The 72,089-nt window shown below is 37.3% G+C and overlaps 2 protein-coding genes and 1 pseudogene across 2 annotated transcripts; 2 read left to right on the plus strand and 1 right to left on the minus strand.

Annotated features, from left to right (window-relative positions):
- Window positions 1-2,078: 2,078 nt before the first annotated feature.
- Window positions 2,079-13,933, plus strand: LOC127412048 (DNA polymerase eta-like; annotated as a pseudogene).
- Window positions 13,934-17,956: 4,023 nt separating this feature from the next.
- On the minus strand, window positions 17,957-54,374 carry LOC127412311 (GTP-binding protein 2-like). The gene is made up of 12 exons (XM_051648560.1): window positions 54,045-54,374; window positions 52,895-52,921; window positions 48,824-49,008; window positions 47,391-47,499; window positions 47,096-47,293; window positions 43,119-43,293; window positions 37,517-37,736; window positions 30,546-30,681; window positions 30,374-30,432; window positions 30,114-30,285; window positions 29,437-29,601; window positions 17,957-19,753 (listed from the first exon to the last, which is right to left on the minus strand). Exons 1-12 carry the CDS (start codon window positions 54,213-54,215, stop codon window positions 19,589-19,591), a joined length of 1,782 nt encoding a protein of 593 aa, XP_051504520.1. The 5' UTR covers window positions 54,216-54,374; the 3' UTR covers window positions 17,957-19,588.
- Window positions 54,375-59,193: 4,819 nt separating this feature from the next.
- On the plus strand, window positions 59,194-63,814 carry LOC127412323 (otoraplin-like). Its single transcript, XM_051648575.1, has 4 exons — window positions 59,194-59,453; window positions 60,397-60,536; window positions 62,817-62,927; window positions 63,024-63,814. Exons 1-4 carry the CDS (start codon window positions 59,330-59,332, stop codon window positions 63,045-63,047), a joined length of 399 nt encoding a protein of 132 aa, XP_051504535.1. The 5' UTR covers window positions 59,194-59,329; the 3' UTR covers window positions 63,048-63,814.
- The last annotated feature ends 8,275 nt before the right edge of the window (window positions 63,815-72,089 follow it).

Below are 72,089 nucleotides of genomic sequence, written 5' to 3' on the forward strand. Positions count from 1 at the left end.
GAGTGCTCTGGACCTCAGACTGGGGCGAAGGTTCATCTTCCAACAGGTCAATGACCCTAAGCACATAGCCAAGATAACAAAGGAGTGGCTCCGGGACAACTCTGTGAATGTCCTTGAGTGGCCCAGCCAGAGCCCAGACTTGAACCTGACCGAACATCTCTGGAGAGATCTGAAAATGGCTGTGCACCGACGCTCCCCATCCAACCTGATGGAGCTTGAGAGGTCCTGCAAAGAAGAATGGGAGAAACTGCCCAAAAATAGGTGTGCCAAGCTTGTAGCATCATACTCAAAAAGACTTGAGGCTGTAATTGGTGCCAAAGGTGCTTCAACAAAGTATTGAGCAAAGGCTGTGAATACTTATGTACATGTGATTTTTTTCGTTTTTTTATTTTTAATAAATTTGCAAAGATTTCAAACAAACTTCTTTCACATTGTCATTATGGGGTATTGTTTGTAGAATTTTGAGGAAAATAATGAATTTAATCAATTTTGGAATAAGGCTGTAACATAACAAAATGTGGAAAAAGTGAAGCGCTGTGAATACTTTCCGGATGCACTGTGTATATATATATATATATACCCTGGTGGCCAAAAGTTTGGAATAATGTACAGATTTTGCTGTTTCGGAAGGAAATTGGTACTTTAATTCACCAAAGTGGCATTCAACTGATCACAAAGTATAGTCTGGACATTACTGATGTAAAAAACAGCACCATCACTATTTGAAAAAAGTCATTTTTGATCAAATCTAGACAGGCCCCATCTCCAGCAGCCATCACTCCAACACCTTATCCTTGAGTAATCATGCTAAATTGATCATTTGGTACTAGAAAATCACTTGCCATTATATCAAACACAGTTGAAAGCTATTTGGTTCATTAAATGAAACTTAACATTGTCTTTGTGTTTGTTTTTGAGTTGCCACAGTATGCAATAGACTGGCATGTCTTAAGGTCAAAATTAGGTCAAAAATGGCAAAAAAGAAACAACTTTCTCTAGAAACTCATCAGTGTACAATAAAGTCTTCAAAGACAAGGACAACTAGCTCTAACAAGAACAGAAAGAGATGTGGAAGGCCCAGATGTACAACTAAACAAGAGGATAAGTACATCAGAGTCTCTAGGTTGAGAAATTGACGCCTCACATGTTGTCAGCTGACAGCTTCATTGAATTCTACTCGCTCAACACCAGTTTCATGTACAACAGCAAAGAGAAGACTCAGGGGTGCAGGCCTTATGGGAAGAATTGCAAAGAAAAAGCCACTTTTGAAACAGAAACACAAAAAGAAAAGGTTAGAGTGGGCAAAGAAACACAGACATTGGACAACAGATAATTGGAAAAGAGTGTTATGGATCTTAACCCCATTGAGCTTTTGTGGGATCAGCTAGACTGTAAGGTGTTTGAGAAGTGCCCGACAAGACAGCCACATCTATTGCAAGTGCTACAGGAAGTGTGGGGTGAAATGTCACCTGAGTATCTGGACAAACTGACAGCTAGAATGCCAAGGATATGCAAAGCTGTCATTGCTGCACGTGGAGGATTTTTTGATGAGAACTATTTGAAGTAGTATAGTTTATTAAAATTGTTTCCAATTGTAATAGTAATTTTTCACATTATTAATGTCCTGACTATACATTGTGATCAGTTGAATGCCACTTTGGTGAATAAAAGTACCAATTTCTTTCCATAAGAGCAAAATCTGTACATTATTCCAAACCTTTGGCCACCAGTGTATATTTAAAGGTGCACTCAGTAACTTTTGTCTTTGTGTCATCTTGGACTAACACTTATATCTAGCAGCTTGGATGCAGCACCATTTAAAATCAATAGTTTTCATTGTTCAAATGTTCAGCTCACCAACCCAACATTTGTCGATCTACATTTGATCTGTATAAAAGGCACTGTGTGCAAATTAACCAAACAGGGCATTTAATTACAAAATCATATGATTTTGAAAAATGAATAAACATATAACATTACAACTCCGCCGTTACGCAGGAGAAGAGAGGACGGTGGTAGCGCGCGGAAAGTACACAAACTTTCTTTCGTTGGTGGTTTAACATATTTGGGTTATTTTCATTGTGGATTTCGGGAAGAAGAGAGTGGTCGCTCTGGCGGACATGGACTGTTTTATGTGCAAGTGGAGCAGAGAATCAATCCTGAACTAAAGAACAAGCCCTGTGTTGTAGCTCAATACAAGACATGGAAAGGAGGAGGATGAGATATGCACATCTTCATGGCACTTAAATGTTACAGCTATTAACTGTGAATCGATGAAGCGTGTAGTCCGTACTGTGCTTGTATAATTATATATACAATAGAATTTTATAATAGATAAGAGGCGTTTTCTCTAGCAGAGGTTTTGTATTTTGGTTTCAAACACCTTGCTCAAAACCCTTTTAAATTAGAATTTAATTCTCCAAAATAAAATTCAGATTTTTTTATAGAAGCATTTGTGGCATAATGTTGATTACCACAAAATTTATTTCGACTTTAAAAAGAGCAAAAATTGAAGTTACACTTAAGCACTTACAATGGAAGTGTATACCGATGAGCCAAAATATTATGACCACTCACAGGTGAAGCAAATAACGTTGATCATCTCCTAACAAGGCCACATGTCAAGGTCTGGGTAGATTAGATGGTAAGCGAACAATCAGTTCTCATAGTCAACGTGTTGAATGCAGGAGAAATGGGCAGGAGTAAAGACCTGAGTGACTTTGACAAGGGCCAAATTGTTATGGCCAGACGACTGGGTCAGAGCATCTCTGAAAGGTCAATTCTTGTGGGGTGCTCCCAGGCAACAGTGGTGAGTACCTACCGACAGTGGTCCGAGGAGGGACAAACCACAAACCGGTGACAGGGTGTTGGGCATCCAAGGCTCATCGATGTGCGTGGGCAACAAAGGTTATCCCGTCTGGTCTGAACTGACAGAAGGTCTACTGTGGCACAAGTCACAGAAAATGTTAATGATGGTTACGGGAAGAATGTGTCTCAACACACAGTGCATCGCACCCAGCTGCGTATGGGGCTGCGTAGCCACAGACCGGACAGAGTGCCATGCTGACCACTGTCCACCATCGAAAGGGCCTACAAATGGGAACGTGAGCCTGGCCCGATGAGTCCTGTTTTCTTTTACATCACATGGATGACAGTGTATGTGTGCACTGTTTACCTGGGGAAGTGATGGCACCAGGATGTACTGTGGGAAGACAGCAAGCCGGTGGAGGGAATGTTCTGCTGGGAAACCCTGTGTCCAGCCATTCATGTGGACGTCAATTTGACATGTGCCACCTACCTAAACATCATTGCAGACCAGGTACACCCCTTCATGGCAATGGTGTTCCCTGATGGCAGTGGCCTCTTTCAGCAGGATAATGCGGCGGCTCCACCTTGTAACTTACAGGACTTGAAGGATCTGCTGCTAATGTCTTGGTGCCAGATACCACAGGACACCTTCAGGGGTCTTGTAGAGTCCATGCCTCGGCGGGTCGACGCTCTTTTTGCGGCACGTAGAGGACCAACATCATATTAGTCTTGTGGTTATAATGTTTTGGCTCATCAGTTGTATGTTCAATTAACTGTATTGTTTTTTATTTTCAAAAATAAACCTACTCAGATAAATATGCAATACTCCCATAAATGTTTTTCATAAAGGCTATTTTTCATGACTGTCCAGCACCCCTTAATTCTTGACTTAATTTCATTCATTTCTCAGTGAAAGTCTCCAACTGAAATGTCCTCTTTGATGTGCTTTGTTCTGTTATCAGTATTATTGCAGCGAGTTATGAAGCCAGGGCACATGGTGTCACCAGAAACATGTGGGCAGATGATGCTAAGAAGCTGTGCCCTGATCTCCAGGTGGCCCGGGTCAGAGAGTCACATGGGAAGGCTGATCTTACCTAGTTAGTGCACATTATTACTCTCTCCATAACAAATGCATAGTACTGAACTCTGCATGTGCTTTTTTTTTAAATATATTTTTTGAACAACTTCTGGATCCGGGCATCAGTGTGGAAGTGATTTAGGTGATGTCACGCTTTGCTGTCATTGAAAGAGCAAGTATTGATGAAGCGTACATGGACCTCACTGAGAGTGTGCAGCAGAGACTGAAGGATATGACTGCTCTGGACATTAAATTACATCATCTGAAGAGCACCTATCTAGAAGGACTTCCACAAATCAGCTCCAATGAAGAGGCACAGAGTGAGAGTACAAGATAAAGGTGTGTAAAATGACTGCAAATTCTTAATAACAATCCAAATATACAGTTTGATCTTATTGAGAGGGAAGGTATTTATGCAAATGAAGGAACTGAAAGCAGCTGATCCACTAATTTCCAAACACTAGTGGAGACTAGAGTAACAAATGAGATGTGTTTATAAGACAATAGCTTGTACCTGATCAAGGTTAACCTAGTAATTATGAAGGGTATGAATCCTTTTTTTAATTCTCAAAATTTTTGTTTTAGGTGTTATTTCTTGAATTATAATAGCGTGGCATTCCAAAAAAACAGGACGCCCATCAAAAATTGAAAAAACAATAAGAAAACTTATGAGGGAGGCTACCAAGAGGCCTACAGCTACATTAAAAGAGATGCAAGAATATCTGGGAAGTACTGGTCACTTTCTGCATGTGACAACAATATCCCATATTCATCATTTGTCTGGGCTATGGGGTAGGGTGGCAAGCGGAAGCCATTATTCACAAATTTTGCCAAAACATATATCCAATTACCCAAAACCAAGTAGCAAAATGTTTTATGGTCTGATGAAACCGAAGTAGAACTTTTTGGCCATCATTTTAAAAGGCATTTTTGGCACAAAAAAAGACAGCATCACCCAAACAACACCATACCTACAGTGAAACATGGTGGTGGAAGCTATGCAATGGGGCTGCTTCTCTTCAGCTGGGACTGGGGCAAAAGTCAAGATAGAAGGAATCAAAGATAGTGCCAAATACCAGTCAATTTTGGCACAAAACCTGCAGGCCTCCATTAGAAAGCTGAATATAAAGAGGAATTTCATCTTTCAGCACGATAATGACCCCAAACACAATTTTAAGTCAACAAAGGAATGGTTTTGGAATGGCCCAGTCAGAGCCCAGACCTAAATCCAGTTGACAACTTGTGGAATGACTTGAAGAGGGCTGTGCACAGGAGGTCCCCTCGCAATTTGATTGATTTGGATCTTTTTTGCAAGGAAGAGTGGGAAAAAATGGACAGATCAAGATGTGCTAAGTTGATAGGCTCTTATTCAAAAAGACTGGCTGCTGTATTAAAAGCAAAAGGTGCTTCAACCAAGTGTTAGTTGAGAGGTGTGCACACTTATGCAACCAAGTCTTTTACTTATTTACTTATTTCCCTAAAAAGTTTCTATTTGTTGTTTACTTCAGTTTGGTTGATTGCATTATCACATTGAAGGTGAAAAAATATGTGACATGATTTATCTTGGATTCACCTTTTACATCTCAAAAACCTGCAATTTTAGCAGGGGTGTGTAGACTTTTTATAGCCACTGTATATCAAACTTTATTGGCAAGATAAGCTTAAGTGTACATTGGCAATGCAGTATTTGACACTTTACTTACAGATACAAACCAAATTGAATGCTAAATGTTAATTTTCAGAAGTTTAAAATCTCAAAACTATTTGACATAAAACATTTCTCTGGCTGCCGTCCAGTCTCTCGTGCATGCGCTGTTGACTCTGATTCAGATGACCGTGAGTGAGCGTTTTTGGGCGATGTGAAGAGATACGGCCTGGCTCACCGCTTGTGGGTGAAGTCTCCATTCCCCGTACAGTAGATCTGATCTCATGTTTATTTTGGGACATGTGTCGTGTATTAAATAAGCGTGCACTGCTTTACACAAACTGGACATCAGAAGTTTGGAATAATGTACAGATTTTGGTCTTAATGGAAAGAAATTGGTACTTTTATTCACCAAAGTGGCATTCAACTGATCACAATGTATAGTCAGGACGTTAATAACATGAAAAATTACTATTACAATTTGAAAAAAACGTTCAGAACTTCTTAAACTACTAAAAAAGAGTTCTCATCAAAAAATCCTCCACGTGTAGCAATGACAGCTTTGCAGATCCTTGACATTCTAGCTGTCAGTTTGTCCAGATACTCAGGTGACATTTCACCCCACACTTCCTGTAGCACTTGCCATAGATGTGGCTGATCCCACAAAATCTCAATGGGGTGAAGATCCATAACACTCTTTTCCAATTATCTGTTGTCCAATGTCTGTGTTTCTTTGCCCACTCTAACCTTTTCTTTTTGTGTTTCTGTTTCAAAAGTGGCTTTTTCTTTGCAATTCTTCCCATAAGGCCTGCACCCCTGAGTCTTCTCTTTACTGTTGTACATGAAACTTGATGTTGAGCGAGTAGAATTCAATGAAGCTGTCAGCTGAGGACATGTGAGGCGTCTATTTCTCAAACTAGAGACTCTGATGTACTTATCCTCTTGTTTAGTTGTACATCTGGCCTTCCACATCTCTTTCTGTCCTTGTTAGAGCCAGTTGTTCTTTGTCTTTGAAGACTATAGTGTACACCTTTGTATGAAATCTTCAGTTTTTTGGCAATTTCAAGCATTGTATAGCCTTCATTCCTCAAAACAATGATTGACTGATGAGTTTCTAGAGAATGCTGTTTCTTTTTTTTTTCTCTTTTTTTTTTTTTTGTGCCATTTTTGACTTAATATTGACCTTAAGACATACCAGTCTATTGCATACAGTGGCAACTCAAAAACAAACACAAAGACAATGTTAAACTTCATTTAACAAACCAAATAGCTTCCAACTGTGTTTGATATAATGGCAAGTGATACTCTAGTACCAAATGATCAATTTAGCATGATTACTCAAGGATAAGGTGTTGGAGTGATGGAAATGGGGCCTGCCCAGTGATGGTGCTGTTTTTTACATCAGTAATGTCCTGACTATACTTTGTGATTAGTTGAATGTCACTTTGGTGAATTAAAGTACCAATTTCCTTCTGAAACAGCAAAATCTGTACATTATTCCAAACTTTTGGCCACCAGTGTATATCAGAATCAGAATGACAGAATGCATGAAAGGAAGCTTTAAGCTGGCTCTGCACTAGCTGATTTTCCAATGATTTTCAGGTGTTAGCTTCATTAACATAATCACTGGCCAGGCAGAAGGAGACAGAGCACCCATTAGCACCTGTTAGTGGGAGGTGTTAATCACTTGACGGTTGGGACTCCCTGCCAAGTTAAAGGCTTCAAGTACTAAAAAAAATATCTGTTTTGTTTGAAAAAAACCATTCTGTCTCTGAGAAGAACTGACAAGAGGACAAGCTGATCAAAACTTTTTTATATATATATATCATACTCTGCAGCATATCATCACAGACGCTGAATAAAATCCATAGTGATTCTGTCATTCTGCAGAAGTAATGCAAAAGCAACTAATAACGGATACAAATAACCTTAACTGGCATTTTAGTTTTGGTGCATTTTAAAATATAACCTTGTGAAAGCCAACCAAACCATGAAGAAAATGCAACATTGTAGCTATTTTAGCCCCTGTTTTGGATCAATAAATCAGGTCTGAAAATGCTCCAAATTACTCTATTGCAACTGCAATTTTACTCATGTTGCTATTTTGTCAGTGAGAGATAGTTGCAGTGAGTCGTTATGTGTGTCACCCCTCCACCATTTTTAATCAGCAAGTGTTTCATACCTCTGACTGAAGAGAGCAAGATCTCAGCAAAACAGCCTGCATGTGTGACACCCTTGGCCAAAACTAGCTGTTTTGAGTCTGCTAGTGTAGAGCCAGCTTAATGTGAGCTTCACCAATCTGATTCATGTGTTTGTGCGGAAGAACAGCGGTCCAGAGGACTACTGCAGTGGCCGGACCCACTGTCCTTCTGCTCTCAGTTGAACAATGCAGAGCTGCATCTGGCAGTGGGTGCTCTTCTTGTGGAGGAGATGAGGGCCGCAGTGGAGGAACACATTGGATTCCGCTGCTCTGCTGGGATCTCACACAACAAGGTTAACTTGATGAAAACAGTGGCACCGAGCTTTGCATTGCCTTTCATATTTTAAATATGTTTTGTTCTTAAAACACTATAGATTTACTGGAGAAGTAAATTGGCATAAGATATTACATTTATTTTTTTACACCATTTGCAAAAAGCTTTTTCTTGGTAAAAGCCTAAATCTCACTAGATTTTGTTAATTTCTCTTGAAAACAAGACTTCATATCTTAATGAATTTTGCTTACATTTAGTGCTTTAGCAGATGCTTTTATCAAAAGCCACTTACAAATGAGGAACATCACAGGCAAATTTTCAGTGTGCCATATTTTTTGTGCCACTTTTTTATTGCTTTATCAATATGTACTTGCACACACTCACTGATGTACTGTGTTATGCAAGTAACCGATAAATCAGTGATAATGTGGTCAGGAGAGCATGTTAAATCCAGGTTTAAACCGCAATCTGTCCTGACTGATCACTTGTTACTGGATCATCTGATGTGGATGTTAATAGCAGGTGTGAATAGGGCCTTATTTATGCTTTTATCCTCCATTATCAGCAGATTCTACATCATCATAATGAGACTTTGACATTAGAAATGCTGCAATACAAAGTTTCAAAATTGACAAGAAAAAGCTAGTACAGAGATGTAGTGTGAAACCAGATTTTGTTTAAAATGTTGTTTTTAGATTTGAAGTAGAGATTTGAAGAGGGTTGTATATTCAGCTGCTTTTTGAAGAAAAAAAACTCTGTTCACCAAGAGCCAGCTGGAGCAGCACTTTGGAGAGAAGACTGGGTGAGAATCACAATGATAGGGTTCCCATGCTTGCAGAAAATCAGAATTGTGATTTCAAGGCCTGGAAAAATGTATAAAATCAAAAATGTCATGGAAAGTTCTGCAGCCAATATAAAGTTTTTTTTTATTCAGCTCTAGAATTTTTCCTCAGCTGGAAATTTCTCTTTTTCAGTAAAAATGTGTAATCCTTTTAAAAGCCTTTATCTTGTCAAAAAGTGTTTTAAAATGAAATGTTTCTTTTATTACTAAATGTTTTGGTGGCACTTTTGGTGCAATAAGGTTGGATATGTTAACATGACTTAATGCAGTAGTTAACATGAACGAGCAATGGAAAATATCTTACATCATTATTAATCTTGGTTAATAAGTGTCCGGTGAGAGAAAGAATTGCTGTTGTCTGTCACTGAGCGGATTTAAGGCCCTGATATACTTCCGGAGAAGTTCTTCTTCATTCTTCATTCAGGGGTAAAAAGAAGTTCTAAACAGCCGAGCAATGGTATACTGTTTGTGAACATTCAGACACCGGTCACAGTGCTGTGGGAGACTTTTAGAGGAGCATTTAAATATAAGGAACACCACATGTAAAACATTAAAAATGTGTTATGAATTTATGCCTCATAATTTCTGTATTATACATTTTTTATTCTAATATTTTGTGACACTGGATTTTTGATTTCCATGAGCTGTAAACCGTAATCATCAAGATTAAAACAAAAAAATGGTTGAAATATTTCACTTTATGTGTAATGAATCTAGAATATATGAAAGTTCCACTTTTTGAATTAAATTACGGAAAAAAAGGAACTTGTAGAGCCGAGGAGGGCGGGGCCGGGTTGGAATGAGACACACCTGGTCCCCAATCAGCCTGATGGGGCGCGCGAGGGATAAAGGCGGCCGGGGACGACAGTTCGAGAGAGAGAGAATTACAGACAGCTGTGCTGTGTTTTTAGTTGTGTGTTTTTGGTTGGGTTTTTGTTTAATAAATTATTATTTAAGTTGTCAAGCCGGTTCTCGCCTCCTCCTTTCCTCTAAACCCCCTTACAGAACTTTTCCACAATATTCTAATTTTTTGAGATGCACCTGTATATCATGTCATGTTGTGTTAAATGAGATACAATGACTATTTGACAAATTAAACTTTCATTGTCGACATTAAATGTTTTATTGTCGACTTTGCTGAAAATGTCGACTTATCATTTCAGCCCTAGTGCATGGTCCAGCTGTCTTTGAACGCAATAGTGTTTCATCTGTGGAAGGCTTTGGTTTGAATTGGCATGGTGCCTGTACAGCTGAGGTTGCGCTGACTGCCCCCTACTGCCATATTCACAAAAACATCAAAATGGTACATAAAGATAGAATTGCACTGATGGTAGGAACATTCAATTTTGCAGAATTTATGTACAGGTTGGGGTAGAGCTGGGTATTGCTTAGGGATGGGTAAAAATATTGATTTTCCGATGCATCGCGATCTTCGTTCAAACAATCTGTATATCGATTCTTAAATCCCAAGATCAATCATTCACTCTGTATTGCAACCCTCTATAATGCAAGCAAATCACTTGCATGTGCGACCAGTGTTTCCCATTAATTACCTAGACTGTGGTACTGTGACAGTCTAATTTGTCCCGCCACAGTTTCATAATGAACCGAAAATATTAATAACATAAAAGTTCTCTAATGTTGTGTTTGCACGGCAGCTGACATAGACGTGAATGAGCTGCGCTTGTGCAAACAGTGTTGCCAAGGACCAATCACTAATCTGTATTGTTTGCTCCTCTTTTGTTTTAATTTAAACAATTTAATTTGACTGTTTAATTAGATTTTTATTCTTCTCATGCGCTTATCACTGTCTTATCATTCACTATCACAGGGGTTTAGTTCATTCCCTTTTCTGAACTCTCTGAATTCAGGTAATTTATTTAGACAAGTCTGTACATTGTACTTTATTCAAACACAAAATAATAAACTTTAAACTTTATTAAACTATAAATATACAAATAATACAAATATCAATACACATACACACAGCCTTGGACATTACTAACACATTCAAAAAAATTGCTAACATGTCACACTCTAAAATATACTCCCAGAACTATAGAAAAGAATAAGAGTTAATCCCTGAATTCAAGGGTTGGCTGAATCCCTATGTGGGCAATGACACAAGGGTTTACTGTCTTTACAGTCCCTGACTGAAAACAGAATATCCTTCTTGTGGTTTGTTACCATCGTGATTAAATTACTACTAGAGCACAACATTGTTTACAAGAGCACAAAGTTCTTCATAGATCTAGCCTCTTAATTTTGCTCTTAAATTGTACCAGACTGATGCATTTAACTTTAAAATGTACAACATTTTCTTACTCCCTAGAGGGTCTGAGGTCCACTCACCACAGTCTCACAAAATCCTGTGGGAAACACTGTGCAATCAAATCTCACTCTATGCAACTAAAAATGTCTCTGATTAGCCATGGCTAGTAAATGTTCAGATTTTACTCACCAGTGATTGAGTAGTATAGTGGAGAAGTTATTACCACAGAGGCACTTTCACTGCGTGTTTGAGTAGAAGTTTGTTTTAATACTCTTTTAATACCCTTTCTATTTCTTTATTTATTTTCTTTTACAGTCAGTTGATTATTGATTTTTATTTTTTTTATTCTAATCACACATAGATGTGCTAAAGAAATTACGCACGTCTTCTCTCCTTATATATGCACTCACTGGCTGATGCCGGTAGTCTTAAAGAGACAGTACTGATTAAGCACGTGTTTAACAGATCAATGTAAATACTTGTAAATAGTTCAAATTATGCAAGTAAACAATAGAAATGTAACAAACATATATATGCAACATAATATAGGCAATTTCAAGAGATTTATTGATGAAATAGACTGAATTTTAACAGTTTTCAAAAGCTAAAATGTGACCAATTTGATGAAAAACGAATTAATAATAAAATAATTTGTAAAATGTATATTTTTGGATTGTAACCAGGTTCCTTTACAATTAAGAGCTGAGAAAGAATTTCTTTAATATGTTAGCAAAATGGACATTGTAACAGAAATATACCCATATGAATTGATTTCGAAACGAGATTGGAATCGAATTGAGAGCTTGTGAATTGGAACCGAAGTGGGAAATCTGTATCAATACCTAACCCTAGTATTGATTCGATTCAGATTCGATATCAATTCATATGGGTATATTTCAGTTATAATATCCCTTTTGCTTACATATGAAATTAATTATACAGGGGACTTTATAACTAGTTAAATTATGAAAATATCAGTTTTCAAATTATATTTTATTTGTTTTTCATCATTTTGATCACATTTTTAGCTTTTTAAAAATGTACAAATCCATGTTTTCTATCAATAAATAAGATTATATATTGCATATATTATATTTTGTTACATGTTTATTGTTTAGATCATTTATATTATTTACAAGTATTTACCTTGATTTGTTGAACACATGCTAAAAATCGGTACTGTCTCTTTAAGAAAATTGTCAGTTCTGTAAAAGAGCGCATATTAACGAGAGATGACTCGAATGGCTTCTTTACCTCATCGTTGCTATTTGTGATTAGAATGAAATGTTTGTTTTTTTGTTTTTGATCAACAATTTTCTGTAAAAAAAGGTTATTAAGAGTCATTATTCAATGACAAATGGATTGAGTGGATCTCGTCTTTGGACACACATTACATGGAACGAGTCAAATCAAACTTTTACTCTCAACGTAGTGAAAGGATTCTGAACTTCTTTGCCAATATTCTAAATCACTGGTGAGTGAAATCTTAACATTTACCATCAAGTGGTTAATCACAGAAATTTTTAGTTGCATGGCGTAAATTTTGGTCTCATGCAAGGGATTTACTTGCATTGCAGAGAGTTGCTCATCTAGTAAAAGATCGATCGCAGGATTTAAGAATTGATATCGAAATCATTCAAATGAATATTGCGATGCATCGGAAAATCTATATTTTTACCTAGCCCTAGGTTGGGGGCATGATTAATTGCGTTGAATTTTTTTAATACATTCTTTTTCATATAGTTAATTGCACTAAATCAACACTTTAAATTGACAGCTCAAAAAAGTATACATTTTATGAGTTACTTTGCCAAGGCTGTATTTTTTGTTGTTGTTCAAAGGTCTCCTGCCTTGACTTGCCTTCATCTTTCAGCCAGTAAGTTCAGTGATGCACCTTCAGCTTCATCAGGAGGGATAGCCAGCTTCCTGTTCAGCGATGCTCCTTCAACACAGACTCCTACTGCCCCCAAAACTCAACCAAAGAGTCCAGGAGTCCTCCAGTCTTTGTTCAAGAGAGCCGCTGAAAAGAAAAAGAGGCAAGCGGAGGAAGCTTGTAAAGATAAACCTACCTCACATACATTGTCACCCACTCCTGTGGAAAACGCATCCACAGCTACATCATCTCAGAAAGCCATAGGAGGATCCACAACTGGTATCTCATCTTTCTTCCAAAGAAAGAGCTTGGAGAAAAGCATTAAGCTCACAAACTTGCCCTCCAATGGCGACAGTTCAATATTGACTAAAAATGAGACAGACTTGGCTGAAGTTGAGATGTCTGAGCTGAACTCCTCCAATAAACCGAGTGTTTCCTCCTCATTGTGCACTGCAGATGCCAGTGTGTCCAGTGAAGCTCTTCACACCTGTGAGCGCTGTGGTCAGAAAGTGTTGGTCTGGGACGTACCTGAGCGCACAGACTATCGTTTTGCTCTGGCCTTGCAGAAAACACTCACCTCCTCATCATCTTCTTCAGCCTCCAGTGATGGCTACATCAAAGCTGGAACACCTCAGTCACCCACGGCAAGAGCCGGACAAAGATTCAGAGCAGACCGCAGCCCAAAAAAGCCAGAGCGCAGGGAAGCATGGCCACATTGGACTTAATATAGGCATAATGTGTGTCTATTTGAGAGTTTTTATATGATCAGGTTTTTTTATTTATTTTAGGAATGTTATTTTGTGTGCCGTAAAAGCCAAATATTCTGTCTAATTTAAATAATAAATATGAAAACAAAATGATTGTTCAGAATATTATAATCAAAGTTTCCTTCACCCAACTCTGTGTGACAATTTCAGAAAAACTGTTACAGGATCATGATATAATCACATTGTATTGTTTGTCTTATTAATATGAGCATACTGTAACTGTTGTTTTCCTGCACTTAATAAAATGTACAAAATCTATCAAAAATTTGGACACTCTTTGCTATTACTATTTTACAAACACAGACACATACACATATATATATCCTTGTGTGACCCCTCGTCTACATGTGTGGATGTTGTATTTTGGCTTTGCTATACGCAGCGCATAATTTAAATGAATATAAACCGACTTCTGCTGCACCGAGTCACATGAGCATGCCGTCGATTTCCTTGAAGCACTCCTACCGACGCAGCGGCAACAAAAGTGCCTCTTGTAAGAAATCTCTAAGTTTTTTCATTGAAACCTGTTTGGTTGTTTCGTTTGACATGTCGCATTAAAAAAATCTGTTCATTTTTCGCGCGTCAGCGCCCTGATAAACATGATGTCCACATATGTGGAAACTGGCACTGCATTTCCTCAAAAGTAGAAAAAAACATGTTAGTTATTTTGAATTACTTTCAACATTAACACATCTGTGGGTCATTTATCTTCATTTTAATATACATTTTATTATGTTTTATTTTTCTATAACTGTGATTCTATTCATTAACATTAGTAAATGCATTCCTATATATTTACTGTGCATTTTCACATTGAGGATAAATTGGTTGAAAAACGTTGCTTTCAGAGGCTTCATATGGAGTTAGGATGAGAATAAGGTGCATTTCAAACTGTTCTGAGACCACTGAAGACAGACAGCTCACTGGAGGTTAAGTCACTCACTAAACAGGGAGCAAGGGAGCATCCTATAGCTCTCTATGCAGCTAAGCGCATTCAATCTTAAAATCATATCAAAAGTTCAGTTTCAGGCTGCAGATGATGTTTGGACCTACACAATATTAGACAGGTAGTTTTAATGTTGTGGCTGATTGGTGTATATTAGTGGTCGACAGATAAGGGGTTTCCAGTGGTCTATTCTTAAACCAGTACAATGCATGTTAGTAAAAACATTTATTATTATAGTATTAGTATAATTATTAGTGTTTGTAACAAGACAGAAAATGTGTATTCTGTGGTGTGTTGGAGCTTTCGAAATGGCTTTCATTTATCTTGAGAAGATATTAGTATCACAGCTTTTGGGAGTTTAATAATCACACTGGGCCACATAGCAAACTGCTTATCCGGAGTTGAGAAACTATCATCAGAAACACCAAAATAAAAGCTCTATTTAAATTGACTCGTGAAATGGGGAAAAAAAGGACAACAATATATTACTACTGTATGGTAATGTATACTGTAATACATTATTATTATTTTTATTATTGAATCAAAGCAATTTCTCACATCTGTGATGTTCTGTTGTGCAGCACTTTTTTATTTGACAAAAATATCTCCAGTGTTGTTTCAGATTGTGCTGTGCGGATTTTGTATAAAAGCACTTATGCAATGTTATGTTGAAAATTGTAAATTAAAATTATTCTATTTTCAACTTTTTGATGATAAAATGTAATTAAACTGTCAAATACAGAATTCATAAAAAATAACCATCCAATAACCACAATATACATGATGACCTCTTGCGTGTATTTACTTAAATATAACACCCGATGGGTACATAAAATGTGAAGGAAAAGTCATGGAATATTGTGCCTTGAAAAGACTGGGAACCCTGATATTCTTAGTGTATATTTGTCTTATTTTCAAGTAAAAATATCTGAAAATTCATAAAACAAGTTACATTTACTTAACAAAATTACATCAGATATTTTGTGTTTTCTTTTTTTTCTTTTTTTTGAAAAATCAATCAAATTTAAGACCATTTATGCTTATAACAAGAAAATTCTGCTTCTCAAACTGTTTTTGGTTTTAAGGATATATACAGCACTGGAAAAATAAAAGACCACTGGAATCTGCCCAATTCCAGCTATGCAGGGTCGGTGATGATCTGGGGGTTCTTCAGCAAGGCTGGAATTGGCCAGATTCGTCTCTGTGAAGGATGCATGAATCAAGCCATGCACAAGGTTATTCTGGAAGAAAACTTGCTTCCTTCTGCTCTGACAATGTTCCCCATCTCTGAGGATTGGTTTTACCAGCAGAACAATGCTCCATGCCACACAGTCAAGTCAATCAAGGTGTGGATGGAGGACCACCGGATCAAGACCCTGTCAAGAGCAGCCCAATCTCCAGACCTGAACCTCATTGAAAACCTCTGGAATGTGATCAAGAGGAAGATGGATAGCCACAAGCCATCAAACAAAGCCGAGCTGCTTGAATATTTGAAAGACCGGTAGAGATCATGCCAAGACGCATGAAAGCTGTGATTGAAAATCAGGGTTATTCCATCAAATATTGATTTCTGAACTCTTCCTAAGTTAAAACATTAGTATTGTGTTGTTTAAATATGAATATGAACTTGTTTTCTTTGCATTATTCGAGGTCTGAAAACACTGCATCTTTTTTGTTATTTTGACCAGTTTTCATTTTCTGCAAATAAATGCTCTAAATGACAATATTTGTATTTGGAATTTGGGAGAAATGTTGTCAGTACTTTATAGAATGAAACAAAAATTTTCATTTTACTCAAACACATACCTATAAATAGTAAATCCAGAGAAACAGTGGTCTCTTAATATTTTCCAGAGCTATATATATATATATATATATATATATATAATATATACACACACACACACACACACACACTCACCAGCTACTTTATTAGGTACACCTGTACACCTACTTATTCATGCGATTATCTAATCAGCCAATCGTGTGGCAGCAGTGTAATGTATAAAATAAGCAGATGTGGGGCAGGAGCTTCAGTTAATGTTCACATCAACCATCAGAATGGGGGAAAAATGTGATCTCAGTGATTTCTACTGTGGCATGATTGTTGGTGCCAGACGGGCTGGTTTGATTAGGTGTGCTTAATAAAGTGGTCGGTGAGTGGGTCAATAGGAAACAAGCTGGAATTTACCAAAACTTCAGTGTGATTGCTGTCTTGCATCATCACTTACAAACAAAAGAAAGCTCACCTTTCAAACATGTAATCAAAATCCAACACTAGTGACCCAGGAGGGGTCATTCCAAGTATGCAGTATACATATCTCCACAACAGGGTCAGAAATTAAAAACGGCTCAGGACAAAAATGCCTCCAAAAATGTCTTTGTAATTCATTCTTCTGTTAATTATTTGAACAACTCAGAACACGTGGTTCTTAATGTTCTAATAGTCTTAGTTTTATATTGTAAAATATGAGTTCATACTTTCCCTGTCTTCAGAATTTGGTTTAATGAACTAATTAAACTGAAGTTGACAAATGAGACACCGTTTGTTTTAAATTTTTATCAAAAAATATGCACTCAACTTTCTCAGGTTTTTACCAAAGGAAGTTAATTTCTGACACTGCCCCAGCATAATGGATACAATGTTAACCTCACAATTTCTAAAGATAACAATCATATTTTCATGGTTGTTAAAACAAGTATTGTCAGTAGACTTGATGAATTCTGTTGTTTTATGATTTTACTTGGATTGTCTCACTGTAAAACAATCAATTCTGTTTGATAACATTATCTGTATATCAAAGTAATTAAAAAATGTAAGTTGACAGTCGTGTAAGTGAACTGTCCATCCCTCCCTGAGCAATGGCTAACTTTAGCTCTTTATTTCCATTCTTTAGGCGTGCAGTGAATTTTCATGCCATTGTATATGTCATCAAGTTATAATTTATAGTTTAAGTGCCTCAGCTTTACCAGATCATGAAAGTTACAGAGTTCATAGCTGTAGAAATCAAGTAATTTTAAGGTCTTGGTTTATCAGTTTTTATATCTATAATCATTTCAACAATACATTTCGACAGTTGTACTGTGTCGGTCAATTGAAACAAACTTCAGTGTGATTGCTGTGTCTTGCATCATCTCTCAGCTAACCAAACAAAAGAAAGATCACCTTTCAAATGGGTCATCAAAACTGAAGTTATTGCTTGAGACACCTGCTTTTACAAGCAGATGAAGCAATGGGACGGTAATCAATCATAAACCATAATAAACATTTTTATTTATGTACACCATAATATACAAACAAATTTGTACATAAATACTCCAATTCACCAAAAAGGCTAAAATATTGTAAAAATATTTGGAAAAAACATCTAGCATCTGAAGCCAGAATAGAGACACTTGGTGTAAAATGATATGCCAAATCAAAATAGAAATTATTACAAAGTGTAGTAACTAAAACATTTTCCAGTAGATGATACATTTACTTTACTATTTAACAATTCTTTATAAATGTTATGTTTGGTTCAAATACATAATTTTTCTTCCTTTAAAATGGCACAGGAAACACAGAACAGTGATATAGGAGGAACTTAAAAGTGAACTTTACACACTCAAAGTGTGTTCTGATATGCTACTCTTGAAGACAAACATGCATGCAAGGATTACAGGACAGATCTTAGGCAAGAACTAACAACTCCCTTTCAATATTTAATCTTTAAAACATACACATCAAAGGTGTTAGCACCAAAATCCAGGAAACATTGAGGTGCAATAAAACAAAAAAAGCAGCCCAATATACAGTCACCGCAATAGACCCTAGAACAATGTGAAACCATAAACCTTAAGAAAAAGCTAAAAGCCCAATAACAGAGAGCAGAAATGAAAGATTCATTTGCATAATTCATCAAAATGTGTATTTCTGAATCCTCACACTTGACGTTTGTGCGATCTAATTCTCCTGTTCCAATATCCGAGTGTACTGGGTAAATGGAATGAACAACAGCTTTCCTGAGCTACTAAAGCACTTGAGTGCAGGCAGAAAAACATGTCAGTCATCAAAGGCTATTATCATTTAAGGCATAACAAATGACATCTCTGATATTTTCAGCAGCAATAGTCACAGAATATAGGACTACTTGGTGGTAAGGCAGCACGTTTACGTGAACCTTAAAGGGACAGTTCACCCAAAAGTGAAAATTCTGTCATCGTTTACCCACAAGAAATTACATTTTTGGGTGAACTATCCCTTTAACGGTGTTAAAGCTTGACAATGCCACATTAGTAAAAAAAAACCTCTTTACAAAACAATAAATAAATAAAAAAAACCAGAGATGTGGAGATTGTATCTGGTATTTGGTAGAGCAGAGTTGGCAGGTCAGATGTTCTTTTAAAACTTTGTAACATCCGTAGCTGCCACAGGAAGAAATAATTCTTCATTGACATCAGCTATAAAAATGTTAGATTTAAAGAAAACCTTTGGCAGCCGTATTTAAATTCACAATCTCTAACCTTTGGTTATTATATTATAAATGGTTCAGAACTTATGACTTTAAAAAGGCTGCACAAGTACAAACTTTCAGTGCCATCTCAATATTAAAAGATGTATAAAGTAAGCAAAAAAAAAAAAAAAAAAAAAATACTTGAATGACTGTAAACACCCCATTTGGAGACACATTGAAAAGAAATCTGGCATGATTAAAACTCCATTATGGTGACAGCTCTTTTATACATGAAAAGAATCGATTGATGAGACCATGAACTCAAATGTGAGGTTGGTAAGCTGAGACTTAATTCAATGAACAGAACAGAGAAAAGAAGAAAGCGATGGTACGGAGATGGTAAGGTGAGGAGAGAGATAGTGATGGATGAGTACAGTGTTATTCTTTATCAAAGATGGTGCTGGTACTGCGACGCAGGCTGTAGTTTGGTGACCTGCCCAATGCCTTTGGTGACTCCCTCTCTGAAGAGCAGCTTAGCACCCACCTTCAAGTACTCTGGGTGTTTGATGAACTTGAATTGTACCACAGCTTTCTCACCAGTGCGGAGCTCATCCTGAGAGAGAGGAAACAAAGGTCAAAACCATCAGACAGAGATACTATCCAGAGAGCTAATGATCTATCAATACAGCAAGCTATCATTACAAACAGATAAACAGTTAGATAGGCTGACTACACACTAATGTTTCCAACCTAGTCTCAGAGAATGAACATTACTATAACTACATTTTGCTGCAGTTTCCTGATAAAATGAACACTAGAGGTGATACAACAACTGTGTGTTTTATACATTTTCACACAAATGTACTATGGCTGTTTTTGACTTTAGAAACACTTATTTTTCACACTATTACTCACACACTGCTATGTTATTATATCAAAACACTTTTACTCTAAATCATCATTTGAAAAACGATCAATTTTAATGCTTGTATTACAGACTTACCTACATTTACATACTTATTCTAATGTGATTAACTTCCACAGTAGCTCACCTGTTAAGAGTGTTGGACTTTAGACTCGGAGACTGAGGCTCGAGCCCAGCCAAGGATGCTCGAAACAAAAGTGAAAGTGAAACTAAAGTGCCATAGAAGCAAAATGACGTGTGGTTGCTTTTCATGTCACATTTGCTTTTAAAACACTATCGGTTAGGTTTAGGTGTTTGTTTAGTGTAAGGATGTCTGTTTTGTTCACCTCTCATGTATGTTTTAAAACACTATTTGTTAGGGATGGGACAATAAGGTTATCACACGATGTGGTTCGATATACGATATCAGGTTCAAGATTCTGTATAATCTCGAATCCATATAATAGCACTTAATTACAAAATATTACAGAATTTTTTTATTTTCTGAAAAAAATGTTTGAGCAAAATGCACATTATAATTTCTCATCAAAATAAAGCTCTTTAATACATAACAGAAATGTTCAAAGTTAAATAATAAGAGTTTCTCTACAAACAATTAATCAGGCTACATTCATGCTGATCAGATTCTGACGGGTTTCTGAGGAGTCATTTGGTGTGTTTTATTTTGGGGAGAGCTAATGTTAGCCAGACGGCTAACTGACAGAGACTGGCGTGTAAAGTCAATGTCTGAGAATGATCTGATCTCAGATCAGTACTGACACTTTATTGCAGCTTTATCTAATAGAACATAAACCTTTAAACCCATTCTAACCTGTGTGAACTAATGGATGAGTGTCTGATCTTAGATCTGTTCTAAAAACACACTGCATGCTTAATGTTTATTTAATAATATAAATCCATTCTGATCCGATCCAATAAATAGAGACGACGAGTTTATTATAAATGTCTGTTCTCAGATCTGTACACTTTATTTTTCTAATTTTATTAAACGTAAACACTAAAACTCCAACTAACACATTAAGTTTTGAATATTGTTGTCTGATCTCTAATCTGTGTAAAAGTAATAAAATAAAGCCTTGCCACTTTTTAACAGTTTACTTATACATTTGAGCTGATCAGATTCAGAACAAGCAATAGAACTTGTGAAAGTGTATATTTATATTTTAATAATTTGTTTGTCATTATTATTACAATCAAAATTTAACTTTGTAAAAAAAAAAAATCGACATTATATCATGAAACTGTATATACAGTATAATAATGATATAAGTTATCACTGTTTGAAATAATGTGTACAATTTACAAGTAGTAACATTGAGTTTACATTCATTTGTATAAGAAATGCTAAAAAGGTTACGGTCACTTTAAGAGTGTCAACAAGTTCCACACAGTGTTCCGGTTCAGGGAACATCAACGAGAATCTCTCGGTTTCTTTAGCACATCAATGCTGTGTGAGATTAAAATTAATATTTCTTTTTAATTTTTTATCTGACTGTAAAGAACAGAATGGATATTAATACACATTTAATGAAAGTGCAGTGTGCCTCATCTTTGATGGACACACACTACATGGAGGAAACGAGTTGTTTTAATCTCAAGCACCTTTTATCAAAACAAGGTGATTTTCCAGGTATTCCAGTTCTTAAATTTCTAAAAGCTAAATTCAAGCACTTTAAGCACTTCAAGGACCTTGTGTGAACCCTGTAAACAGTGTAGAAAAAAGTGCAGAAGTGGTCAAATCAAGTGATAGAGAGATTACGATGTTTGGTGGGTCATTTCATTTATGATTACATGGACAGAAAACAATGCTGCAATTTTTGAAATATCGAGTTATGCCACAATATGGTTTATAATTTTTTTTGTTCGCGATATAGCGAAATTCGATACCATCCCTATTGGTTAGGTTAAGGTTAATGTTTTAGGTTAGGGAGGTACGTTTTACTCTACTCAAAACATCTAATCTAATATTCACCTTACAAACCTCTTCTGATTACAACATAATTTCACTCACTTTTGGCGCCCCCGCTGGATATATCACTGGGAAACTGCAGCCAAACATGTAATGAAACACGTAATTTTGGTTTTGCAAGAATGTTACCATTTTCATGTAAATTTCATGCGATCAGGCTGAATTTATGAATATAATGTATATCCTCATTATGTGCAATACCCAGTTTAGTCTTTATATATTTATCCAACACATCTTATTGTGTATTCAAACACATAGTCTTACTGTGTATTCTATATATACTTTATTTTCTATTCAGTTTTTATTTATTTATTTTTAATTATTATCTATGTCTTGTTGCTGTTTTGTATTGTTGTGCACTGGATGCTCCTGTCACCAAGACAGATTCCTTGTATGTGTAAGCATACTTGGCAATAAAGCCGATTCTGATTCTGAATGTACCTACAGTATCTAGCTACAGATGTGGCCTTTAAAAGCATGTGTTTTCAGGCAGCTTCACCATCCAGTCACGCGATCTCGTGCAGGATCGGTCAGGTGGGCTTCTTGGAATTTAAATACATTTGTTACACTTCTCAAAATATACACCAGGTGGCGCATGGAAGGTTGAAAATATCAACTGAACCAGCAAGCAGTAATCAAACAAGACCCCGTAAACAAAGCATTGTGTTTCTCTGGTTACAACAAGATAATTAAAGAAATAAACCAATAATTCTGGTTCTGATATTTCCCACATGCTGAGATATCCTCAATTCTTGACGCTAGTTCTTACACCAGTCAGTCTCTAAAATCATGTATTATTTTGTTTTGTGGATGGTTGCTGGACAAGTAATAAATAATACAGCTTAATATTTCTTCTTAAAGATGTGTGTAAAATGTATATGCAAATGCTGCTCTGTACAAATGAAGACATGTGGCTGCTGACCAGAAGTCATTGAGCTTTAAATAATGGTTGAGTATTTCTATTGAAATATCACTTTTATCCTTTTCTCAGGTTCAATACCAGCCATGGGATTTCCCTCCAATGTAAATGTGAAGTAAACGGTTTTATTATGTTTATGTAGATTTAGCTCTGCTGTACGCTGTTAGCTCACTTTAGTAACAATGTTCAGAGGAAATGAGAAATAAAAAAATGTTAAACAGGTTTCTTGTGTAATCATTACTTTTCTGTTTGTCATTTCACCTCTTCATAGCATATCATATTTATAAATCAAGAAGGATCTCTGCTCTTTATTCATATTCTCATGAGTGGTTTACTCTACATTAATGAATATTTAATTCTGGAAAGAAAAAAGTATTTTTAAATGCTATTAACTGGTTAATAACATTACCATTTAGTTTTAACTATAATTTTACTATACTATAATTTTATTTACTTAAATTACAAACACACATTATGAAAAATGCATTTAATTTTACACAGTATGAAACAAACAAGAGCTGTTCAAGAATCTGGATTTGTTTTGTGCATCCTATATGAAGACACACTTCACTGCTACTTACAGTATTTCCATGCATTTATATGAGAAATTATGAGAGAGTATATTGTTTAAAAAACAAGGGTAATTTTTTTTAATGTGAATATAAATTGTAACAATGCTGAACAGTGCATGGTTAAATATAGAAATTACACTGCCTCGCCCAGTGGTGGATTTAGGCATGGGTGACGTGAGGCACCCCCCTCCCCCCGCAACAACTTTGGGGGCGTGTTGAAGCGGGTTTCGCCCAGGGTGCCATGCTAGAACCGCTAATGGCCTGGCCAAAAAACAAAACAAATCACATACTCTAATATTTCATTGGACCGCCTTTAGCTTTGATTACGGCACGCATCGGTCGTGACACAGTTTCGACAACCTTATGCAACGTCACAACATTTATTTCCATCCAGAGTAGGGTTGCAGCGGTATACCGGTTTCACAGTATACCATGGTATGAAAATTGACGGTTATCATACCATGTACATTTGCTTATCTATGGTATTGAGAAAAAAAAATGCAACCGGACAGAGAATCTCACCTGCGCGCGTGCATTTCATTTCCTCCTCGTCTGCCTGTCAGACTCCTCAATTTGCGCCACACACACACACATGCAGCGCAGAAAATATCAGAGAGAAGCGAGGCGTTTGACATAAGTGAGTGTGTGTGTGAGTTAAAGCAGTGTTTCTCAACTGATGGTTTGTGACTACAAAGTGGGTTGCATGGCCAATTCGGACTGGGTTGCGGACAGCAGTGATAGCCTATTTAGGATTGCCAAGGCAGATTTCATGATAATCTCGCAATCAGCTAAAGACTTTCCATCTGCACTGCATGAGTGTAACGGAACCAGCTCGCGATCATGATCTGCTCTTCTCTCTGGCGCGCGTGTGCAACAACTGGGCTTCCCTCGATATTGCGGAGCGCAGACCTCAAAACTGATGTGACCAATTTCAATTCTAGTGAGACTTTTCTAGTTTAAAGCATTACGGAGGAAGTCAAGTCGAACCTCTCCAACAGTAGGTAGCCCCGACATGCCAAACAGCACTGAGGAGGAAAAGAGCAACACTGTGTTATGCGCTCATTTGTTTTTTCATTATACATCATAACCTTTACAAAACTGTTTCATGATTTTACATGAATAAAAGTAATTGTTATATTTTGACAAAATGTTATAGTTTCATGTGAAATAATCTAAAGGTAGAATCTATTAGACCTAATTTTATATCAACAGTGGCAGTTGTAGTTAAAGTTTCAAGATGTGTTCCAGCTAGTACTTATTCTTTCATAAATACTATCATTTGTTGTTATTATTATGACTATTATTTAAGACTAGCTACACTGACCTAACCATGCAAATGAGGAGTCTTTCCTCCTGTGTAATATGTATGTTCTATTTGAATTATGTTTGAAATTAGGAAACAAACGGGATAATAAAGGGCTCATATAAGTAAATATGCTCTTCAATTTTTAAAAGGGGGGGAGAGAAAACTTCCTGTCACTTTTGTTATTGACGTCAACAACAAAAATAATGTCAATTGATGCATGTCCTTGTACTTGAAAACCATGAAAAAAACTATGCAACATAAAAGGAAATGCGACCCAGGCTACATTAAATACAGGTCATGTTTTTATTATGGTGGGTCGCCACTTGATTTCCAATGTAAGATCTCGGTCCTGAAGCAAAACCAGTTGAGAACCACTGAGTTAAAAGGTACAGACAGGAGCAGTTTGGCTGCGCTTTCACGCACCTACAGTATATGTTAATTGTTAATAATCATAGGACATTACTTTAAAAGCTCACACAGCTGATGTTATTTTTCATTTAGTAGTTAATTTAACATGCTATGCTAACATGTAAACAAACATGTTTTAGTTATATAACGTTATAGTTACATGCAATTTTTCTATCATGTTTATAATTCTTTTTATTATTATAATTCTGTTAGCTTTCTTATTTATTCTATTTATTTTATTTATTTTCAAAAGGGAGACTTTTTTTTTTTTACACATACTTCAATAAAACAAAAAAATTGTTTCAAGTTTCAATTATAATAAAGCGTTTGTTCAACCAAAAAAAACAAACAAAAAAAAAACCCTTCTGTTTTCACTCCTTTAAAGGTCATTGTAACTGATAATAATAATTGTGTAATACCATATACTGTGAAACCATGATATTTTCTGAGACGGTTATCGTACCGTAAAAATCCCATACTGTTGCAACCCTAGTTCAGAGCTGAATACATTTTTGGCCGAGATCTTGTATTGATGACAGGAGAGTCGAACCACTCCTTAAAGTCTTCTCCAGCACATCCCAAAGACTTTCAATGAGGTTAAGGTCAGGACTCTGTGCTGGCTAATTAATGTGTGAAAATGATTCCTCATGTTCCCTGAACCACTCTTTCACAATCTGAGCAGGATAAATCTTGGCATTGTCATCCTGGAATATGCCCGTGCCGTCAGGGAAGAAAAAATCCATTGATGGGATAACCTGGTCATTCAGTACATTCAGGTAGTCAGCTGACTTCATTTTATTGCTGCCTAACGTTGCTGAGTCTACACCTGACCAACTGAAGCAACCCCAGATCATAACACTGCCTCCAGAGGCTTGTACAGTGGGCACTATACATGACGGGTGCATCGCTTCATGTGCTTCCCTTCTTACCCTGATGCACCCATCACTTTGGAACAGGGTAAATCTGGACTCATCAGACCACATGACCTTTTTCTACTGCTCCTCAGTCCAATCTTTATGCTACCTAGCAAATTGAAGTAGTTTTTTTTCAATTAGCCTCACTAACATGTGGCTTTCTTGTGGCCACACTGTGGCTGTTTAGTCCCAATCCTGTAAGTTCTCATCACGCTGTGCATGTGGAAATGCTCTTACTTTCACTATTAAACATAGCCGTCAGTTCTTCTGTCGGTTTTTTTACGATGTGACTTCAAGCGTTTTAGTGATCTCTGATCACGATCATTCAAGATTTTTATTCCGACCACATTTCTTCTGCGAAGCTGCTGGTTCACCACTATCCTTCCTGGTTTTAATAATGCGTTGGACAGTTCTTCACCCAATTCCAGTGATTTCAGCAATCTCCTTAGTTGTTTACTTTGCTTGAGTTTGCCCCTTCTGAAACACAGTAACATCTTTTCCACGACCACGGGATAAGTCTTCCAACATGGTTGTATAAGAAATGAGAAGCTACACACTGCATCACTTAGAGTTAAAAGAATTGTTGCCAGATTAAACATATTAATCACTGCAATAATGATCCAATCATAGGCTCTTAAGTATCTGCTTATTTAAATCCAAACAGCGACTTTTTTTTTTGGCCAGGCAGTGTATTTGCTATATTGTGTGCTACATTTGTCCACCTTGATGCTCAACCATGACTGGAAAAACTTTAAACAGTTTATTTATATACTTGTTGCATGCCATTTCAGCTAGTTCCTCAAACCAGAATGTATTTATGGCAGCTATTAAACAAGTTTTGCAGTGCTTGCGTTTCAAACTCTAATTCCATATGCCATTTATCAGGGTTGGGCAGGGCTGGGTCAACTTTGATGGCTCCAGGGGGTAAAATGCACAACCTAATAACCTATAATTAATAAGCCAAACAATTGCAGAAATGAAAATGAACAGCCTTACACCACATGACTGGAAGATAATAAGGGAGTAGCTCAATGAACTTCTCAATACCACTTTTCACCCTTTTTAAAGCCATTTCTCTGTACTGCATGTATAATAGTAAATAAAAAATATGTTTTCTAAGTACTATTTATTCTTTTGTCTTGCTGTACAGGTATGTCTGATATGCTTAAATGTACCCCATTCATCTTAGGTTCATGTTTCATGTGATGGGCTATTAACAAGTTATTATCATACGTTCTTACATTTATTTAGCAGATGCTTTTAGCAACAGATGAGGAAGTAACAACAAAAAGTAACAGTAATGTTTAATATTAATTTATTTAATAATATTAATTTTATTATTTATGAATTTTTACTAGTAATATTTATTATAATAATTATTCATTAAGGCTGTCAACAGATTACAGATTAATCCCAGCAAATCTTATTTTTACATGTGAATGATTTCAGTTTGTTAGCGCTCGTAAAATACACGTGCATATAAAGACAGCTAAATGTAGATTTCAGAAACTGTGCTCTTTACTCATCTCACTCACACAAAAACACAGATTCTTGATTTCTTAAACTGCATGACAATGCACAGCAATGCAAATCTGCATTAAATAATATAACAATTTTCACTTGGATGTACAGCATGATGTTCTGACTTATGTAACAGATGTTTTGTCGCTGCTGTTCTTTGATGGACTCCTCATTAACAGTTGTACAATAATTACAGAGCAGGTCTGTTGTGTGTGTGTACTGAACACCCTGCTTCTCAATTTCTACTATTTGCATGTAATTAGATTGTCATATAGAACAAGTGCTAAAATAGTACTGTCTGTTTGAGAATAGCGGCAGTTCAGCGAGTGTCTTGAAGTGTTTCGTTTGAGCGCATATTAACGAGAGAGGAGTCACACGGTTTCTGTACAGCAGGGTTTCTCAACTGGTAGGTCACGACCCAAAATGGAAAGGGAAAAGGGAAAGAACAATGCGAGGGTTCTTTCTCCATTGGAATTTTTACTGAGGCAAATGTAATGATATTGATCTTGCATTTGGTGTTTTATACGCGCTAAATATGCTTCTCATCTAAAACACGCATTTAGCCCTGACATTATCAACAGCACAGACGAGGAAATGAGACGGCACTGTGCATGCGCCAAAATAAAGGTTTTTCAAATTACACCCAGTGTGTGATTCAATTATATCATCACCCTTACTCACATGAATCACGATTTTACAACAGTAACAGTAACTGGTATTTTGCCCAAAATTACATAGTTAATAATCTATTAGGTCGAATCTATTAGACTTCTATTAGACAAATTTGGCAGTTGTAGTTAGTTTCTAAATGTTTTTATTCATAACATAAATATAATTTATTCATAAGTAGAAAGAATTGCTACGTAGGCCAAACCACAGTAATGAGGAGCCATCCATCGTCTTACCTGTGTTTATATGGCATTGCACTCTAAATATAAGAGCTTTAAAGTCTGGACCTCCAAGACTTACGGACAAAGCTTTCCTCCTGTGTAATATACTGTATGTTCTGTTTGAATGATGTTTGACGTTAGAGAATAAACTGGATAATAAATATAACAGGCTCATATAAATATAGAGGGAGATAAAAAACATCCTGTATCTTTTGTTGCTGGCATCAACAACAAAAATAATGTCACTTGATACAAGCCCTTATACTTGAAAACCATGAACAAAACTACGCAAGATAAAATAATATGTGACCCAGGCTACATTAAATACAGGTTAAATTTTTTTTCATTTGGGTTGCCACTTGATGTCCAATTTAAAATCTGGGTCCTGAAGTAAAACCAGTTAAGATCCACAGCTTTATGGCATCTGTGCTATGTGTGATTACATCTAAATGTTACTTTTTTGTTGTTTTTGGTCAACAACTGACTGCCTAGAACAGAAAGTATATTAAAAGAGGCATTATTCAATGACAAATGTATTGAGTGGATCTCGTCTTTGGACACACATTATACAGAACGAGTAAAACCAAACTTTTACTCTCAACATGCAGTGAAAGGATCTCGCAGACATTTTTAGTCGCATAGCGCAAAAAATTTGGTCGCATATGCGAGTGATTTACTCGTATCCATCTTAGGATTTAAGAATTTATATGGGGATTGTTTAAATAAAGGTCATGGTGCATTGGAAAAAACAATATTTTTACCCAACCCTACTATCTATCCATCCATCCTTTATCTAGAAAGATATATCTATCTATCAGATAAAGATCAAAGCAAGGGACAGTCAGCTATCTGACAGACAGACAAAGACTCACCTTTCCTTGCAGAGCCTCAACTGTGGCTGTCTGTCTGACGTTGCCCACATGGACAGTCACCTGGAAGCCCTTATGGAAAGTTTTAGCATGGAACAGTAAAACGATCTCTGCCTCAAAGCACCAGCAGATAGTGGGGTTCATGTCTGGGCTAACCATCACCATACCCTGCAACAGAACAACCAAGGTGTAATGGCCTGTTTACACAAGATATAATGCAGTTCAAGGCATATACTGTATGTAAATAAACACCTTTTTCACACCAAATCTATTCACACCATGGCTGTCATTCTCTGTAAAATTAAGTTTGGATGCATGAGTGTATAGTTTGCCATCAGAACAACAAAAACAGTTTTGGCTGGTTAGCATAGCCCAGTTAGCTGGTAGATGCTGATACTACAGCTTTATGCAAGCAAAAAGCATCCTTCTATATTGACGGCCATTTAAAAGTGGACATGGATTTTTGGCAAAAAAAAAAAAAAAAAAAAAAAAAAAAAAATATATATATATATATATTTTTATTTTTTGCAAGCAAAATATAAATCACAAATATTTTATTATATTATAGAAGATGTTTTGCCAGTGACCAATAGTTTTTTGCGGGCTCTTAAAACCAAGAAATAATTTTTTGTTTTACTTCTAGTATGTCACAGCTCAGGATAATTCATTCACAGACTAACCTTTCGTAAGAGTGACCGATCGAAATCTCCCAGTGCCAAAGTAGCTGCCTGGCCAGCTCTGAGCACCCTGCATCCTGAGCGGTTCCTTTGGATACTGCACACTGTCAGCTCCCGGAACTGCCCATCATCTGTTGGTCCAACCACCAGCTGATCCCCCTCACGGCAGATCCCGCTGCACATACACTCAGAGTAAGTAGGCACTAATGGCAACTTTTATGGATGCCATTACTGTGGTCAAAAGGAAGGAAAGGAAGACATACCTGTAAAGAGTTCCACCGACTACTGTCCCAACATCTGGCACTGTATAGATCTCATCAATCTACAGAGTCATAAAACACAGACAGATTCATTAAAAGGAATAATTCAATAAAAAATGAAAATGGTGCCATCATTTACTCATACTCGTGTTGTTCTAAACCTATTTGAATGTACCTGAAACTCAGTGAGCTGTTGCATAAGTTCCTCTTGTTCCTTGCTGTTGCTGAGGGGAGGTAGAATGTTAAAGAAGACCTTCAGCAAATCCAGACTCTCGCCTGATACGTTGGACAGGGTGAAGATCGGAGTAATGCTGCAAAGTAAAAAAAAAGAAAAGAAAAGCAATCATTTGATGAAGCTGTTTAATATGAAGCATTAAAACATCTTTGCACTCTTTATGCTTTGGGATTGAAAAGCTAGCCTTGGCTTGTTGTCGTCAATGGCTCTGTTCCAAAACCTAGTGAGCTGCCTACATAGGCAGTTTTTCAAGTTTTTCAAACGCGATACCCTAATAGGTATAAAAAAAATATACACATTTTTGTTCTGGCTTTGCCGTTCCACCACCTCCTTGCCAAGTGGTAACAGTAAGGAACGAAATAAAAGAATGGTTAATAACGTTCATTTTAAAACGAGAGCACTGTGCTAAGGGAGGGTGATAAACCAGTTGCTGGGTACATGTCAGAATCAGAATCAGAATGAGCTTTATTGCCAAGTATGCTTACACATACAAGGAATTTGTCTTGGTGACAGGAGCTTCCAGTGTACAACCATACAAAAACAATACAAAAACAGCAGCAAGACATAGATAATAATAAAAAATTATTATACACATACGTACAGACACACATACATACATACACACATACACATGGGTAGTGCAAATCTAATACAATCTGTTATGTACAGTGCAAATGTTTTTTGTTTTTTTTGTTTTTGTTTTCTCAGAGGAATGAAATGGCAGAAGAGGTTGGATGTGTTGGATAAATATAAGAAAGACTAAACTGTGTACTGCACATAGTTATTGCTCATTGGAGCAATTTAACCATTCATGAGATGGATAGCCTGAGGGAAAAAACTGTTCCTGTGCCCGACGGTTCTGGTGCTCAGAGCTCTAAAGTGTCGGCCAGAAGGCAACAGTTCAAAAAGGTAGTGGGCAGGGTGAGTAGGGTGCAGAGTGATTTTTCCAGCCTTTTTCCTCACTCTGGAAGTGTATTGTTCTTGAAGGGGGGGCAGGGGGCAACCAATAATCCTCTCAGCAGTCCGAACTGTCCTCTGCAGTCTTCTGATATCTGATTTCGTAGCTGAACCAAACCAGACAGTTACTGAAGTACAGAGGACAGACTCAGTGACTGCTGAGTAGAACTGTATCAGCAGCTCCTGTGGCAGGTTGAATTTCCTCAACTGGCGAAGGAAGTACAACCTCTGTTGGGCCTTTTTCACAGTGGAGTCAATGTGGGTCTCCCACTTCAGGTCCTGTGAGATGGTAGTGCCCAGGAACCTGAATGACTCCACTGCTGCCACAGTGCTGTTTAGAATGGTGAGGGGGGTCAGTGTTGGGGTGTTCCTCCTAAAGTCCACAATCATCTCCACCGTTTTGAGCGTGTTCAGCTCAAGGTTGTTTTGACTGCACCAGACAGCCAGCTGTTCAACCTCCCTTCTGTATGCAGACTCATCGTTATCTCGGATGAGGCCGATGACAGTGGTGTCATCTGCAAACTTCAGGAGCTTGACAGAGGGGTCCTTGGTGATGCAGTCATTGGTGTAGTGGGAGAAGAGTAGTGGGGAGTGCACACATCCCTGGGGGGCACCAGTGCTGATTGTACAGGTGCTAGAAGTGAGTTTCCCCTGTCTCACAAGCTGCTGCCTGTCCGTCAGAAAGCTGGTAATCCACTGACAGATAGACAAGGGAACAGAGAGTTGGTGTAATTTATTCTGGAGTATAGCTGGGATGATGGTGTTGAAAGCCCCACAAAAAGGATTCCTACATATGTCCCTGGTCTTTCCAGATGTTGCAGGATATGATGCAATCCCATGTTGACTGCATCATCCACAGACCTGTTTGCTCGATAAGCAAATTGAAGGGGATCTAGAAAGGGTCCAGTGATGTTCTTCAGGTGGGCCAACACCAGTCTCTCAAATGATTTCATGAACACAGACGTCAGGGCGACATGTCTGTAGTCATTAAGTCCTTTGATTTTTGGTTTCTTTGGGATGGGGATGATAGTGGAATGTTTGATGCAGCATGGGACTTCACACTGCTCCAGTGATCTATTGAAGATCTGTGTGAAGATGGGGGCCAGCTGGTTAGCACAGGATCTAAGACATGCAGGTGAAACGCCATCTGGGCCCTGTTCTTTCCTTATCCTTTGTAGTCGAAAGACGCTGCTCACATCATCTTCACAGATCTTAAGTGCAGGTTGAGTAGCAGGAGGGGGGAGGAGGGGGGTTGCAAAAGTGAAGGTCAGAGTGGGTGTGGGGTGTGAGATTGGGCCTTTCAAATCTACAGTAGAACACATTCAGGTCGTCAGTCAGTTGTTGGTCCACCACAAGGTTGGGGACAGGAGTCCTGTAATTTGTAAGTTGTTTCATGCCACTCTACACTGATGCAGGGTCGTTAGCTGAAAACTTGTTTTTCAGCTTCTCAGAGTATCTTTTTTTAGCCACTCTGATTCCTTTATTCAGTGTGTTTCTGGCCTGATTGTACAAGACTTTATCCCCAACTCTGAAAGCATCCTCTTTGGCCTGACGAAGCTGCCTGAGTTCCACTGTAAACCATGGTTTGTCGTTGTTAAATGTTAATGCACAATGTTAAATAAGTCCTAGTAGGAATGCACATATCCTCACAAAAACTGATATATGATGTAACTGTATATTATATGATGTAAAAAGATACTCCGAGAAGCTGAAAAACAAGTTTTCAGCTAACGACCCTGCATCAGTGTAGAGTGGCATGAAACAACTTACAAATTACAGGACTCCTGCCCCCAACCCTGTGGTGGACCAACAACTGGCTGAGAGCGAAAGACCTCTCAGATAAAAGCAGAGGTGGTGGTGTATGTTTTATGATCAACAAATCCTGGTGTGATCAGAGGAACGTACATTCTATCAAGTCTTTCTGCTCTCCTGATCTGGAATTTCTCATGCTTCTGTGTTGACCATTTTGGCTACCGAGGGAATTCACAGCGGTCATTATCACTGCTGTGTACATCCCGCCACAAGCTGACACAGACTGGGCACTCAAGGAACTGTATGGAATTATAAGCAAACAGGAAACCGCGCACCCTGAGGCCGCGTTCATTGTGACCGGGGACTTTAATAAAGCCAGTTTCAAATCAGTCGCACCAAACACCAACACATTCGTTTCATCACACGAGGAGACCGGGTTTTGGACCATTGCTACTCTCCCTTCTGGGATGGCTACAAATCCCTCCCCCACCCACCATTTGGCAAATCGGACCACTCTTCCATTCTGCTTCTGCCCGCTTACAGGCAGAAACTGAAACAGGAAGCACCCACCCTCAGAACGATCCAGTGCTGGTTGGACCAATCAGACTCTACGCTACAAGACTGTTTTGATCACATGGACCGGGAGATGTTCCGGTCCGCCTCTGATGACGACATCGAGATTTACGCTGATAGCGTAAAGTGTTTCATCAGAAAGTGCGTAGAGGACGTCGTTCCGACCAGAACAATACGGATCTATCCGAACCAGAAGCCATGGATTAATAGCGATGTTTGCGTGGCACTTAATGTGTGGACCTCTGCTTTTAATTCCGTGAATGCGGAGGAGCTTAAACAAGCCAGTTATGCCCTCCGAAAAACTATCAGAACAGCAAAACGCCAGTACAGGAACAAGACTGAAGGACAGTTTAACACCACCAACTCTAGAAGCATGTGGCAGAGAATTAACATCATCACGGACTTTAAAGGGAATAAAAACTCTGCCATGAACACCGCTGCCTCTCTCTCGGATGAGCTAAATACTTTTTATGCTCGTTTTGAGGGAAATAACACCGCCCTCATGGAGAGCTCTAGCGGCCGAAGCTACAGAGGTTAGTTCACTCTCCGTCTCTGTAGCAGATGTAACCCGATCCTTCTGACGGGTGAATATCCGCAAAGCCACGGGTCCAGACAGCATTCCGGGCCACATCATCAGAGCTTGCGCAAACCAGCTGGCTGGTGTTTTTCAACCTTTCCCTCTCTTTGTTTGTAGTCCCCACATGCTTTAAAACGTCCACCATTGTGCCTGTTCCAAAGCAATCAAAAATCACTTGCTTAAATGACTGGTGTCCTGTTGCTCTGACCCCCATCATCAGCAAATGCTTTGAGAGGCTAATCAGAGATTACATCTGCTCTGTGCTGCCTCTCTCTCTAGACACACTGCAGTTTGCTTACCGCAACAACCGCTCCACTGATGATGCCATTGCATCTATAATACACACTGCTCTCTCCCACCTGGAAAAAAAGAACACTTATGTGAGAATGTTGTTTGTAGACTACAGCTCAGCATTCAACACCATAGTGCCCTCCAAGCTAGATGAGAAACTCCGGGCTCTGGGCTTAAACAGCTCACTGTGCAGCTGGATCCTGGACTTCCTGTCAAGCAGATGCCAGGTGGTTAGAATAGGCAGCAACATCTCCTCATCACTGACCCTCAACACTGGAGCCCCACAGGGCTGTGTTCTCAGCCCACTCATGTATTCCTTGTACACACATGACTGTGTGGCAACACATAGCTCCAATGCCATCAAGTTTGCTGATGACACGACGGTGGTAGGTCTGATCACTTACAATGCTGAAACAGCCTACAGAGAGGAGGTGCACACTCTGACACACTGGTGTCAGGAGCACAACCTCTCCCTCAACGTCAGTAAGACAAATGAGCTTGTGGTGGACTTCAGAAGAAAAGACAGAGAACACAGTCCCATCACCATCAATGGAGCACCAGTGGAGAGAGTCAGCAGCTTCAAGTTCCTGGGTGTCCACATCACTGAGGAACTCACATGGTCCATCCACACTGAAGTCGTTGTGAAGAAGGCTCATCAGCGCCTCTTCTTCCTGAGACGGCTGAGGAAGTTTGGAATGAACACGGTTCTACACCTGCACTGTAGAGAGCATCCTGACTGGCTGCATCTCCGCCTGGTACGGCAATAGCACCACCCACAACCGCAAAGCACTGCAAAGGGTGGTGCGAACTGCCAGACACATCATTGGAGGTGAGCTTCCCTCCCTCCAGGACATATATACCAGGTGGTGTGTGAAAAAAGCTCGGAGGATCATCAAAGACTCCAGCCACCCGAGCCACGGGTTGTTCTCACTGCTACCGTCAGGCAGGTGGTATCGCAGCATCAGGACCCGCACCAGCCGACTTCATGAAAGCAATCAGACTTTTGAACTCTTGATCTCCCACGATCAAATACATCAGCACTGCACTTTATTATTCTTACTCTTATATCTCATAAATTTTATTATTATCATATTATATTCTCTTTTAACAACTTACTATCAACCGACAGCCTGAATGTCAATACTGTACAATACAACCTACTGTACATTCTATATATACTATATATACTTTTTTATTGAATAATGTGTATCTATATTGTGTATATTGTATACTGTACAGTGTATGTTATTATTTGTATATTGTGTTGTGTGTAATTATGTGTATATTAGATTTTAAATTGTGTTGTGTAAATTTGATGTTTATTGTAGATTGGTATATGTCTCATCACTGTCACGACTGCTATGTTGATCGGAACTGCACCCAAGAATTTCACACACCATTGCACTTGTGTATATGGCTGTGTGACAAAAAAAGTGATTTGATTTGATTTGATTTTAACAGTATCTGTGAGCTCATCCAGATTGGTGTCTGCAGCCTCAAAAACACTCCAATCAGTGCACTCAAAGCAGGCTTGTAGTTCCAGCTCTGCTTCGTTGGTCCATCTCTTTACAGTCCTTAATAGTCTTAGCAGATTTTAATTTCTGTCTGTAGGTTGGAAGAAGATGAACCAGACAGTGATCAGATAGTCCCAAAGCTGCTCTAGGAACAAAGCGATATGCATCCTTTATTGCTGTGTAGCAGTGATCCAGTATATTTCTGTCTCTGGTTGGGCATGTAATGTGCTGTTTGTATTTGGGCAGTTCATGTGTGAGGTTTGCTTTGTTAAAATCCCCAAGAATAATAATAACTGAGTCCGGGTATTGATGTTCTGTGTCTGTGATTTGATCAGCCAGCTGTTGCAGCGCTGTGTTCAAACATGCGTTTGGCGCAATATACACACTCACCAGAATAAACGAGGAAAACTCCCGCAGTGAGTAGAAAGGCTTACAGTTAATAAAGAGCGCTTCCAAATTAGGACAGCACATCCTCTTTAACGTTGTTACATGTGTACACCAACTTTCATTGATATAAAAGCATGTTCCACCGCCTCTCGTTTTCCCCGTTAACTCCACGATGTGATCTGCTCTGAACAGCTGAAAGCCCGGCAGATGTAACACGCTGTCTGGAATGGCTTCACTCAGCCAGGTTTCTGTGAAGCACAAGGCAGCAGAGTTTGAAAAGTCCTTGTTTGTGCGGGTGAGGAGATGTAGTTCGTCTGTTTTGTTAGGGAGAGAGCGGAGATTTACTAGATGAATGCTCGGCAGCACTGTTCAAAAGCTGCACCGACGGAGCCTGACCAGCGCGCCTGCTCGTCTCCCTCGCCTGCGTCTCATAGCACGTTTAAACAACACAGCCGCACCTCCGACTAAAATGTCAAACAAAACGTCCGAATATTCAAAATCCGGGAAAATATTGACTGGTGTATGCTGTCGAATGTTCAGCAGTTCGTCTCTGGTAAAACTAACTGAAAAAGATTACTAAACACAGGACAAACAAACAAAAACAACAAAACAATAGAAGCGCTCCACACCGAGGCGGCCATCCGCGGCACCATCATGATGTGTGGATGTGGATGTGATGCTGCCTTAAAGTTTTAATCATGTTGCGTACAATCTGAAGTGCGCCTATGAGAGCAGAATTTATTTTTGTACCCAGCAACTGGTTTATCACCCTCCCTTAGCACAGTGCTCTCGGCAGCTCACTAGGTTTTGGAACCGAGCAAATGTCTAGCTTTGCTGTAATGTTAAGAGTTTGGATGTACCTGGGCGACTGGGCAAACTTCTGAGCAGCAGTGACGGAATCATCTGTAGTGGACACCAGCATGGGCACTTTGTTGCAGCCGGGCTGTTTAAGGATGCGTTCCAGCTGTCGGACAGTGCGCTCCACCGTACCCTTAGTGCACAGGTCCACCTTACTCACCACAATGAAGATGGGCACCTTCAACGCCATGGCCAGACCCAAGTGCTCCCGTGTCGTACCCACTAGGAAAAGAGAGACAGATTACCCAAAAACACTGTTTTATTTTTGTGGAGAAACAGAGCATTTAAAGAGTAGCAAATAGTTTTTGCTATAGCAAAATTTGCATCACAGTGTGGGATATGTACCGGCACATGGAAAAACAAAGTATACTTTGGCCTTTAGCCTCAGACGTTACAATCTGATTGGCTGGCTACTACGCAATAATGAAATAAAGCAGTGATTGGAAGGTACCAGGATGTTATAATGAGCATTTTTTATGGAAGAATTAATGCAAGTTTGCCAAACCTTTAATAGCAAAGATATTCAGTGATACTCACAAAGTCTACATACATTTCCTGGTAATTTCACTGGTGTTTTCTGTACAAACATTTTGGAGACTGTTGCTTCATTATTTGAGTTTTTTGAGTTTTGCCAAGTGTCTATTACCATTGTATCATCTGTAATAGACACTTTTTGGATTAGCTCACCCCAAAACGGCACATAAAACAAAACATCACTTTAAATGTCTTAGTGGGCAGTTCTTGGCCAAAATAAGCTGCAAAACGGACCAGACTTTATGGAGATAGTCAGTAGACTGGCTATGCGATACATTATATAGGCCTTCTGGTAAACAGAAATTTTGCATAACTAAACAGAAACTTTTTAACATAGTGCGCAACCATTAGACAATTCTTATATACCATGAAAAACTAAACTAGTAACACTAGTTTGTGCAGCAGGGACAGCTGCTCAGAGCAAAGTCATTTAGAATTAAAAAATAAATCACATCTTTAAAATTCGCTGCCTTGAATTAGCATGATTACGGAGGTGAACTCATTTCCGTAATTTTATTTGCATATAGCGAAGGAATTGCAGATCGGTTTTATATCTGTTTGGCGGAGACACATTTATGTGGCCAAGTGTAAACAGAATGTGCTTATTCAAACGGATAGCAATCTGATCAGTAAAAACGCATGGTGTAAATACCCCAATTAACACTTACATTGTGGTTTTGTTTTTTTTTTTATAATCATTTATAATTCAGTTGTTTAAATTGTCCTAATGCTTCTAAAATACGGACAGTAAAAAAAAAAAAATTATATATATATATTCCTTTATAATGCAACATTTATATTTGAATTATTTTGTACACAATGTATAATGTACAATCATTTTTAAAATAAATTAATTTGAATAAAATACAGGAAATAAAATGTATTTTTCAAATCCAATTAACTGAAGATATAATCAAAGATTAATAGATTATCAAAACAATCGTTAGTTGCAGCCCAACATCCTTCAACAAGTCAAAGAATTCCAGCTACACATTAAAGCAGTAGTTCTTAACTGGTTTTGCTTCAGGATCCAGATTTTACATTGGACGTCAAGTGGCGACACAATGCCAAACCCGTAGTTACTGTAGACCCGGTTGTATTTTCTTTTACCTTCTGTATTTTTGTTCATGGCAAGTGCCAAAATATTGTCAACAACAAATGATATGGGAAGCATTTTTACAAGTTAATAAACCTATTTATTTTGCTATCCAAAGTATGCATGACTGACTGATATGGTTAGTTGCATTTTATTATTTGCATTTAGTGTTATTTTCTTCCTGCTGACCAAATGGTCAGGAAATAACATGTTTAGCTCAACCAATGGCATGAATTTGGGGCAGGACTATCTGTTTTGCAAACCGTGGGAGACAGGGGTAGTGTTTGAAACTTGCTGGTCATTATTTTTGCAAATCTATTTGGGGCTGCTGATGCTGCACTCATCGGAATGTGACTGAATGTGTGATAAGACGTATCAGGTAATTTGACAGCCAAAGGCGTTGAGCGTCACTGTGTTGACGTCCGTTCTTGAAACTCCCATACTGCCAACATCAGCTGATTCACACACCCATGGAAATAAGCACACTAGGTCACATCAAGCTGTCACTCCATGTGAGATCTGCCTGTGTGGCAGCGCAGTAAAATCTGTCCAAAGTTCACTCTTAATTCGAGGTTAATGATTGGCGGGGACTGGCTGTGTTTGCATGGATTTGTGTATGGAAAAGCCAAAGCACTGAATCTCTGGCCTCATAGGGGGGTGGGGGCTGAGTGTAGACATTGTTTATTAACGTCTTAGCCTTCTGTTGCATAATTTAGATGCGCTGGTGTCGAGTTTCAGGCAGGGCATCAAGTTCTCCTTGAAAGACGTGCATGACCCACTCAGCGAAATATCTTCTCTTATTTCTGTCACACAACCGTACCCAACCAAATCAACTCAGTGACAGCTCAGCATATGGGCCAGGAGCACAACATAAAAACGCACAGAGATGTAGATTTCTCAGCATTTGTTTAGCAGGAAATCAACAAAATATTTAAAAAAAAATTGTTTTGCATGCTTATGAAAACTAGATGGTCAGTGTTGGGTGTAAACTGATTACAAAGTAATCTAATCTAATTACTTTTTAGTCAAAAGTGTAACACATTACATTTTGAATTCTTGTAATCGGATTACAGTTAATGACTTTCAATTAATTTACTTTTAAGTACATTACTAGCGTTATACATTTTCAAAATGATATTACTTATGTAGAATCATTTTAAACATGAATTAAAATCCGTCTGTTTGTGTTTCTGTGACAGCTGTAGGGCATGCACCCACTCATTTTAAGGGAGAAATGTGAGGTGCTGAGTGTATGATTTGTGTGCAGTGGTGAACAAGAAGGAAATATAGACATTATTCTAAATTCTTTAAGCGGAAAAGTGTTTTAGAAAGTAACTTATAAGTAGGGAGGTACCAGGGTGGTTGACTAATCATCTAATCGTCCAACAACTGACTAGTCGATTAGTGCGGTTGCCTACTAAAATCAATATTTTTAGTGGTGGTGGTTTCAATGGGAGATGCAAATTTCAAATTAATTCTTAGAGAGCGTTTTTGAGTGATGATAGCTTGCTGTGCTTAAAAGTGAATAACAGTCAGCACAATAAAACCCTATGCAAGAAGTTTCATCCCTTTAACGCTTTAGGTTTAATCTTTACGCGCTGTTGTTCCAGCAAAGCATTGCATCAACAAGACATTTCAAGATAATCACTGTCGGACGTTAAATCCTCTGCTGTGAGTAATGCTCCCATATTGTGTGATGTGTTGTGGACAGATTTAAGACATTTGCTGATTCTTTCGGACACTGCTTAAATAAATTGTTGCAGTAAAAAAAGTTTAACCTGCTTGTTTCGTACCTGCAATATACACCGATTAGCCACAACATTAAAACCACCTGCCTAATATTGTGTAGGTCCCCCTCGTGCCACCAAAACAGCGCCAACCCGCATCTCAGAATAACATTCCGAGATGATATTCTTCTCACCACAATTGTACAGAGCGGTTATCTGAGTTACCGTAGACTTTGTCAGTTCAAACCAGTCTGGCCATTCTCTGTTCAACAGTTGACCTCTCTCATCAACAAGGCGTTTCCATCCGCAGAACTGCCGCTCACTGGATGTTTTTTGTTTTTGGCCCCATTCAGAGTAAATTCTAGAGACTGTTGTGCATGAAAATCCCAGGAGATCAGCAGTTACAGAAATACTCAAACCAGCTAGCACCAACAATCATGCATGCTCCAGATCACGGAGATCACAGTTTTTCCCCACTCTGATGGTTGATGTGAACATTAACTGAATCTCCTGACCCGTATCTGCTTGATTTTATGCACTGCAGCCACACGATTGGCGGATTAGATAATCGCATGGATGATTGTTGGTGTCAGATGGGCTGGTTTGAGTATTTCTGTAACTGCTGATCTCCTGGGATTTTCACGCACAACAGTGCGGATTGAGGTCAGGGCTTTGTGATGGTTGGGATGGTGTTCTTCGGCTTGCAAGCCTCACCCTTTTTCCACCAAACATTACGATGGTCATTATGGCCAAACAGTTACATTTTTGTTTCATCAGACCAGAGAACATTTCTCTAAAAAGTAAGATCTTTGTCCCCATGTGCACTTGCAAACTGTAGTCTGGCTTTTTTATGATGGTTTTGCAGCATTGGCTTCTTCTGGCTGAGCAGCCTTTCAGGTTATGTCGATATATGACTCGTTTCACTGTGGATATAGATACTGTACTTGTCTACCTGTTTCCTCCATCATCTTCACAAGGTCCTTTGCATTTGTTCTGGGATTGATTTGCACTTTTTGCACCAAACTATGCTCATCTCTAGGAGACAGAATGTGTCTGCTTCCTGAGCGGTATGATGGCTGCGTGGTCCCATGGTGTTTATACTTGCGTACTATTGTTTGTACAGATGAACATGGTACCAAGGTTTAACCAGAATTGTGGAGGTCCACAATTTGTTTTTCTGAGGTCTTGGCTGATTTCTTTTGATTTTCCCATGATGTCAAGAAAAGAGGCACTGAGTTTGAAGGTAGGCCTTAAAATACATCCACAGGTACACCTCCAATTCAGTACACCTCCTATCAGAAGCTAATTAGCTAATTGTCTAAAGGGTTGACATAATTTTCTGGAATTTTCCAAGCTGCTTAAAGGCACAGTTAACTTGGTGTATGTAAACTTCTGACCCACTGGAATCGTGATATAGTCAATTAAAAGTGAAACAATCTGTCTGTAAACAATTGTTGGAAAAATTACTCATGTCATGCACAAAGTAGATAACGACTTGCCAAAACTATAGTTTGCTAATATGAAATCTATGGAGTTGTTAAAAAAATGAGCTTTAACGATTTCAACCTAAGTGTATTTAAACTTCTGACTTCAACTGTAACTACAATTATTTCATCATTATATAATACATTATTGTTATTTGAGGGGCTTTTCCAGCAAATATTTATATATGCAATTAATTAATCAGCATACCATGTAATTAATTCGATTAAAAATGTTGACAGCCCTAGTAAAAATACAAATGTAAATATAGGACACTATGAGTTTCCACCCATTCATGCCTCCAGCCACAGTTCTATCTGATGGCAAAGTGTAGTTCTGTTTTACAGTCAAAACTAGACTGACATGGCTCAAGTTTCTAAGCACTTTCCTTCCATACAAGAAACGGTTTGGACCTAATCCAGATCACTGATGCTCACTGGAGAAGCCTTGGGGTATTTTGGGGTGTGGAAGACATAAGGAATGGTGGCGATACTTAAAAGAATTACATAAGATCATATGGTACACTTACTGCGTAACCAAGAGACCAGATGATTTACTGCACCATGCCAAAAAAGGACTGACATGTCCAAACATTACGAGGTTTATTTGTGTCCCTTTGCCCTGCATGATTTGACATTATCAGAGCATGCTTCACTGGCACTCTTTAATCTAAAGATAAAAAGTTTAAAGCAAACAGGCAAAATGCAGTCTAATTGCATAAACTGTTATGCGATCTCAAACATGCTATAAATGCAGAGGGCTTACCGATGCCAGTGTTTGCACTGACGACAAGCATGGCAAAGTCTGGACAGTAGCTGGTTAAACCAAATATTGTGGTCTTCAGGTATTTGTGGTGGCCAGCCAAGTCAATGAAGGTGATCATTTTTGAGGCGCTCTCACAGATCTCCTCTGCTGTTCGGGACTCACTGTAGTTCACCACCTGTGATCAGATGCCAAAGGTTAAAGGTTATAATGGCTAGTACCATGCACCATGCTGAACTACTTTATAGGCCTGTCAAGATTATTAAATAATCATCTGATCGCAGTTATTCTGCACTCCAAATTCACATCACATTTTACTGTCCAAATAAGGGAATTTTAAGCAAATATATAAATGCCATGAACATTCAATTGAACTCTGACCATCAAACTGAGCCGCACTGTGGACAGCAGCCAGGGCAGATCTGTGATGCACGCACCATCTGCGGAGGTTCGCGCCAAACTCCACGGAAAAATAAACACCGATTTTGATAGTGGACGCAAAGTGCTCCGGTTTCACTTTAATTAAGTGATCGTGTAATGGCAAATTATCTTTGTCATTGTGGGTTCGTACAGTCAAGATTAATGACACACAGTGACACAGAGAAGATTCCCGCTTTCTCTATGTATGTGGAGATGATAGAATTGAGAAACATATTTTCAAATACACACTGAATCTCAAAAGGTCTTCCTTCATGAGAAATGGAGAACCTTAAAATAACATGTGAAAGTCAAGAATTTAGGACAGAAATGTTTTACTATCCTATAATATAATATAACAGCTATTTAGGTTGGCTAGGTTCCAAAAACAGTGTAAATGTAAAATGGGACCAAGAAAGTTGACCAAAAAGAGAGACAAATATGTATTTGGAAATATTTTGCTTTTTAAAATATTATTTTTTTATGTCATTAATATGTTTTTAAAGCCTAAAAGGAAATCTTATTTCACAATTTTATTATATGATTTCAAGAAAGATATAAATTATTTCTTAAAATGTATTAACCTGTTGACATCCACCTTAAGAAGTATGACAATTAATCGTCATAATCGTGAAAACCTTAAAACAGACGATTAATCATCATAATTACAATTATTTTATTGACAATTAATCCTCAGCCAAATTTCATTATTGTGACAGCCCTACTGCTTTACATTATTTCCATGTGAGAATGATGAACATTAATGTGAAAATACAGAACGGGACAAGTTCAAACAAGTCAAGACAAGGAAAACCTTGTTATAGACCATTTCAAGAATGTAAACAAAAACAAATGAATTAGAACAGTCCAAACGTATTTCCGGTTCCTTTCAACAAAGTCTCTTTTTCAAGGTAAGTCAGTCCACTCGGCAGCCATTTTTAGAACGCTCTTGGGCAGTTTGGGCTATTTTTCTAAGTAAATAAGTGGCATCCAAGTGCAGCTCCTATCTACTTGAATGGGGAAAGACCGAAATCTCCAAAACGGTTGGTCGAGATTATGATAAAAGAACATATTTCATATAAGCAGTCAAATTTTATTGGTCTGAGGCGCGTGTGGCTGGCTTCACTCGAGCGGCTCGGCCACGACGTGTGCTCCAATCCCCTGCGCGCCACACGTTTCTCGGACCAATAACATCTTACTGCGGAGCGGGTCTGGCGACGCATCTAACTCGCACCAGACCCTCCCTGCTCCGTTCCTGGACCCGCGAAGACGCCAGCAGGTAGAGACCGGTCTCCCGAGGTGAGGCGCACTCTGTGTTTAAAGGCAGCGGTGATGAGGCTGTATTTTTGATGAGGCAGACTGCTGGCTGCCGTTGGGCTTCCAATTTCTTCCATTAATTTTAAGAGAAGTGGCCCATCTCTGTTAAATGGTCCCCGTTTTGACAAGCAGGAAATGTTCACGGAACAGTGACGTCACCAACGAACAGTCTTTGTGAAGCTTAGTTCAGTTACCAAGCAACGCCACAATTTGCTGCATATAATTCAACTGATGTGTGATCTTGTGTGGGAACACTGGTTATTTGATAACGGCTTAAAACATGGCTTATCCAATCAAAACTATATGAACTATCCGGAGTTAGAAATATCCATTTGAATAATTTTTATTTTACTGTTTTGAGTATTAGGTTGTAACTTGACTGTTACATATTGTGAAGCTGTTTTTGCACAGATTACAGAATTGTCTTATATTTTGGTTTGAGTACATTAAGTTCCAAATAAATAAATAAATAAATTAGATTACTATAAGTACCTTTCATTCGTAAGTGTTTAATTCACTGAATTACACAAACCTAGACAATACAATATGGTTATTAAATATACACTTACTGAGCACTTTATTAGGAACACCTGTACACCTACTGTACTTATTCATGTAATTATCTAATCAGCCAATCATGTGGCAGGAGTGCAATGCATAAAATCATGCAGATATGGGTCAGGAGCTTCAGTTAATGTTCATATCAACCATCAGACTAGGGGGAAAAAATCTAATCTCAGTGATTTCGACTGTGGCATGACTGTTGGTCCCAGATGGGCTGGTTTGAGTATTTCTGTAACTGCTGACCTCCTGGGATTTTCATACACATCAGTCTCTATAATTTACTCACAATGGTGCCAAAAACAAAAAAACATCCAGTGAGCAGCAGTTCTGTGGATGGAAATGCCTTGTTGATGAGAGCGGTCAACAGAGAACGGCCAGACTGGTTCGAGCTGACAGAAAGGCTACGGTAACTCAGATAACCGCTCTGTACAATTGTAGTGATTCACAGAATACACAACATGTCAAAACTTGAGGCGGATAGGCTAGAAGCAGCAGAAGCAGAAGACCATGTCAGGCACTTTATTAGGACCATAGTGTTCCTAATAAAGTTCTCAGTGAGTGTATAAACCTTTTTGAAGTTGTATTCTTTGCACAAATAACTATAATGCCATATATGGGTGTTTCTTCAACTTTGGGCACTTTCATGTCCCAGGGGTTGATTTAATTTGTATTAAAATGAACAGATTTTTTCTTTTTGTTATATAAAGGTCACATCAAAACTTATATGCAAACTTTTTACCAGGCATGCATCATTTATTCTTGATACTTTTTAAATGCCTTTTAGGTACAGATTTGACTGTTTTAGCCTTGTCCCAGACCTAGACTGTCGATATTAAACTATTAAAATCCATTATAAAAATACAAATTATTGCATTTTTTAAAATATGATAGTCTAAACAAACGGTGAAAACCATTTCAATATTTATTGTGTATAAATGATTTCTAAACATTTTTAAAAAATTACCACTGTCCCACAACTGTTATTTCCAAACATTAAATTTTTTCCAAAAATAGTGTACTTTTCAGTACTTCAGGGATAGTGTTTCAGGGATGCTTATAAGCGTTGAAAAAGGTGAGATATGAGATGAAGTGATGTTTGAAGAAAACAAAGAAAAATCAAGGTAGAGTATTTTTGTTGGGCGTCATTTCCAATCAAGCTTTAATTATACCAAATTATGCAAAAAGTATAAAATTTTATTTAATTCTGTGTTTAGGACACATAAAATATAGGCTATGAAATTAACCTTAGCAAGACAAAGAATTTGTCCACTTTATTTTAAGAACATTAAAAATATCATTTTCATCACAGAATTCTATTAAACGCAATACAGAATTTGAGATGTGCTGCAAATGACACTGTGGTGGGAATTTTCATGACTTTCAGAATAAACAACAAAAATGACACAAATCTCCTATGATGCATGTACATACACTGTTGGACATTGTTACTAGACAAATTTAAAACAATTATTGAGAGTGTGATTTTTTTTTTTAGTGAGACTTTACTTTCTTGAAATCCACAGTGCTAAAAGTGCCTGGAGTTGAAGAAACACCCATATATGCCGTTACCATGATATACAGTATATTTTACTCATGAGTGTGCAATTTCTGTATCACTACAGGCACCAAGAATAAAAAAAATAATATAAACATGTTTCTAAACAGGTTTCCCAAAACCTCACCTCTCCTTTGCTGTCAAAGCCTAAGATCTCAATGCTGATGCTTGAGGTTCTTCCTGTCTGGATTTCATGCAGGTGTCTAAAGAGGTTGAGTCGTGCCCGTCCTCTGCCATTGTCCAGCTCTCCCTGAGTAAGAACACCAAGCAGAGTAGACTTCCCCGAGTCCACGTTACCCAACACAGCTACCCGTAGGTCCAGGAACTGTGGAGGAATCAAATAAAGTCATAAGACAATCAAATACATAAGATGCATGTGACACAAATAACATGTTGAACATCTCAGTATCTCAAACATTCACCTGCTGATCATCTGGCACTTTCCTGACAAGGACTTCAGCTATTCTGTGCGGTTCATCAGAGTCGTAATCCACCTCTCTCTCTCTAAGAACTGTGATGTCAGCACCCACCCTGAGCACACCACAGAAAACACAATCAATAAACACATTACACTCATTGTATTGTGTAAATAGTATGGCTGTGAATCTATTACATTTTTTTTTTTTACCAAATTAATCGCAGTTTTCTGTAATTAATCACGATTAATTATAGTACATTAAAACCAACATTCAAAAATAATCATGAATATATTTACTTTATACTTTGTCTCAAAGAATTTGTGAGAAATTGGTTAGTCACTAGTTATTTTAATTATTTAAATATGTACATGTTGAAATGTTCAGCTTTTTGCATATAGAGTTAATTATACTTATTTTTACATGTATAAATCTTTATATAAGTACACATATTCATGCCATAAAATCAGTGGAAATGCTGTAATTAAAAGTTTGACAATATTTTCTGCCATTTTCCAGAGGACTATTTTTTTTTATAATAGGATCAAATGGGCAGATCCAATTAATATCAAACTTTATTGGTAAGATAAACTTACCAATAAATACTTAAAGTATACACTGCTAATGCATTATCAGACACTATACATTCAGATATAAAACTCACTGAATGCGGAAGTTGAAAATCTCAAAACTATTATTTTCTCTGGCTGCCTTTCAGTATCGTGCACATGCTGGGTCTCTCTTGCGCCGTTACACTTCTGACACTGGTTCAGATGACAGTGAGTGAGTGTTTTCGGGCGATGTGACGAGATACGGCAGCATGTCTGCATCTCTCCCACACCTGGCTCACCACTTACAGGCAAGTTCTCCATTCTCCATACAGTAAATCCACTCCCATGTTTATTATGAGGGATATGCGTAGCATGTAATGAATAAGCAGGCACTGCTCCACACAATCAGATTCTGTGGTAGAATGTGCAGTTGAGTCAAGCGTGTACCTTCTGGAAATTTATATATGCCAATTTTGCCATAGGAAGTGGGGAAAAACATTAGTGAAGTTTCAGGAAATGGGGAAAAAAATGGATACTACTTTCATTATGTATTTTTTTTGTTTGTTTATTACATGTTATAAAGTCAACTATTAATTGCAAAATTAATACATTTAATTTCCCAGCCCTAGTGTATGGTGATACATGTTCTCAGAAAACAACATCTAAATGGGTGAATCTTGGTAACAAATGACGCAGGTATGTTCTTGACAGGATTTGTGCGATTTACCAGAATACAGAATAAGGTTTTGATATATATTTACATGGGATACAACTGATAATTTAAACGTTTATACAGTACTGTATTCACATACAGAATGCACCATGTTGGTAACAGAGGGCATTCCGGATGAGGGCAGTGTGTTTGTGTTTGCGTGTTTCTGCTCATACTTCTCAGCCATCCTGTGAAGTGTTTTGAGCGAGGCTCTCATATCGTCCTCTGACAGGCCCACCAGCAGCCCGTTGTCCTCCACACCAATCTGATACACCGCTTCCCCTCGGCCCTCCTGTAACCTCCACTTCATCTGTGTAGCTAGATGCTCAAATCGATACTGTGTTGGGTTTACCAGCTTCAGCTAAGTCCAAAACACAAGGAGTTTAGAAAACAGCCAATGTTAGAAATAATACTTATACAGACAGATTTACAAAAGGGAGTGTTTATTTGAAAATTGGGCATCGGCAATAGACATAACAGTCATTATTTACTCACCCTCATGTCATTTCAAACCCATATGCACAGTAAACCCTAATGTTGTCATACTAGAAACATTAAGTTGTCTTAATTAAACATTTCTTAAAATGTCAAGTTTTGGGCTCATATCTCATATCTATGCTCCTTGAATTAATTTTCTTAAAAATCCAAAGACTTAAGATTTTGAGTATTAATAACTCTAACTATTGAGTACAAAATTGAGGCTATGGGGAATACCATAATGCCTTGTACATGTCTGGTGTGAACGGCTATCTTGAGGTCATTCCACAGCATCTCTATTGGGTCATCTCTGCCATGGTCTGGGCTCTGACTGGGCCACTCCAAAAGGTGGATTTTCTTTTTTTTTTTGAAGCCATTCTGTAATATATTGTGGCAGCGGGGGCGTGGTCAAGCATCTCTCCGGAGAGAGAAAGCGGTAAGGGCGCTTACTCCTGAGCTAAATTATGTCTAACACCTGTCTCTAATTTCAGTGAGCACGGGGAGAGCGGCATAAAGAGAACGACACAACGCTCAGAGGGAGAGAGACTGGATATGACAGAGCTGAGCCAGAGTGACCATACCTGAATAGTGGAAGTTATTTGTAGAAGCAGTGTGTGTGTTAGTGTGGATAGAGTGTATGAACGTAACTATAAAGTGGTGTCGAGGAAGAGGGGAAATAAAAGCGTCACCTGAAAAAGGAAAACTGCTTCTCGCGTCCTCTTTTACATATATTTACTTTGATGTTTAGGGTCATTGTCCTGCTGCATCACCCAGCTTCTACTGAACTTCAGCTGGCACACAGCCACTCTGACATTATCCTGTAGGATATTTTGATAAACTTGGGAATTAATTTTTCCTCGATTATGGCAAGCGGTCCAGGCCCCAAGTAGCAAAGCAGCCCCAAATCATGATGCTCCCTCCACCATACTTCACCGTTGGGATGATGTTTTCATGTTGGTATGTGATAGCCCTTTTTACACCATACATAGTGCTGCATGTTCTTCCCAAACAATTCAACCTTAGTTTCATCAGTCCACAAAACATTTTCCAAGTAGCGTTGTGGAGTGTCAAGGTGGTCTTTTGGTAAAGTTCAGGCATGCAGCAATGTTTTTGTTGGAAAGCAGCGGCTTCCTTCATGGTGTCCTGCCATGGACACCATGCCTGTTTAATGTTTTCCGTATAGTAGATTCATGAACAGAGATGTTAACCAGTTCCAATGATTCCTTCAAGTCTTTAGCTGTCACTCTAGGGTTCTTTTTTACCTCATTGAGCATTCTTCATTGTGCCCTTTGAGTCATCTTGGCTGGACATCCACTTCTAAAGAGAGTAGCCACAGTACTAAATCATCTCCATTTATAGACAATTTGTCTAACTGTGGACAGATGAATATCCAAGCTCTTCGAGATAACTTGTAACCCTTTACAGCTTAATGCAAAGCAATAGTTCTTGATCATAGGTCTTCTGAGATCTCTTTTGGCGAGGCATGATCCACGTCAGCAGATGCTTCTTGTGAATAGCAAACTTAAAATGTTTGAGTGCTTTTCATAAGTCAAAATATCTCTAACCCACACCTCCAATCTCGTTTCATTAATTGGATGCCAGGTTTGCCAACTACTAAATAATTAGCTTTTGTTGATGTCATTAGCCATGAGGTTCACTTACATTTTCCACAGCACTGTGAACGTTTAATGGGATGTGTGCAATAAAGACATGAACGATTATAATTGGTTTGTGTGTTTTTAGCTTAAGCACATTGTGTTTTGTCTATACTTGTGATTTTGATGAAGATGAGATCACATTTTATGACCAATGAATGCAGAAAACCAGCTAATTCCAAAGGGATCACATACTTTTACTTGCCACTGTAAGTTTCCTTGGTCAAAGGGAACATATGGGGACATTTAAATAGTTGTTATTAAGAATTCATACAGGTTCTTATAGTATTATTTATGTTGCAAATAGTTGATGTGATGTCACCATTAGGGTGATCTGTGTCCCCTTTGGTCAAGTTGGACCCTGTTAACACTATCTCAGTTCTCCTTGTGCATGTGCAACTGAAGTACAGGTGTCTATGGATTTCTATGGAGAAATAAGTTTATTTTATGATTCACCTAGAATATGTTATAATCTTATGTATTTGAGCTGTGTTATTGTATGACCTAAATTTGCGTCCAATTAATTCAAATTATTAAGTGGAAACAACAACATACACTTTTGGTGTTACCGGTCAAAAATGACCAGCCTTTAAAAATTGCTTATAAATCCCTCATTATGCTATATTATCACCAAATATTGGATTAGATCTTTTCGCAACTTGTATTCTTTCAATTAGCACTGGTTTTGTATTTCTTTTTGGAACTTATTGATCGTAGGCCTCATTAACCTGAGCTTATGCACCTCCATTTTTGAGTGAAATAAAAGCATTATTTGTGGATAATTTTGGCAATATTAAATAAAATATGAAAACATTATGTACTATCTATCACACTAGTGTGCTTTAATGTTTAACCAGGAACTTTGTTTTGAAATGCTTTTATTTTGTACAAAATGGCACAAAATCACACTTGTGGTGTTCCCGGCCAAAAATGGCTGGCCACTGAAAATGAATGGGGGAGATAAAAAAAAGAGAATAACAGAGTGTCCAGGAGCATGTTCATTATGTTCATATATGTGCATGTTTGCTTGCAAACATAAATGCATCAGACCTGTGAACATGCACATACACACACGTGCACTAACACACACAAATGCTCACGTACACGCACAAACTCTTTTGAGTATTACATGCTTTCTTTTTCACAGAAATGAAATTTATCCTACCCTGAACTGCATCCAACATCCATTCATCCATCCAACATTACCACACACAAGCACACACACACCAGAACTGTCTTTGCCCCACAGTGACCCCTCTCCAGTAGAATCTTTCTTTGATGATCTTTCTTTCATCAAGCATTGTGTTTCAAATGCAGAGCACACATTTGCAAGGCACATGCAAAAAGCTATTGTCAGTCATGTGCACGAGGACACAAAACCACCAGGTGTTCGTTGATTTGGTTTGTTGTTGATTAGAAAATATAACAGAAATATGAACAGTGTTAGTATTTTTGTTCCATGAAATTTTCTTTATATGAGAGTGTTAATGTGTAAATAGGCTTAGGCCAGTTTGTCAGGATGTCAATAATGCCCATGAGTCCATGAATACTGACCTAAATTTTGGTCTGTTACTCACACAAAGATATAGCATGGCTTCAGAAGACTTGAAATATATTGCACGAATTGAATGGACTATTTTTATGGTTGTTTTGTTTCCTTTTTGGAGCTTAATGTGGTCAATGTGAACTGTCCTTGTATAGAAAAGAGCTGCGTAAAGATTATTAAAATTGTTCTCCTTTTGTGTCTCACAGAGAACATAACAGCATACAAGTTTTGAACTACATGAGGGTGTGTAAATAATGACAGAATTAAGTCTGTAAGCCTCAGTTCACGTGTATTGTAATGATAATTGTAGGATAATTGTAAAAAATGCTTTTTTGTTTATGTGCAGCTTTAAGGGCAACAGCTGTGTAATACAAAAAGCTCTGCTAATCAATACAATTTCAGAGGTGACTCTTTAGAGCTGAGGCCAAGCTTACACAAAATATTTTCCATGACATATACAGTAGCTTATTCATTCTGCAAATATTCATGAGAAAATGTGAACAGCACTGTTGTGTTCAACCAAATATCTGGTGATTATGTGTGGTGAAGTTAGCTTGTGTAGAGTTTACCTTGTACTCAATGTTTCCCTCTTCAACCTGCAACAAAAGACAGGACAGAGTTGATCCTGAATAGAGTTCAAAAGTCAACTGGTTCAGTATTCAAACTGCACAAAGAATTTAGCCTACATCAGAAGAGAAAAGAGCCGAGTTGACTCAGTTTAAAGCAAAGTCAATGAATTTGATGGGTCACTCAAAATAGTTTCTTGTTACTTGAATCCATCATTTGATTTCACAACAGATGAATGAAAACAAGGGGGCTTCGTTAGATGCCTAAAAGAGGGGCGAAAGCATTCAGCTTGAACTTCAAACTACTGTAACATATTCTACATAGACTACTGTAACATAACTCATTAATAACTGTTTTTTTTATTATTATTATTTATTTTTTTACAATTTTGGCAACAGTTAGTTTCACGTATATGTGATTCACTATGGAAAAAGTTAAACAGGTAAAAAGAAATGGCAAGTGTTATGTGTTATTTTTGACCAAATCATACATTTTAAACATCAATATAGACAAAATGAACAAGGAAACCACTGAACAATTGTTGAAAGCAATTATTCTAACAATGACAAGACAACAACAACAGCAACAATGAATCAGCTTTTCATCACGTCTTCCCGCCTTTTATTCCTGATATTTACAAACACAGCTGTTGGAGCGCGTCAAATTGCCGCCAGTACATTCTGACGCAATACAACAGTAACTACACATTAATAAACAAACTGAATATCATAGTAACGACACGCGAACCTCACATTACATCAGTTCTCCTTTCTTTACAGAAAGACTGTCTACGTATCATTTGTTTTTTTTACTACAGAAACTCTCAAACTAAGCCAAAATAAGTAAATAAATCACAAATTCCCCTTAAAGTTTTCATATAAAGTATGTATATGACATTTACACAAGTAGTGTATTACAGTATGACCTACTTGCTATAGGCCATGAAAAGTATTTTAAATATTTATAATTCTTGTAACACTACGAATATACGCGCAGTTCTCATAAAAAGTTCATGCACCATATTATTTGCCAACTACTCGAACTCAAGTGTAATTCGATACATTATTGTAGAGAAAAAACAAAAATTGAAACAATGAGCTCGCTTTAAACAGGCAGATGTGTTGGCTGAGCTGATGAGGAAGTCGGGCTCACCTCTGGAGGTAGATAAGGCGGGTTATTGCTGGCTTTGGGGTACCGGGCTGACCGGTTTTTACACTTTTTGCCATTTTTCGCATATGATTTTCTACAGGCACTACTCGCTCCCTGAGAGCTGGACTTCTGTGTGGAAACGGTCCCGAACAGCTCCGACACCCGCGAATCCATTTCTGTTCAAAAACCTGAAATAATCCAGCAGACTGACTAATAAACTGCCGCGTCTGTCCTACGCCATTCCCCCTGCTGCATTCATTTGATTAAAGCAGATATTGGGAGAGAAACATTATTTATAAGCTCGAGCCGGTATTGCTCCACCCCCATCCCGCACTAAACGAAAACAACTGAATGTCCGGTTTAAGTTTGCGGAAGTACGTCGTGCAAACTTAATATTCGTGACGTCATCCAAGAGAAATAATTCAACTTAACTTCAAATATATTTCTTATTTAATTCTGTGTTATATAATGTTATTGTCTGTCAGAATAAAACGGAAAAGGGATAAATGTAGCCTATATATCTTCCTATAATTTTTTTCTAAATATTTTTTTAATATGCAATATAATAATTTTTGATACATCATACAATACTATATGTGAAAAACACAAGACTTAAACAAGAAAAACCATATAAATATGAGAAATCATTATGAACATTGTGCTAGGCCTAAAAGATGGTGTAGCAAAAGGAAGAGGGAAGCACATGAGTCACTGATGAATATTCATCCTTTAGGCATGTTGCAATCACTATGTAATCTTACATGGACAGCATTTATATAACAAAAACTGAAGCAAAACTTGTTATGCATCGGTTTTTGTTATTCAAGACACAAAGATCAATAGGCTAATATACACAATTTTTAATGTAGAATGGAGGTGTGTGTGTGTGTGTGTGTGTGTGTGTGTGTGTATATATATATATATATATATATATATATATATATATATATATATATATATATATATATATATATATATAATTTGTATTATTATTATTATATATTTTGTTTGATAACCAGATATATTTTGATGGAGGACACTGTCTACAAATATACAGAGTTTTTGAAGACTTAAAAATGTATCATTATGTTTTAGAGCTTGAAAAATCTTTAGAAAATGTCAGACAAGAAGAGGACAGATCACCTGTTCAAAAGCTGTTTGCAAACAGTGATCACAACTAAAAGGTCAAACAAGTATATTCAATATCATCCCATATTATTTATTTGAAAAACTTGGGGGATTACATTTTTTTGTTGCAGTGTCCTTATATAACTGGTAAACTTCCTATTGCTTTGGCCAATTATCATAAACAAGCAGTACTGTTCTGGTCACTTTTGTACAAACACAATTTTTCTCCTAGCAGGTGTTTTATATGGGACAATGGTAATATCATTCATAATAAGAAGTCATTGTAAATGAAGAATTGGGTTCGGCACAGCATATTAATTGTAAACCAGCTTATTGACAAGAATGGGCAATTATACACATACCCTCATTTTATTTCAAAATTATATAGTTTTTTTTTTTTTTTATTTTGTAAATGAAAAAGAATTTAACAAAGTAATTAGGGCTATCCCCAATGGCATAATAATCTTAACCAAATTCTCAAATGTAGATATTAATAATACAATCTTACAAAATCCTCAACTTTTTGTAAATGGTTTCTCCTTGTTTGATAAACGTTTTAATAACAATTTTATAAGAAATTCCTTTAATATCGGATCCAGTCCTACATGTAAATCAAAATGGCTTAAACCTCATTGTATATCTTGGCACAGCATTTGGACATTACCATATAAATATGTTATTTCTAATAAAGTAAAAGAAATCATTTACAAAATTATTCATAGATGTTATCCTGTAAATGCAGCCATTAGTAGATATATTCATACTGTTTGTGATAAATGTACTTTTTGTGACACATCATTTGAAGATATTAAACATTTATTTTATTATTGCCCTTTTTCTATTCCTTTTTGGACTGACTTTAAAATAGACATGAAAAAAAAAACTTAATTTAGAAATTATGACATTTTACTTTGTTTTCAAAACCCATATTTTTCTGAAAACAAAATTACATTATTAGTCTTTTAATTATTTTGGCAAAGTTTTATATTCATAATACAAAAATAACTCAAAAGAAACCCTCATATATTACCTTTTGTAATACTGATCTCACAATATACATTGAAACCCTTTCAAACATAAGATCACAAAACAAAAAGCTTATAAAAACAATAAAAATGTTAAAGCCTTTCAAATTCATGTAACTGCCCTAATATTATATAGCACTTTTTATCCCAGTATTTTGTATTTTTATTTATTATTATTATTATTATTATTATTATTATTATTTATTTATTTATTTATTTACATATATGTTCATTTTATGTTTTAGTTGCTGTTGTTATTCTCTGTTTCACATACTCTGAACTGTACCACAATGCCTTATATTTGCCTTGTACTTTTTGCATTGTACTTGTCTGTAATTGAACTAAATAAACAAAATAAAAAAATAAAAAATAAAAGGTGCGACAGCGCCACCCCTCTGCAGTGAGAGGAACAGGAAACATTCCGTTGCAAATGAAGGGAACTTGGCTTCTCTCCTCAATAACCTTAGTATGTCCGCACAACAAACAACAACTTTTGTTGAAATATTTTGATAGGCTGACTTTTATTAAATATTATTATTAAGTTGACAACTTTTTGCAACCACTTTAAACGGCACTGCTATGTGATAAATATAAAGATGATGACAGTGTGAGGAAATTTACATTAACAGGCCCTGGGCAACGTTTCCCAAAAGCATTGTAAGCCTAAGTAGATCGTAGAAGCCATTAGTGCCAATGGTCTCTATGATCAACTTAAAGGTGCACTCAGTAACTTTTGTCTTTGTGTCATCCTGGACTTACACTGACACCTAGCAGCTTGGATGCAGCATCATTTAAAATCAACAGTTTTCAGTTTTCAGATGCCATTGTTAAAATTTAGCATTCACAGTCAGTCATGATTACTTTAATCAATGAGTGAAAGTGTCAAATAACAGAAGGGTTACTGAGATTAAGCGAGTAGTATTCAGCTGGTCATGTGATTCTAACATGGCCACACCCCATGTGCGGACCCTCTCCATGTAGAATAAAACAGCTTTTATAAGGTTACTGATCTGACTAGAGACTTTATTTTAATGTGAGTGCTCATGATTTCCTACATATATTGCAAAATTGCAATTCATGTCTTTATGAGTTAAATTTTTTTAATGAGGAAAAAATTACTGAGTGCACCTTTAAGCTTGCAATGCTTTTGGCAAACGCAGCCCAGAGCTTTTACACAGATGCTATTTATCTGGAAATATTTATTTGTCTAATATATTAGAGGAACGAATGCATGTGTCTGTTCTTGTTGTGCACAAGAATGCAAAAGGTTGCCAACACTTCATAATTACTTTCATTAACATACACCCATACACTTTATATGAAAAAGAAGCATCAGAAATGACTAAAATGTGTTTCTACATATGGCTAAGCTTAACTCAACAAGTTCAGCAGTGATCCATGAGGTTTCCATTAATTTAGTAAGGGATAATGTGCAGTAAACCGGTTGTTATCGCAAAATAAACCCTGACAGGGTGATTAGGAACCTGGCAGCAGAGGGGTCTTGTATGACGCTGAAGGGAATTATTTTCTGATAACAAGTGGCTGACTTTACATTATACCGCTTATTACACGGCAACTAGACAAATAATAATAAAAAATAAAAAAACATAAAATATTGATTTGCATTGAAATTATGAAATTATGTGAGAAGAAATAAATCACTGAACATCTGAATTCCACCTCGGTTTCGGTAGTAGTTCTGTTGCTGTTTATTTCTTAACCATCAATCATTATCCAGCTTATTACAAGATTACTTGCCAAATAAATGAATAAATAAATGGACATGAAACATTGATTTGAGTTGAAACTATTTGATTAGCTTACTTGTAGAGATCACAGAGTGATTGGAGAAGTAGGAAAAATGGCTTGCAATACCCGAATGACCGGTCTGATACGTCTTAATCCCTGTTTGTGCAGTTGTTACTTAGAAGTATCAGACCGCTAGATGGCGCAATTGACATATCAGAATAGAGTATTTCAGAGACCTGTGTAATAAATCCATTTATTACACAGCTCTCTGAAATACTTGACACTGATTGGTTAATTGCGCCATCTAGCGGTCTGTTATGGGAGATAAAGTGATATCAGAACGGTCATCCGGGTATTACGAGTCATCTATCCAACTTCTCGTATCACTCTGCGATCCCTAAAAGTAAGCAAAATAATTTCAACTCAAATCAATGTTTCATGTCCATTTATGTATTTGTTTGGCAAGCAGTCGTGGAATAAGCAGGATAATGTGCAGTCAGATAATCATTTTCGCAATATAAATGCCAACAGAACTCTGACGCCTACCGGAGGCGGAATTCAGCAGTTTCTAGAGGCTCTGTGATTCTTTCTTCTCACATAATAACATAATTTAAACACATCGATATATCATGTCCATTTATTTATTTATTTTGTAGGTAGCCATGTAATTAGCTGGATAATGTACAGTCAGCCAGCCGTTATCACACATTAATTTTCTCAAATGGGCACTCATCTTTGCACACCATACTGCTATTGAAAATCTGTTTTGCTCCAAGACCCATATACCATGTTCAATAAATCTGTACCACAAAAACACTGTCCTTTTACGCAATAAATAAATAAATAAATAAATCATATTTACATAAAGACTTCACTTTAATAATACACACAAAATTCATATTCATAAACCTGTTCAATAGTAATATTAAAAAAATATATATTCATGTTTCAAATCACATTTCAAAATACATTATTCCAAATCAACTTATTATAATACTGCAAACTGATAAACAGAAATTGCTTGAAACATTTATGCTTTCATATTTATTCATGTTTGAATGGACTTGAACCACACACACACACACACACACACACACACAAAAAAAGAAAGATAAAAAATAGATTTTTAGAAAAATTTAAATAGAAAAATTTTTATCTACAAAATAGATAAAAAGTCATGAGAATCAGTGATATCAATGGAGTATTTAGCTGTGTTATACAGGAAACAGGTTCAGCCAACGGGCTGTTTTTCCCTGCAGTTGGAATGTAAATGGGGCTCTGTTCATTGGTTGTGCGACGCTTCACTGCTTCTACAGAGTCTCAGTTGAGCAGTGCACTGGGGAATGTGGCAGTAAGAAGTGATTTCTGCTTCACAATTCTTTGAAGATGGACAAGTCAAGCGGTCTGATTTTCCTTTACTTCTCTTTTGGATGTCTGTGTCACATAGCAAATCCTGCTCTCATGGAGAAACTGGCGAACAAAAAGATTTGCGCAGACACGGATTGTTCCTGTGAGTTGACACTATATTAATGACAGATCATAGATAAATTTCACTTAGGTAGACAACTAATATTAAAGCAATTATTTTGAAAAACTAAAGTTTTAAATCATGGAACTTTTATATGGTAAACAGCACATAGAGGAGATTGGGGCAGGTTGTCACATGGGGATGTTTTCACAAGGGCAGTATCTCAATAACTACAATGTTTTGAGTCAAAAGTCTAATTGCAAAAATATGGGTTTGTCTAGCAGGGGTTTTGTACAATGTAAAAAGTTGTAATCTGGTAATTGTTATCATTAGGAGTTATTTCTACTTGATGTTGGCCATACAATTAGGCTGATTCAGTGATGTTAAATAATATATATATATATATATTTCCCCCCCACTTTTTTAGGTAAATTTTTTTTTTTCAGCGTATGATGGTGTCAAACACCAAATTTTGTCCTCTGATATCATATTTATTTAATAGCTGTTGGGTTAACAACTGAACACAATAAAACCACAGTGGCAATTTCAGGCAAGATTCTACTATAAAATGAAGGCAGATTTTAACTGAAAATTTGAATTGTTTTATCAGGACAAGGGTATTCTTCATAAATATCAATTTCTGCAAGTTGTCACTTTTTACTGGAGCAACTTGTCAATTCATGAATTACAATTTCTGTTGGCCAAAACAATGTATTTATATACATGTTTTGCTGTTTCATGCATTGCCTTGTCAAGTTTACATTAAATCAATCAATGTAAAAAAAAAGTAAAAAAAAAAGACAGGTTCCCATTACCCCATAATGTGTATTTAATGAACTGTATTTTTTTTCCTGGACAATACTGGTGAAATATTAAACAGCTTATCTGTGGCCAAAACTTTGTCTATACAGAAACTGACTTTAAAAAATAAACCTACCCTGAGAAACATTCACTTTATTTATGAAGCCATGTATGTTTGTCTCAGATGTGATTTCAATGGCCCAAGTTCTTGAAGACTACATCGCTTCAGACTGCAGATATATAAACCTGAGAAGAGGCCAGATGATCTATGTGTATTCTAAACTCAAACCACAAGAGGGAGATGGAGTCTTCTGGTCTGGAAGTGTGCGTGTCTGCATATTAAAACACTTTTTCTCTCCTCACTATCCCTAAAGGTGCTGTAAGTGATTTTTGTAATTAAATGGGTCATTCCTACAATTCAACAACATTTCGGCTTTTAAACTTTAAAAAAATAAAGCATACTTTTACTAGTATCTTTATGTTTTATTATAAAAATAAAATAAAAATACAGTTTAGAATTTGTTGTGGGGCCCTTCTGGACCTGTGGGCTTCTAGAATCATTACCACCTTTCACCCCACTAGCTATGGCCCTGACTAACACCACAAAATAAAGGACAAATAAAATAAAAGTTACAAATTTCAAATAACTCAAAATCATTTTGCACAATGGCTGATGTCCACCTCCAGTGTGTGTGATGTCATTTCCTAACATATAACTTCAATAAAAGGTCATAGTTTAATAATGACAGGATGGACAATAAATCAAGGGACACACAAAAAACCTCCACTATCTGTGTTAAAATGATACATTAACCACAAATTATTTTAAATTTAACTTCAGGCCCACAGCAGTGTGTGACATTATAATTTGTTTTTTATTCTTTTTACCAAGCCAATTAAATTTGTAATCAAATGAAATTAAACAATATAAAGAAATACTACAACTTTATTGTAGGAATGACCCAAATGACATGCAGAAAATGGCCTTATTACCTGTCAAATATCACTGAAATACTGTAGGTGCATGAAATATCACACCTGTGTCTGGAACAGCCCTAGGCTGGGTAAACAACAGGAGAAAACATGTCCATGGACCATGGTCAGATCATTTGTTTCTGCTTGTCAATCATTGTGCGTGTTCACAGAGCAGCCCAAATATGCTTATATAAGTGCAGGTATGGTGTCCTGTTCCCATGTAACCGTACGTTTCCACTGGCGCATGGTGTGCGAAGGTGAGTGAGCGTTTTCAATTAATTCCTATGGAAGTCGAGAGCAACGCTCTCGAGGTGAATTGTGGGACTGACAGCGGTGCTGGAGAAAGCGCTGAAGGCAGTCAAGAGCGTCAGTAAAGTTGAAATTCCTTGGCTTTATGCAAATGAGGAATGAAAAACGCTGGGCGACAGCCAATCACTGTGAGCTGAAAGCAGTGATGTCTTTCATAAGTTTCTGCTGGATTCAGTGCTTTAATCACAAATGGACTTCAAATGATGATTGCACGCATTTATTGTGGCAATACTGTGGCTGTGTGAGCAAAAGTGAGACTCCAAATGAAGACTGCATGCATTCATTGTGACAGTTCTGAAGCTGGATAAAAAAGTACAGTAAATCAACACAGTCTTTTTTTTTTTAAATTTTTTTTTTTAATTTGGAATGCCCAAATCCCAATGTGCTTTTAAGTCCTCGTGGTTGCGTAGTGATTCGCCTCAGTCCGGGAGGCAGAGGACGAATCCCAGTTGCCTCCGCGTCTGAGACTGTCAACCTGCACATCTTCTCATGTGGTTTGTTGAGCGCGTTGCCGAGACATAGCGCGTGTGGAGGCTTCATGCCACCCACCGCGGCAACCATGCTCAACTCACCACGCGCCCCACTGAGAACGAACCACATTATAGCGACCACGAGGAGTTTACCCAATGTGACTCTACCCTCCCTAGCATCCGGGCCAATTTGGTTGCTTAGGAGACCTGGCTAGAGTCACTCAACACGCCCTGGGATTTGAACTAGCGAGCTAGCGAACTCCAGGGGTGGTAGCCAGTGTATTTTACCACTGAGCTACCCAGGCCCCCCCCCCAAATCAACACAGTCTTTATTCTTTGCGTTTACGGATGTAAATTTTGTATAATTCTGACAATAATCATGCATATTTGTGATGATTATATTGACCGTGAAATGAAAACAATCATGGCTGAGTTGGCAGTTTCTGCCATAGACTGATGTGGCTGAAGCAGTTAAAGTAGTATGGGTATAATGCCATTGTGAACACAGTCATTTTCGCTGTAACACCCCCATTGAGCAGAGTTTTTCCCTGCTAGTTGAAACGTACGGTAACGCTCTGGGTCGGACGGCAAAACATTCAGGGGACACTCCACTCTCCATCTGCTCTAATACAACGGTCTACAAGTGTGTATGTGTGTGTACATGTCTTTGGAGTGTGGGGTTTTGGAAAGATGGGGCGTGGCTAATTCAGCGGCTATGTCTGGTGGAAGTTCCAGAACAGCTAAAATCGCTTACCGCGCTTTTAAATACTTATTCTCAATTTTACTTCTGGTACTATAACTTGGTCATGATCATGAAAATCAAGAAATAACGATCACATTCTTTTTGTAGGTTTATGGTGACCGTTATGTAGACCAGATGGGTATGATTGGATATTTCCCCAGTAATTATGTAAATGAGACACACATTTTTATGAAGAAAACTGTTGAGATGCCAACAACTGTAAGTACTGTGTATCCAATTGAAAGTGCAATAAAGACACATTGATTTGCATTATTTTATTTCTGATAATGCATCCATTTTGTTTTCTCTGTGTAGGACATGGACTTCTTCTGTGCTTAAAAACAGCACCCTACTATATTCTTCATTGCTAAATGGAGTTGAGATTTCCTTTGTGCATTTGAACAAAATGTTCTATCCCCCATCTGAATGGGGAAACAGTGCCTATTTTAAGTAGACCTTTTATTCCATGTGTTTTAATTTAGTTAGACTGGTATATTGATTGTGAGTGAGCTGAATGAGTTCACTACTTGACCTATTTCATTTTTTATTTTTTTTATTTTTTTATTTTTTACATGAAGCAGATTATAAAATGAATTATGTGACTAAATTCAATTATATGCAGTTCCACTCAAGAGCAGAACTCAAAGAGATGCATTTAAGAAAGTATTTCACTACTTGTACTACTGTTCTGTACTTTTTGGCAGTGTTTAAAACCTCTTGATACAGTAAACAGGATGCATGACAACTCTTGTGAGTAGCACCCTGTTTCCCTCATGATGGCAGTTCTGAATGGCTCTTTTAACTGATAGTTACATAAAGTCTCTCAGTTAGGACTCTTTCTGAATCTCTTCCCTTTAATTGATGTAGCTGCTACATTTTTTGCAATATAAAGTACATGGTCCTTTCAATGTTTTTATTCCTCACACATTTAGGAAATGTTTTCTCCAAAAACAGGATTTTTGACATCAAGATTCATATGACAGAGGGACATCCCAATACTGATACTGGTATCGGAATTGGGTCTGATACCACGCTCATGTACTTGTACTCGTGCTAATAAAAATGCTCTGATACCAAAAACCATTCCCATCTATCATATGATTGTCTTTATGTAAACATTCAGCGCACAAATTAAAATCATGTCATGTCCTGGTGAGATTATTTTACAGCAAAAGCTGTGATTTCATGAGATAAATATATAGATTTCATGTGCAGTGCTTTAAATATGAGTGAATGTGAAGAATCGGTGTTGTGCTGACAAGACTCAAGTGTTCATACCTTTTAGAGATCTTTGACATACAGAGTACATACTTATTTAATTAAATAGCAGCCTTCTGTGGTTTAACTTGTGGAGTCACATAGAGATCGGCTTTTCCAGAGTGGGAAGCACTAACGTCAGAGTTCCTTGGTCTAATGACACAGAAACACTTCAATATAAAAGCACTTTATTTAACAAAAATAATACAAAATCATGTTGAAAATTAATTGTTATTCTTTCATTTGATTAAAGTTTTAAGGAATTAATTTATTTAAACACCATTTTGATGATAAAATTGAAATTAACTGTTGATATGGAATATTATAATTATAAAAAGGGTATCGGACATCCCTACATTTTACTGTATGATTGTATAATATTTAAACAAAGGCACTGGTAGGGAGGTTTGGGTGCCAAAATGGTGTTTCTATCAGAACACATGATCTGGAAACCCTTCATTTTTTATTTTTGTTTTATTTTTATTAAACACAAAAGAAAAGAAGCAAACTTAGAATAAACATAAACTGACTCCTTCCTGAATACCTGCCCAGTGACATACAGAAATATTGGAAAAGACACTTACAGTAGAAGTCAATGGGGACAGTTCGTAAATGTTAAAATACTCACTGTTTCAAAAGTATAGCCGCAAGACATAAACAATGTGCATGTTAACATGGTTTTACTGGGATAAAAGTGTTTACTAACCTTTTCTGTGTAAAGTTATAGCCAATATTTCAACTTATTTGCCATGACGACATAACACCATACACCATGTAATCAAGCATGAAACAACGATTTAAACAAACTTAATAATACACAAGTTCATGTAAGTGCTTTTCTAAAATTATAAGCTTCATGTTTCTGCCTTTAAACCCTCCAAAAATTGGCCCCATTCACTTCTATTGTACATTGTATAAGTGCCTCACTGTAACCTCGATTTTTGCTTCTTTTTTTTCCAAGAAAAGCAGGGACAAATCAAAACGATTTTTTGTGGTAATCAACATTATGCCACACATGCTGTCGATTGAGCTCAACTTGTATTGAACCTAGAATGTTCGTTTAAGCTTCTAATTTTGTCCACATCTATATTAATATAATAATCTTTAGTAAACCCACGCCTATTTCCAGTTCTTCACTAGTTCATTACTTCAAAGATATCAACAGTCTGCATGTAAATATTTATGCTTTCCTGGAATAACCTATGATATCTGGATACACCAGAGGGCAGCACTCTGCGTATTGTATGTGTGTGAGTTTATCTGTGCAGTGTCCTCTGTCTGTTCTGATGGAGTTTAATAGCAGAAAATTGAAGGTAATTACCTTAAAGAGCATTCTCTCTCTCCCCCCTTTTCCTGTACTGATATTAATGGATATTCCCAAATTCAATTTGGTGTCTCGAATGGAGCTTTTGTTGTCCAGTGTCAAGCCATTCAATTACTTACTGCAATGTAGGAAACCATAACCTTATTTCATGTTTTGTATGTGGAATATAATTTGTCTTTAGCACTTAGGAAGGATAAGGAACACACAAAGATGCTGTAAATGACTTGTATTCCCTTATTCTGGGAGATCCGAAATCTTAAAGTAATGGTTCACCCAATAATGACAATTCTGCCATAATTTAACAAGAGGCGGTGGATCATGCTTTTACATCAATGAAAGTTGGTGTACAGATGTAACAACGTTAAAGAAGATTTGTTGTCCTAATTTGGAAGTGCTTTTTATTAACTGTAAGCCTTTCTACTCGCTGCGGGAGTTTTCCTCGTTTATTCTGTTGAGTGTTTATATCCCGCCACATGCGTGCGTGAGCGCCGCGTTGCAACAGCTGGCTGATCAAATCACAGACACGGAACAACAATACTCGCACTCAGTTATTATTATTCTTGGGGATTTTAACAAAGCAAACCTCAAACGTGAACTGCCCAAATACAAACAGCACATTTCATGCCCAACCAGAGACAGGAATATACTGGATCATTGCTACACAACAATAAAGGGTGCATATCGCTCTGTTCCTAAAGCAGCTTTGGGACTATCTGATCACTGTCTGGTTCATCTTCTTCCAACCTACAGACAGAAACTAAAATCTGCTAAACCTGTAGTAAGGACTGTAAACAGTGTGTGGAGTGGTGGTGGCGTAGTGGACTAAATCATTGAACTGGTAAGCAAAAGGTTGTTGGTTCAATCCCCACAACCACCACCACTGTGTCCTTGAGCAAGGCACTTAACTCCAGGTTGCTCCAGGGGGATTGTCCCTGTAATAAGGGCACTGTAAGTCACTTTGGATAAAAGTGTCTGCCAAATGCATAAATGTAAATGTAAACAGATGGACCAATGAAGCAGAGCTGGAACTACAAGCCTACTTTGACTGCACTGATTGAAGTGTTTTTGAGGCTGCAGACACCAGTCTGGATGAGCTCACAGATACTGTTACATCATACAGTGCATCCGGAAAGTATTCACAGCGCTTCACTTTTTCCACATTTTGTTATGTTACAGCCTTATTCCAAAATGGATTAAATTCATTATTGTCCTCAAAATTCTACAAACACTACCCCATAATGACAATGTGAAAGAAGTTTGTTTGAAATCTTTGCAAATTTATTAAAAATAAAAAACGGAAAAAAAATCACATGTACACAAGTATTCACAGCCTTTGCTCAATACTTTGTTGAAGCACCTTTGGCACCAATTACGGCCTCAAGTCTTTTTGGTATGATGCTACAAGCTTGGCACACCTATTTTTGGGCAGTTTCTCCCATTCTTCTTTGCAGGACCTCTCAAGCTCCATCAGGTTGGATGGGGAGCGTCGGTGCACAGCCATTTTCAGATCTCTCCAGAGATGTTCAATCGGGTTCAAGTCTGGGCTCTGGCTGGGCCTCTCAAGGACATTCACAGAGAGCCACTCCTTTGTTATCTTGGCTGTGTGCTTAGGGTCGTTGTCCTGTTGGAAGATGAACCTTCGCCCAAGTCTGAGGTCCAGAGCGCTCTGGAGCAGGTTTTCATCAAGGATGTCTCTACATTGCTGCATTCATCTTTCCCTCGATCCTGACTAGTCTCCCAGTTCCTGCTGCTGAAAAACATCCCCACAGCATGATGCTGCCACCACCATGCTTCACTGTAGGGATGGTATTGGCCAGGTGATGAGCGGTGCCTGGTTTCCTCCAGACATGACGCTTGCCATTCAGGCCAAAGAGTTCATTCTTTGTTTCTCATGGTCTGAGAGTCCTTCAGGTGCCTTTTGGCAAACTCCAGGCGGGCTGTCATGTGCCTTTTACTGAGGAGTGGCTTCCGTCTGGCCACTCTACCATACAGGCCTGATTGGTGGAGTGCTGCAGAGATGGTTGTTCTTCTGGAAGGTTCTCCTCTCTCCACAGAGAAATGCTGGAGCTCTGTCAGAGTGGCCATTGGGTTCTTGGTCACCTCCCTGATTTTTTCTGTACCCTTCCCCAGATCTGTGCCTCAATACAATCTTGTCTCGGAGGTCTACAGACAACTATTTGGACTTCATGGCTTGGTTTGTGCTCTGATATGCACTGTTAACTGTGGGACCTTATATAGACAGGTGTGTGCCTTTCCAAATCATGTCCAATCAACTGAATTTACCACAGGTGGACTCCAATCAAGTTGTAGAAACATCTCAAGGATGATCAGTGGAAACAGGATGCACCTGAGCTCAATTTTGAGTGTCATGGCAAAGGCTGTGAATACTTATGTACATGTGATTTTTATAAATTTTTGATAAATTTGTAAAGATTTCAAACAAACTTCTTTCACGTTGTCATTATGGGGTATTGTTTGTAGAATTTTGAGGAAAATAATTAATTTAATCCATTTTGGAATAAGGCTGTAACATAACAAAATGTGGAAAAAGTGAAGCGCTGTGAATACTTTCCGGATGCACTGTATATCAGTTTCTGTGGGGATATGTGCATTCCTACTAGGACTTGCTTAACATACAACAACGAAAAACCGTGGTTTACAGCAGAACTCAGGCAGCTTCGTCAGGCCAAAGTGGTTGCTTATAGAGGTGGGGATAAGGTCTTGTACAATCAGGCCAGGGACACACTGAATAAGGAAATCAGAGTGGCTAAAAGAAGCTATTCTGAAAAGCTGGAAAACAAGTTTTCAGCTAATGACCCTGCATCAGTGTGGAGTGGCATGAAACAACTTACGAATTACAGGACTCCTACCCCCAACACTGTAGGGAACCAACAACTGGCTGATGACTTGAATGTGTTCCACTGCAGATTTGAAAGGCCCAATCTCACACCCCACACCCGCTCTGACATCCAATTCACACAAACACCAACCCCTCCTGCAACCCCCCTCCTCCCCCCTCCTGCTACTCAACCTGCACTTAAGATCTGTGAAGAAGAGGTGTGCAGTGTCTTTCGAAAAAAACAAACAAACAAGGAAAGCACAGGGCCCAGATGGCATTTCACCCGTGTGTCTTAGATCCTGTGCTAACCAGCTGGCCCCCATCTTCACACAGATCTTCAATAGATCACTGGAGCAGTGTGAAGTCCCATGCTGCTTCAAACGCTCAATCAACACTTGATGTTCTTGACATCAAAACTGATGCAATGCATCTAATGCTACCAAATGTAATTAGAGAATTATAGTGGAAGAGAAGATGTTCAATGAATGAAGACTTAAAGGAATACTTCACCCAAAGATATTGTTTCAAACTCTCTTACATCGAACACTAAAGGTGATGTAGGGCTGAATGACAGCCTCAGTTACCATTAATTTACATGGAAAAGAGCAGTCAGGATATGGGTGAACTGTTCTTTTAATGCAGCATTTTGGAGGAGAACTGCTTGGAAAGGAAATGTGATTTAGTGAGGTTATATTCATCAGTGAGATTTAGACACACATAGATCACATCTGTCCGTGCTCGCTGAATATTGATCAAGCATGAATGAAGGAGGAAGAGTGGTGGATTTGGAGTGGCAGTGTGATCTCTGCTGTCAGGGAAAGCAGAAAGAGTTTGTATGTTAATATGCATTAACTCATGTTAACCATGGAGGTATGCATATAATTTCCAGGGATGAATAATAATATAGTTTTAAAGTTTTTTTTTAAAGCAAGGCAGTAAATCACTTTTGGTGTCACTGATACAGAGGGGTTCCCACACCTTTTGACCAGTGTTTTGACTTTTCCATTTGTTGATTATTGGATAAGGATTTTTAGAATAAGTTTATAGAGATTGATATAACAAAATTAATTTCTATTTAATTAAATTTATTATTATTATTTATTTATTTATTTTATGTATTTTTTTTTTTTTTTTTTTAACTGAGCATAACTAGAAAAAATTCCAAGTACAATCTTTTATTTATTTTTTTTTATTTATTTTATTTTTTTTATGACATTCATGACCTGGAAATTACAATTTAAAAATTCCCTGATATTTCCAGGTTTTCATGACTGTGGGAACCCTGGATGAATCTAAACTTTTCAAGATTTGATTAATTTTCATCACTTTTCCAGACTTGGATATCACAGTTTTAAAATTCCCAGATTTCTCTAGGTTTTCCATGGCTGTATTTGGTATCAGTATTAAGTGAGCATTTTTACTTACATGTTATAAATGCTTAATAAATACACTTCTTCATACTTATATTAATCAAAAACTAAGAAAAATGCCCTAATTCATGATCTATGTCACAATATAGCAAAAATAGAATATTGTAGTGAGATTAAAAGGAGATCTATGTCATTTTGCTACAGTTCACTTTTTATTTATATTCACTACTGTAATGTAACTTTCATTGTCACGTTGATGTCAATGGAATGGTGTTACTCCGTGTTGTCCCAACTTACCTAGTCCTAGTTACCCAAAGTCCTCTGCAAAAGCACTTAAGCATATATCATATTATAAAGCCTGATGACCATTAAACCATACTGAACTTTATGTACAGGTTTCTAATGTTGGCAAATCCTGAATAAATGCTTCATGTGTGTCCACTCTAAGGTAAATTTTTATAGGTTACTAATGTTGAATAAGCATTATTAAGCATTTATAACATGTGAGGTAAATGGCTCACTATTTGCAGGTATTGCATGAAAGTCACCCTTTTTTATGTATGTTGTTATAAACGCATATCAATGATTTAGAATACATTTGTAAATTAATTATAAGTCATTAATGAACCTGTTTATAAACCCTTAACAAATTAAACATTATTGTAGTGTTATTGTGTTTTCTTTTCCCTTTTTTCTTTTCATCATCTGTGATTGATTAAGACAGACAATATGTGAGAGGATTAAACAGTAATGTGATTTGTAACAGCAATCATTTTTTAGGTAGTTGATTTTATTGGTATCGAGTCAGATCTTGACATGACTCACAAGGCTTTTGCACACACACACACACACACACATCACTGACATTAATGCAAAGGCATATAGTGTGGCCTCTGGGGTGGTTATACATGGCCTGACATTTCCTGGTTCATTTAAAAGACCTACAGTGCCAGCTGAGCACACTGGATCACTACATTTTGCATCCATGTTGATTAACTCATCATTTCCCTCCCTGCGTCATTCATGCTGGGATGTCGCTGATGTCAGATCTATGTCTCCACTGCACGTAATTATTCACACTGTCCTAATCTGCCTGGAGTCATATTCAACTTTGTTATTCTAACAAGATAAAATGAGGATTTTTATGAAAGGGATGCACACAAGTCATTAACTGGCCCATTCCCTTAATATCCTTGGCTGGCTTTTAACTTTTAAGGTGAACTAAGTACTTTTTCCTCGTTAAAAGTTTTACTTCTAAAGAGATGTATTGTAATTTTGAAACATATGTATAAAATCATGAGCACTCTCATGAGATCAGTGTTGGGATAGTTACTTACAAAAGTAATACACTACAAATGACTAACTACTTCTCTAAAATTATAATCAGATTACTTTACAGATTATTTCATTGAAAAGTAATCACATTACTAATTACGTTACTTTTAAGTTACTTTTTAAAACACGTCACACATTTTTTTTTTCACTCAACAAATTCAAATCAATGTCTATTTTCTCCTTTTTCATTGTCGCACACCCATCAGCTGTCACAGAAATGCAAACATACGTACATATGAACATATGAATTCACATTTTAATTGTGTTACACATGAATAATATATATTTTTAGAAATATTTGTAACCCAATCAATGTACTTAAAAGTAATTACTTTCACTGAAAGTCAGTATCTGTAATCTGACTACAAGAATTTAAAATGTAATGCATTACACTACATTTTTTGTTTAAAAGTAATAAGATTGCAGTGACTAATTACATTGTAATCCAATTACACCCAAAACTGAATGAGATCAAGACTCCAGTCATATCAGTACCCTTATAAAAGCTGTTTTATTCTACAACCCCAGTTCTGAAAAAGTTTGGACAGTATGAAAAATGCTAATAAAAACAAAAAAGGAGTGATTTGCAAATTATATCCACCCTTTGCTAAATTGAAAGCACCACAACTACACATTATATGATGTTTTACCTTGTGAATTTTATTGTTTTTTTGAAAATGTACAGTAATTTCAAATCAGATTTTTGTAACACGCTCCAAAAAAGTTAAAACAGGGGCAATTTAAGACTAATAACAATTTGATGAGTTGAAATAACAAGGCGATGGGAAATAGGAGATGTTAAACAGTTGAGGCAATTATGTTATAGTATATAAGGAGCCTTCAAAAACAGCCTAGTCCTTAAAGAGCTAGGATCGTTCAAGACTTGTCAATTTGCCAACAGATGCTTCAGCAAATAATCCAGCACTTTGAGAACAATGTTCCCCATGGACAACTTAGAAGGATTTTGGGCATTTCACCCTCTACAGTGCACAATATACTTAAAAGATTCAAGGAATCTGGTCAAAATCTTTGATATGCAAATCTTTATTTGCATATCATGTGTTTTCATATGTGCATTTTCAAAATGCGCATAAAAATAGTTGGATGGAAACGCAGCTAATATCAAATTAAACAGTAAAACATTGTAAAATCAACACTGTTGCCTTACAGAAGGCATAATTATATACCAATATATACTAAAATGTATTGATTTAGGTTGAGATGGTACAGTACAGTTTATTAACACTTAAACACTT

Source organism: Myxocyprinus asiaticus, chromosome 21 (genome assembly GCF_019703515.2).
Source record: "Myxocyprinus asiaticus isolate MX2 ecotype Aquarium Trade chromosome 21, UBuf_Myxa_2, whole genome shotgun sequence".
NCBI classification, from domain to species: domain Eukaryota; kingdom Metazoa; phylum Chordata; class Actinopteri; order Cypriniformes; family Catostomidae; genus Myxocyprinus; species Myxocyprinus asiaticus.

Bases quoted from the DNA above. Each gene is read 5' to 3' on its own strand.
- LOC127412323 (XM_051648575.1), top strand. From the start codon at position 59,330: ATGGACAAGTCAAGCGGTCTGATTTTCCTTTACTTCTCTTTTGGATGT. The intron at 60,537-62,816 runs GTGCGTGTCTGC...TTCTTTTTGTAG, and splicing joins GAGTCTTCTGGTCTGGAAGT to GTTTATGGTGACCGTTATGT. The intron at 62,928-63,023 runs GTAAGTACTGTG...TTCTCTGTGTAG, and splicing joins CTGTTGAGATGCCAACAACT to GACATGGACTTCTTCTGTGC.
- LOC127412311 (XM_051648560.1), bottom strand. From the start codon at position 54,215: ATGGATTCGCGGGTGTCGGAGCTGTTCGGGACCGTTTCCACACAGAAG. The intron at 52,922-54,044 runs GTGAGCCCGACT...CTTTTGTTGCAG, and splicing joins CGCCTTATCTACCTCCAGAG to GTTGAAGAGGGAAACATTGA. The intron at 30,286-30,373 runs GTATGTCTTCCT...GTGTATGTGCAG, and splicing joins GTCGGTGGAACTCTTTACAG to CGGGATCTGCCGTGAGGGGG.